Source organism: Odocoileus virginianus, unplaced genomic scaffold (assembly GCF_023699985.2).
Source record: "Odocoileus virginianus isolate 20LAN1187 ecotype Illinois unplaced genomic scaffold, Ovbor_1.2 Unplaced_Contig_17, whole genome shotgun sequence".
Lineage (NCBI taxonomy): Eukaryota > Metazoa > Chordata > Mammalia > Artiodactyla > Cervidae > Odocoileus > Odocoileus virginianus.
Genome location: NW_027224334.1, coordinates 130,831 through 191,747, shown reverse-complemented (window position 1 = coordinate 191,747; position 60,917 = coordinate 130,831). Strand labels below are relative to the sequence as shown.

The window sequence follows — 60,917 nt, the reverse complement described above, 5'->3', positions numbered from 1 at the left end:
TGATGTACTCTGCATATAAGTTAAATAAGCAGGGTGACAGTATACAGCCTTGACGTACTCCTTTTCCCTATTTGGAACAAGTCTGTTGTTCCATGTCCAGTTCTAACTGTTGCTTCCTGACCTGCATACAGGTTTCTCAAGAGGCAGGTCAGGTGGTCTGGTATGCCCATCTCTTTCAGAATTTTCCACAGTTTATTGTGATCCACACAGTCAAAGGCTTTGGCATAGTCAATAAAGCAGAAATAGATGTTTTTCTGGAACTCTCTTGCTTTTTCGATGATCTGTCGGGTGTTGGCAATTTGATCTCTGGTTCCTCTGCCTTCTAAAACCAGCCTGAACATCTGGAAGTTCACAGTTCACGTATTGCTGAAGCCTGGCTTGGAGAATTTTAAGCATTACTTTACTAGTGTGTGAGATGAGTGCAATTGTGTGGTAGTTTGAGCATTCTTTGGCATTGCCTTTCTTTGGGATTGGAGTGAAAACTGACCTTTTCCAGTCCTGTGGCCACTGCTGAGTTTTCCATATTTGCTGGCATATTGAGTGCAACACTTTCACAGCATCATCTTTCAGGATTTGAAATAGCTCAACTGGAATTCCATCACCTCCACTAGCTTTGCTCGTAGTGATGCTTCCTAAGGCCCACTTGACTTCACATTCCAGGATGTCTGGCTCTAGGTGAGTGATCACACCATCGTGATTATCTGGGTCATGAAGATCTTTTTTATACAGTTCTTCTGTGTATTCTTGCCACCTCTTCTTAATATCTTCTGCTTCTGTTAGGTCCCTACCATTTCTGTCCTTTATTGAGCCCATCTTTTCATGAAATGTTCCCTTGGTATCTCTAATTTTCTTGAAGAGATCTCTAGTCTTTCCCATTCTGTTGTTTTCCTCTATTTCTTTGCATTGATCACTGAGGAAGGCTTTCTTATCTCTCCTTGCTATTCTTTGGAACTCTGCATTCAAATGGGTATATCTTTCCTTTTCCTTTTCTTCCCTTCTTTTCACAGCTATTTGTAAGGCCTCCTCAGACAGCCATTTTGCTTTTTTGCATTTCTTTTTCTTGGGGATGGTCCTTGATTCCTGTCTCCTGTACAGTGTCACAAACCTCCATCCATAGTTCATCAGGCACTCTGTCTATCAGATCTAGTCCCTTAAATCTATTTCTCACTTCCACTGTATAGTCATAAGGGATTTGATTTAGGTCATACCTGAATGGTCTAGTGGTTTTCTCCACTTTGTTCAATTTAAGTCTGAATTTGGCAATAAGGAGTTCATGATCCGAGCCACAGTCATCTCCCAGTCCTGTGTTTGCTAACTGTATAGAGCTTCTCCATTTTTGGCTGCAAAGAATATAATCAATCTGATTTCAGTGTTGACCATCTGGTGATGTCCATTTGTAGAGTCTTCTCTTGTGTTATTAGAAGAGGGTATTTGCTATGACCAGTGTATTCTCTTGGCAGAACTCTATTAGCCTTTGCCCTGCTTCATTCAGTACTCCAAGGCCAAATTTGCCTGTTACTCCAGGTGTTACTTGACTTCCTACTTTTGCTTTCCAGTCCCCTATAATGAAAAGGACATCTTTTTTGGATGTTAGCTGTAGAAGGTCTTGTAGGTCTTTATAGAACTGTTCAGCTTCAGCTTCTTCGCATTACTGATTGGGGCATAGACTTGAATTACCATGATATTGAATGGTTTGCCTTGGAAATGAACAGAGATAATTCTCTTGCTTTTGAGACTGCATCCAAGTACTGCATTTCGGACTCTTGTTGACTATGATGGCTACTCCATTTCTTCTAAGGGATTCCTGCCCACAATAGTAGATATAATGGTCATCTGAGTTAAATTCACCCATTCCAGTCCATCTTAGTTCACTGATTTCTAGAATGTCGATGTTCACTCTTGTCATCTCCTGTTTGACCACTTTCAATTTGCCTTGATTCATGAACCTAACTTTCCAGGTTCCTATGCAATATTGCTCTTTACAACATCCAGTCTTGCTTCTATCACTAGTCCCATTCACAACTGGGTGTTGTTTTTACTTTGGCTCCATCCCTTCATTCTTTCTGGAGTTATTTCTCCACTGGATCTCCAGTAGCATATTTGGCACCTACCGACCTGGGGAGTTCATCTTTCAGTGTCCTATTTTTTGTCTTTTCATACTATTTATGGGGTTCTCAAGGCAAGAATATTGAAGTGGTTTGCCATTCCCTTCACTGAGAAAGTGGCATTTGAGCAAATACTTAAAGGAAGTGAGGGAGCAAGCCATGTAGATGTCTGGGGGAGGCATTCTAGGCAGAAGAACAAGCACATAGGCCCTAAGGAGGGAGCGCCCACATGTGTGTAAGGATAGCAAGGAGGCCATGTGACTGGGAGGGAAAAGATGGGGAGAGCTGTAGGACATGGAGACAGAGGTTACACAACCAGTCCACATAATGACTTGGGAGCTATTGTTGGTACCTTGGGACTTGCCAGGCGATACAGAGGTAGGGAATCCTGCCACTGGAGAAGACCCAGGAGATGCACGTTCAGTCCCTGGGTTGGGAAGATCCCCTGGAGGAGGAAATGACAACCTACTCCAGTATTCTTGCCTGGGAAATCCCACAGCCATACGAGCCTGGCAGACTACAATCCACAGGTTCTTGAAGAGTCAGACATGACTGAGAGACTGAACAAGCATGCATATCGGTACTTTGGTGCTGACTCTGAATGAGATGGGAAACCTTTGGGGAGTTTTAAACAGAGTGGTATAATAATCTGAGTTGTGGTTGAACAGGTCAGCTCTGGCTCCTGTGTCGAGAATGACCACTGGAGGTGAGGGCGAAGGCAGGGAGACTAGTTTGGAAGCTATTGCAGTTATTTGGGCAAGACATGATGTGACTTAGGCTGTTATGGTGGTGGCGAAAGTGGCTGGATTCTGGATGTATTTTGAGAATGGAGCCAACAGAATTTGCTGATGGTTTGAATATGGAGACAAAGCGGGGAAGGGAAGGAAGGGAGTTTGGGCCTGAATTTCTGGCAGGGTTGATTGCCAGTAACTGCGACTGAGATGGAGAAGTCTGAGATGGCAGTGCCTGTGTCTTTGGGTTAATTACGTCTCTGTATCTTTGTTCTACAAACCAAGTCTGTGGTATTCTGAGTTTTGATTATGATTCATAGGAGGACATTTGGAAAGTACTCAGGGATTTTAATGCCAAGGAACTATGAGCCTTGAGACAAAAATGAGAATGAGAACAAAAGTACACATAAAAATATTTGAGAATGTGAAGACAGAAAGAAAAAAAGTAGAAGATTAAAAAATGGAAGAATGCTTAAATATGAGATGAAAAAGAACTGTGTATAATGTTAAAAGCATCACTCCGTACGTACCATCCAATGTGACATTTTATTTATTTATTTATTTTTTTTGGAAATTTTAATTTTAAACAAATGAACTGGAGTTGAATGTTTAGTGCCAGCAAATTACTTCCTAGTGAAAGTCTTCTAAGCTTTTCCGCCTAACATTATGTATTTCATTTTTAGACAATGTCTAAAGCTTTTAAGCCATTTAATACTAAGTCCAGTATTCTGCTGTGTCCTTCACTTCAACAGCACCATCCTTGGACACAATCATTTTGGGGGGTTTAAAATGGAACAATATCAGAAGTTGAGTAAGGAGAAAGAGTTGGTGGAAAGTATCATGACATTTTCTTAGGTAACGGGACAAAGTGCTATAGCAAGACTTTCAGAATTGTAACAGGGATTTAGATCATTGAACTGAAAAGGAGGTCAGGGAGTTCCCCAAGACCAGGGTTGGGCTCAGTGATTCACTAGAAGGACTCAAAACGCTGTTAAAATTGTGGTTATAGTTTAACACAGCCGAAGAATAGAGACTGAAATCAGAGAAGAGAAAAGGTGCATGGGGTGAAGTCTGCAAGGAACTGGGCACAGGCCTCCAATGTCCTCTGCTAATGAAGTTCTGCTCCTGGCAAGAATATGTGACAACACTCACAAAGAGTTGCCAGCCAGGGGAGCTCACTTAAGCCTTGGCCTTCAGGGATTTTATTGGGGTTCAGTCCTGGAAGCTTGTAATGCCTGCATGACTGACTAGCTATTCAGATTCTGGTCCCCCAGAGCAAAGACAGTTCATTGTGAATCCCATTGTTAGTATATACTATCCGATCGTAATAGTATCACATGGCCCAAGGCCTCAAGCACCCAAAAATCCTCTTATCACATAGAATATAATGAGGGCTCAGAACTCATCTCCCATGAATCAGACATGGGCCAGTCCTTTCCTGGAAATGTGTAGGATTTGAGTTAACCCTTTCCTGCATAGCTAGGTAGGGCTTTGAAAACGGTATTAGTGCTTCCTAGAGTCGTTATCATTAGTGGGTAAATTTATAGGACCTAATGCTTATATGCAGAGTACATCATGAGAAATGCTGGGCTGGAGGAAGCACAAGCTGGAATCAAAATTGCTAGGAGAAATATCAATAACCTCAGATATGCAGATGATAACCACCCTTATGGCAGAAAGTGAAGAGGAGCTAAAAAGCCTCTTGATGAAAGTGAAAGAGGAGAATGAAAAAGTTGGCCTTAAAGCTCAACATTCAGAAAACTAAGATCATGGCATCTGGTCCCATCACTTCATGGGAAATAGACGGGGAAACAGTGGAAACAGTGACTGACTTTATTTTTCTGGGCTTCAAAATCACTGCAGATGGTGATTGTAGCCATGAAATTAAAAGACGCTTACTCCTTGGAAAGAAAGTTATGACCAACCTAGACAGCATATTAAAAAGCAGAGACATTACTTTGCCAACAAAGTTCCATCTAGTCAAGGCTATGGTTTTTCTAGTGGTCATGTATGGATGTGAGAGTTGGACTGTGAAGAAAGCTGAGCACCGAAAAATTGATGCTTTTGAACTGTGGTGTTGGAGAAGACTCTTGAGAGTCCCTTGGACTGCAAGGAGATCCAACCAGTCCATCCTAAAGGAGATCAGTCCTGAGTGTTCATTGGAAGGACTGATGCTGAAGCTGAAACTCCAGTACTTTGGCCACCTGATGTGAAGAGTTGACTCATTGGAAAAGACCCTGATGCTGGGAGGGATTGGGGCAGGAGGAGAAGGGGACGACAGAGGATGAGATGGCTGGATGGCATCACCGACTCAATGGACATGAGTTTGAGTAAACTCCGGGAGTTGGTGATGGACAGGGAGGCCTGGCATGCTGCGATTCATGGGGTCACAAAGAGTCGGACACGACTGAGCGACTGAACTGAACTGAACTGAATAATGAAGGAGATGATATAAGGACATATTCAAAGTATTCATAATTTTAGGTAAATAGGTAAATGAGTGAACCAGAGTAGATTATGTATGAGAAGTTAAATGTATTTTGTGATACCTTGCCTCAAAAATATATAATTGTTGTCATGACTTACCTCACAGAAGTTTGCAGATACTGGGCTAGAAGAATAGAGGCATTGACCTCCGAGTATGTGGTATTGATTGGAGTCAGGAAAGAGGTAGAAGGAGGGAGGGTAGCCTGGAAGTTGATGTTGAGGCAGAAGAATTGACTCAAGCAACTCATGAAGCTGTGGAAGTTGATTGTCTGCAAGCTAGAACCCAGGAAAGGTTGCTGGTATAGGTTCCAGTCTAAGGGCAGGAGGAGATGATGTCCGTGCTCATCAGTAAGGCAGAGGGGAAGGGAGGGAAAGGGAGGGAGAGGGAGGAAGAGGGGATTTCTCCCTTCCTCGGCCTTTTTGTTCTATTCAAATCCTCAAGGAATTGAACAAGACTCAGCTACGTTTGAAACAGCAATCTGCTTTACTCAGTCTACCACTTCTAATGCTAATCTCTTCAGGAAACCTTTTCACAGACACAACCGGAAATAACACTTCATCAAATGCCTGAGCACTGTATGGCTGCAGTCAGGTTGACACATAAAATTAACCATCACAGGTGCTAAGAAAGAAGTCATATATCTCAAAAATCAAAGGAGGAGATTTGGTTACAGAATTAAAGGTACTTATGTTCACAAATTCAAAGAATTACATTGCCAACTGAAAATTAATATATAATGCCATTTATGGGAAGTAGAAAATGTATTTCAATCAAACCTAAGATTTAAAAATTTTAAGTTCAGAAGTAAGTATTTCATCTTTAAACTTCAAGACTGTTGTTTCTATGTTGAGGATATTTTTCTGACTGGGTGAGCACATATACAATCAGAATGGTTTATCAGTAAGCTCTGTAAAATTTGGTTGCTGAAGAAATGGTATTAAATGTGGAAACTTCTCTTCACATGTGTTCAGTTACTTGGAATGTGTAGCCTCAAAGTTATAAATGTGCTGTTGAGCGGGAAGAAAGACCAATTTCTTGGCATCAAATACTTTATATTTGTCAAAATTTGGTATTTGTAGGCTTTTGGAGACTCTGCAAGGTTATGAAAACATGGTGCATTGTACCTGTTTTAAAAATCACCTCTGAGTGATGGTGTGTAGGCACTTCCTCCTGGTGTCATGGCGCGCTTTCTCTCATGTGGACTGACCTTGGTGTTCTTATTGACAAGATGATGACAATTGCTAGCATTTGTTGAACACTTTCTAAATCTCAGTGACCCTTTTAATGCTTGAAACTAATTTAAGATCACAGAAAGCCTGTGAGGAATGTATTATTTTATCCATTTTACAGAGGAGGAAACAGGAACATAGCTCAGGATGTGGTGGTGCTGGGATTCAAACTCTTAAGTCTGACTCCTGCTTGTGCCCTCAATCACTAATCAGGTTCTGAGGTGAATGATGAGAACTACCATTTTGGGGGAACCCTTACCAGAAAGTGTTAATTACTTTATAGGTGTTATGTCATTTAATCTCCCAACCAGCCTGTGAGACAAATGCCATTGTCCTCTTCATTTTAAGTAAGGGAATCAGTTTAGCTTGTCCAGTCACACAGAGGTGAAAAAAGCCACTCTGACCCCTGAGCCTGCCTTCTTAACTGCCTCACCAGTCTGCCCTTATGAATCTATGGCAGGAAGAAAATTTTTCCTTTAGTTTTCATGGACATTTCCTGGTTTAAATGAACTGTTATTTGAAACTGTATGAGGTTATATTTAGCTCTTGGCTTCATTATCTTTATTCATCTTCTTTACATGCTTTATGCTTTTAGTCAGTTAGCCAGAAAATAGTGTTTTCATGTTTAAAGCTATTGCTGAGAAAGTCAAAGCTACTTTTTGAGACTCTTCTAGAAAAATCTTTGATTATGAAAAATTTTGAAAACAAAAAAGATTGCTAATTTTCTTTGGGGCCAGGTACAATAAGTTAAATAAATTGCTTTGGACTAAGGGAGGAATTTTACCTTGTAGCCTCATGTCTAGTATAGTTCCTAGGTTTATAGCTGCTCAGTACATAGCTGAATTAATGAATAAATACTTACAAGAAAGTCTTACTCCCAGTATAGGTAGGGAATTGGTATTCCAATTCTGGAAGACAATACAGTGGAAAACTTAATGTATATAAGCTACCACTTTTTAAAAGATTCAGAATGTCAAAAAAGAAATACACGTAATTATACTAAGATCTGCTGAAGAAGGGATAGGCTTCCAGTATTCATATTCTTAGGCTTCCCTGGTGGCTCAGCTGGTAAAGAATCCGCCTGCAGTGCGGGAGACCTGGGTTTGATCCCTGAGTTGGGAAGATCCCCTGGAGAAGGGAAAGGCTACCCACTCCAGTATTCTGGCCTGGAGAATTCCATGGACTGTATAGTCCATGGGGTCACAAAGAGTTGGACATGACTAGTGACTTTCACTTTCATACTCGGCACTAAATTATTCTGAAAATAATGTAAGAATAAAAAATTCTGAAAATAGGATATTGTTGTCCAATGTCATCGTTAAGAAAATCCATTAAAACTTTAACAAGTACCAATCAGAAGATATCCAACTGTTACACTGCTAGATAAACTAGAATTTACTTATAGCTTGTCTTAGAAAGTATAAAACCATTTCATTTTCTCTTTGAGCATTTTTGCAGGCAAAATTCAGTACTCCAGTAGTCTCATCAGTGACTTTGTAGATAATTCTCTCCCCCTACTCTCTATCCTGTTCTCTCTTTGCCTCCAAGAGAATTTTACAGATTTTACTTCCTCTCTGCTTTCTATAGGACAACCACTCTCCCAAAAGCAGAATCTTAATGGTTTTTAGTTTTGTAGGAATGCGTAGCAGGCAAAACTCTCCTCCTGAATTATGCCTTCAGTTTGATAGCCACTGAATTGCTCAAACAAAAGTCTGCAATGCATGCGAGATGGAGATTTCAGATTTGACACCAGAAAATATGTATGACCATTTAAAAATATACGAGCTTAATTCTTCTTCTTATAAAAAGAAGTTATACAGTTACTATTGTTGGTGTTACAAAGAAGTGAACTTCAGAGAAAATGTGTAATTTTCTAAACAACTTTCCTAGAGACACATGGAAATTTTCTTTCACCGCCCAGGGCTGCACTTAACTTACAGACCTAACCTAAAGTTTCTCCAGCGTTGAGTGTGAAGGGGGTGAACACCATTATTATACACAGTGTGGTTTTGCTGTGTGGGTTCAGGGTTATGGTTACTCCCTCAGTAGTTTATGTAAATTCTTGGGGTTCCATATGTTATAATTTCATATTGTGGATTTTTGTTTGGAAATGACTTTTTGGGGAGGTATATTTCATTTCACCCTTAAATAAGGAAACAGTAAGCCCTCAGTAAAAAAAAGAACTTTCATTTTGATTAAGAGTGCTTGGTTTTTAAATTTTTATTTTTTGGCTGAGTCCATAGGCTTTACACATCAGGGAGTATAATTTTAGGGAATGATTGTATGGTACCAAAACCATATGTTTTCTTAGCATTTGATATATTTAAGAATAAGGTTAGATTTATTTCACTACAAAAGTCTACCAAGGACCTACCTATAAGGTTTTATTCTGATATTGAGGAAAAATAATCTTAAAAATTATCCTAGTGATGCATTTAATAAAATTGAAATAGAAGAGTGAGGAGAACTTTAAATATATATATATTCTATTACTTAAAACATATGGAAACAGTGCAGTAGTATGCGTGAGACCACGGCAAGATATTTCTCAAATACTTGGAAATAGGTTTCTTTGAGAGTCAAATCCTAAAATAGATCAGAGAAGGAAATATATAGCTCTGCTGGGAGATATCAGTGCTCTCAGACCATTGGTTTGCCTAAAACTTGACTGGAGGCCTAAACAGGAAGGGAACGTGGGCTTCAATGGAAGCATGAAGGCGGAGCTGTAGTTGGAACCCTCTACAAGGTCTGCGCGTTTACCAGGGCATAGGGTGCAATGTCAGGGGCATTCAGTTGTCTGGTTTACTAGACTGTTTTAGCCCTTCATCAATAAGGGCACCTTCAGTTCTAGTGTGGGAGGGTCAGCTGTCCTTGACATATATTTGGTTGGCTAAAAAGTTCGGCTTGCAGGACAACCCAGACAAACTTTTTGGCTAACACAGTATTAACTATTGGGCCTGTCCATGGGGTTGGGCAAACTAGAATGGTTACTGAGCTTAATGGAGATGGTGCAGGAGCTCTGGGGAGGAGTTGGTGGTACACGTTTTACTCTTCCTTCCTAAATAACATTACAGTTCAATTTTTTAGCATTTATTTTTAGTGGTATCCCAGGGGCATTTGTGACAGGGGCTGTCAACACAGACTCCATTCAAGTGCACTTATGGTGGTATTCTTGACCGTTTGAGTTGCTCCAAGCCCAGGGCCCTTTCCACTGCCTTTGTTCTGATTCCTTATACACCAGGCAGTTATCTAATACTTCTGCTTCCTGTGTATTTTTCTGATGAAGCCAGAAAATATTTCCCAATCTTTTTGATAGTTGTATTTCTGAAAAATGAGTGCACTGACATTCTGGTTTTATATATGCTGAGGGAGGAGGAATTTAGTTTTATTATCATAACATCAGATGCCATCTCCTAGGATGATGAGCTGAGATGATAGTCTGAGCCAAGGCCAGACCCTGGACTGAGGTGAAATCATCAGATCTGGCAATGGCAGTAGATATCCTCCAAGTACTCTTGTACTCCTTCCACGATATAAACCTGTTACTAGGAAATAGCTCGCCAACTATAGATTGTTTTTTCCCAGCACTTAATGTATCATTGTGCCTTTCTTTCCAAAGAATAGAGTAATAAGCAGTCACTTTTTGTACACTGAGAATAATTAACTGGCCTTGGAAAGTAATCAGACTTGGTTAATAGTTCATTTAATGTTTATGGTTTTCTTTGGGGGCAAAACCCCCAACAAATTTTTGAAAAATGTCAAGGATCATATCCTTTCCTTTCCAATGAGCATTGAGCTTTACTATGAATGATGCCTTAAAGAATCAGGAGCCTTGAGTTCTAGTTTCAGCCAAGTCTCCTAACATGGGGCATGGCCTTGCTCTAGTCAGTTGACATCTCTAGTTCTCATTCTTTTACTTATGTACTTTTTTTCAAATAAAATATTTTATGGGTAGGTTAATATAATCCTGCATGTCTGAAACTTCTTCCCTTTTGTTAAAAGTATCAAATATTTATGGAGCTCTTATTTCATGTCAGGTTCTATGCTAAGTGCATTATATAGTATTTATTTGCCTCAGGAAGTTGGGACCATTTTATGAATGAGAGAATGGGGGTTCTGAGAGCGAAGTCAGTTGATCAAAACTAGTCGACAACCGAGCTGGAACTTAAACACATGTCTGCCCAGCTCCACGCCCACAATGTTAATTAGTGCCATGCTCCTTAGACTTGGCACATAATTTAAGGGGTTTTTAAATCCATCTTAATTTGGAACATGGTTTACTTTCTATAGGGTGATTTCTTACTTCCATCTTTATACTTTCTATATTTCTGAAACCAGAGGAATTGAAAGGACTTTTGTACTACTGTGTGTTTCATTTATAAATCACCCCAGACTCTTTGGAAACCCACTTCATTTTTGAAACCCAATGTGCTGGTATAGTTTTCAATTCTTTTCCTTCTTGGTGTATGCTTTCTGTGCTTTCTTTGTGTAAGGATGACAAAAATGGAAACTTTTAATGTTATTGAATGTTAAAAATTTGGCTAAAGGAGAGAACTTTGGTTTACACCTTAGGAGATTGAGGTTTATTTCTGTCTCAAGATATTTATGCCGAGATATTGTGAGAGTAACTCTTAGTACTGTTTTGCAAGTTATTATCAAATATGTGAAGAGCATTTCACACAAAATCGCTCTGTGTGAGCAGTCATAGTATTTCACTGGATTGTTGGAACCAGAATTAAAGCAAAATAACTTTAGGCTTATTGTTGCTCTGTGTGGACCTACTTAAGATAATTGGAATTCAGGCAGTTTGTTAAATCCTTCTTATGTTATTTGACTTGGCCTTAGCATAATGCCAGTTGGACTGCTGCAGGTGTATGTGGTGCATACAAGCAGATAAATGATTATATTTCTGTCTGAATTATCTCAGCTATACTGTATTCATTGATTAGGTCTAAAGTTAGGAATGTTTTGTTCTCTGAGCTGTGTCGAGTGAGACAAAAGAATAGGAAGGAAAACTGAATTAGGAGAGAGAGTTGGTGGAAGAGAAGAGGGAAGAAAGGCTGTTGGGGGAAATGAGGCTAAAAAGTGTCATTCAGAACCATCCTGAGAACTGAATTATGAGTAAACTGTATACTACTCATAGGCAGCTTCTGAAGGGAGCTCACGGTTTAACCATTTTGACGGTGCCTTACTCCTGAACTGGGCCAAGGACAGCTTAAAGATTTAAGGGATGGCGGTGTTTTGTGTTAGATAGAGGGGGGAAGTCACGGTTGGTCATTTTAGTAAACTCTTTAGCTTTTAATGCCCATTGTTTCACTCAGCATTTTCAGCATCTTCCGAACTTTGGTCATTCAGGCACCACAATCAACAGTTTTTGCCTTATCCATATTCTTTTCTTTTAAACTTAAATGTATTTTAAACAGGAACTTTATGTATCTGTTGAAATCTGGTTTGATATGATACTTATAGCTTTTCCTAATGTGCATTGAAATAAGTACATGAAGTTAGCATAAAGCCTAGCCACCAGTGTCCACCTAAAATTACCTTGAGAAATGCTGCGTTCATCTAATTCCAGCTCTTCCCTTGGCAGAGAGGGTACACAGAATGCTGAAGGTAGATGGTTAAAGGGAAACCCAAAACCTGGATATAGGGGCTTTTCAATAAAAACCTAGACAGATTTAAGACAGTAGATGAACACTAGGTTTCCCTTTGGGTTATCAGGCTAAAGACTTTAGTTAAGTTTCATTTCTTTTCCTCTTTCTTTTTTTGGTAAACTATTGAATGTTTTTTAGGTTACAGGAGTGTCTAGGCCTCATGAGTATTTTTCTCTGTTTGTTTCCTGGCAGAAACTGTGTCTCGAAAATTCTGAACTTGCTTTAGCTTCAAGTAAGGAGGAGTAAGATTTCTCCTTGCTCATTTTAGTGATAAGATCCCCTCTATCAGCTCCTAAGCCCAGAAATTCAGTATCTGTGAACTGCCTTGTACATGCCAGGCACACACTGCTGACCCCTGTGATGTGAAAAGGAAGCTGTGGTCCCCTCTTTGGTGAGGTCTGACGTAAACAGCTGAAACAGTCCCATGTAATAGAGGCATCAGCCAGGTACAGGAGATGTTAACTCTGTGGGTAGATCAGCAAAGGCCTTCATAGCTGGTGGAGAATGGGAGCTGGGCTGGTTGCATGTATGCCGTAAGGAGAACAGCACAATTTGTGCCCCTCTGAGTGCCATAGTCTTTTCTCTCCCGTCTTCGTAGATGATCATTTAGCACAATTTCTGTAGGTTGTACCCTGGCCCACATGTATTCCAACAGGAATGTTTTCAATATGTGGTAACTCAAGCCTTGCTGCCCTGACACCTCCACATGAATTCGAAGCAATAACTAGGGAACCTTCAGTAACAGTTGGCATATTGAGATGGCATCGTTCCCAAAACAACATCTTAATGAGGTCTGTGCTTCAAGAGCAATGCTTCTAGTTTAAATATACTCGGGCATGTCCTGTGTAACTGGAAGCCATGTGGCAGAAGTGGCTGCGATCACAGCGTGGTTCAGTCCTGCATTGGGAGGGTCTCATTGGAGCAGCTTCTCTAACCTCAGCGACTCCACACCTGGGTAGGAGGGTACTGTACATAAGGCAAGAGAAAGAGAATATAACAAATCAGGGACTTCTCAGTGATTAAGACTCTGCCTTCCAATGCAGGGGGTGTGGGTTTGATCCCTGGTTGGGGAACTAAGATCCCACATGCTTGCAGGATGCAGCCAAAAATTTAAAAATAAAACTTTTTTTTTTTTTTTTTAGAAAAAGAGAAAGAGAGTGAAACACATCAGCCTTAGCCCCCTTTAGGGAATGTGTGTGTAGAAGAACCCTCCTGCAAATGCAGGAGACATGAGAGACCCAGGTTCAATCCCTGGATGGGGAATATCCCCTGGAGGAGGGCACTGGCAACCCACTCCAGTATTCTTGCCTGGAGAATCCCATGGACAGAGGAGCCTGCTGGGCTACAGTCCATGGGGCTGCAAAGAGTCAGACACGACTGAGCAACTTAGCATGCCTGCATGTACAAAATCTGAGATACAGATTCTGGTCTTCATATAGCTTCCAACCCATCCCTCCGTACCCCACGCCACCTGCTTACCCACCTAGAACCTGAGCTGCACATTTAAAAACCAGTAGTTGAGAGAAGATTCTCAGTTCTATGTATGTAGAGGTCAGATAAAGGAGAAACCTCCAAGCCATCTCCTCACCCTGGGTGCCTAAAACCCTCACGGTGCTCATTGCATTGATGGCCCCATCCAGTTTTAGACCTCTGGGGATTTAATATATGCAGGCTTTTTTTTTTTTTTTTTAAGCACACTTGTTCTCTTAAAGAGCGGAAAATAAACGCCAAGGTGAGGGTGGTAGGGAGTGAGCTTTCAGACCAAGCCACGTCTCTTGTGTTACCAGAGACTACACCCCTCCTCAGACTAATCACCGAAGACTGTTTCTTTTGGCCAGCTCTCTGACCTTGAAGGATCCAGCCAGCCGCCTTGAAGATTTGGGTGCTAGACATAATACGGGTAGAGTCCAAGAGTTATTTCTATTTTATATATTTTATGTAGCTTGGCTATATTCATTTTTTATTCATTAAAAGTCCTGTTCTTAAGTAAGTCTAAAATACTTAACATACACACTGCCACTGACTTTTTTATATATAGGCTAAAGCACATCAGAAATATAAAGAATGCTAGAATTTATGGTAGCATCCACAAGTGATGCTGTGTTGCATCACTTGGACACAGACCAAGTTAAGAGTATGGATTGTTCTCCAATGTGTGTGAAACCCTTGGTTTTCTTTCTTCTGAATGCGATGAGGCAGATTTTCCTTGGAAAAATGGTTTGCGTTCAGCTGGGGAGATTGATATTTTCCCCCATCAGTTTCTCCCTTTAATAATTGAAAACTACTGTTCATTATTTACATAAAACTGTCTTTTTCTGGTCTGCTTTCCATAACCTTTCCCCTCTGAAGAATTTTAAGAATTCCCTGACTTGCCTCTGGGGGATTTTATGCCTGCTTTATCCCAGATGTGGGACATAGACCAGGCTGAGGGGTTTCTTTTTTTAATGTTCCTACTTTGAAAGACATTCTTTAACCAGTGAGCAAAGCTGCCACTGAAGAAAAGGATTTTCAAGAAAGTTAAGCAGTTAAGAAAATATGTGAGCTTGGTTTAAATGTCTAACTTAACTGAATGACACCAAAATCCCGAGTGCGAAATGAAAAAAGTAGACAGTAGTTTCAAATAATAATGGGAAAATGCACACGTGTTCTTTCAGCCTTTTAAGTTTGGAATTTTACTTTCTGAATGAAGGCATGTCAGTCTCCAGTCCCAGCAGCCCCATGTCTGATCTTGCCTTGAATGCCTGCTGATGTCATCCCAGGGAACGCATGGGCTTAGCAGATGTTTACCCTACTTCTTTTAGTCCTCGTCCCCACCTTCTGCTGACACAAAGAGGATATTCAGCCTTACTCATAATATTTTGTCTGCTCACATTCATATAGATGTATTGATCCTAATCCCTCTTTCAGAAGGGAGAATGTTAGAGGAGGGGAGAACTTAGAGTGCCAGAGGCTGTATTGAGACAGGGTTTTCTTATTTTTTTCCTAATGTCCATTCAGATTCCCAGACATTTCACCACCAGCTTTTGGTTATTGTAGCCTTCATAGTGATGTCCAAAAATACCATAAAATTGAAACTCTTTTGTGCGATAAAATGTGAGAAGAATGCCGGCGAGAGTTTTTCTTCTCTACTCGAGCACATATTACACCATTTTCCCAAGTCCAAAGTTCTTTTTTCCGCAATGAATATATCTGTTGTATCTGTTGTATCATGTGTAATTAATTAAATTATTAGGTTTTAGTTTCTTCCGAGTTCAAATTTCTGTTGCATTTTTGAAATATCTGAAAATTCTTAAGCTTAATTTTCATGGTATGCAAGGTGGCTGCCTACCATATATTTCCTGCTTCACCATGGTCCCCTGGCTGACATAACCTCCTCTCCTTTTTATTCTCCTGTAGGATCTTTCGAAGATGGTTTGGCTGCCCTGGAGATTTGGAGATCTGATGCCACGATGAGGACTCACACACGGGGGGCTCCCAGTGTGTTTTTCATATGTTTGTTTTGCTTTGTGTCAGCCTGCGTCACCGACGAGAATCCAGAAGTCATGATCCCCTTCACCAACGCCAACTACGACAGCCACCCGATGCTCTACTTCTCCAGGGCCGAGGTGGCCGAGCTCCAGCTGCGGGCCGCCAGCTCCCACGAGCACATTGCCGCCCGGCTCACGGAGGCCGTGAACACCATGCTGTCCAGCCCCCTGGAGTACCTCCCTCCGTGGGACCCCAAGGAGTACAGCGCCCGCTGGAATGAGATTTACGGCAACAACCTGGGGGCCCTAGCCATGTTCTGCGTGCTGTATCCTGAGAACATGGAAGCCCGAGATATGGCCAAAGACTACATGGAGAGGATGGCAGCTCAGCCTAGTTGGTAGATTTTTGTCTTTTTCTTCTTACTGTATTAACTCTGTGATTTAAGGAATGGATTCATAGGGGGATGAAAGCTCAGAGGCCAGATTTTCATATACTCTGTGTGTGTGTGTGTGTGTGTGTGTGTGATTGAAGGGGAAAGATTGCTTGTTATTTGTGTTGTCAATGGCTTATGAATGGTCTCTAGTTTCAAAGACCTAGTAACTTCCATGTTTAAAGTTAGAAGAAAAATATTTATAGATATAATCTAACCAAAGAAAAAATAATTTGCTGCCTTGAGTAAACGGTATCATCTTGATTGTTGAGATTTCTTTCCCGTTGTTTCACACACTTGTATTACTATCATCAGGTCTTAAGTTCTGACTGACCCCCTTGTGGTTAAAACCTTTTGCCAGCAAAGAGATTTCCTCCAATTAAGATTACTTTCCATTTTAGGACAATCAGGAGCTTGAAGAGCTAAAAGTAAATGTGATAGGATTAACTGGCAATTTATAAACAAGATCTTATCCAATACCCAGCAAATTGCCCAAACCTGTATGAAAACCAAAGTTGTAATATAATTATGTGAGGAATTCTAATTATGTAATAATTTACTTTCAGAAGTTCAAAATTTGATAACAAACTTCCTGTCACTTCTTGATTAGCTTAAATTTATTTGTTTATAATTAATGTGCCTACCTGATTCCAGAAGGTATGCAATGAATTAATTAGAGATTCTGTGTGTATTCTTTAAATAATTTAAACTGTTTTAATACATATTCATGGACCAATTACATTAAAAAAATTGCAAACTATATGAAATATCCTTTTAAAATTATATAGGCTGTTAATTGTCCTAGGGTTAGAAAGAGCTCTTTTTTAAATGATTAGAAAAATCAGTGAATGCATTTAATGATGTGGTGAGTTACATCTCACATATCATAGGGGTGAAGAATGGTAGCTTGCAAGCTTCCTGAATTCTGCCAATACAATAAATAAATTTAATTCTTCCTAAATTTCTGCAAATAAGATAAAGAATGTTGTTTGCTTATGGAGTTTGAAGGATTTTCTGAAATTTCTTACTGAAAAAGATGATAGAAGTGTTGGTATTACATTCATATCAGAGCTTATTTTTAAGGCTTATTGTTAGGTATATATAATCATTTTGAAGCTTACAATATTTTATATTGAAAAGAAGCTTTTTATTTGGATTGTTTCAAAGCTGAGCCATAGTTTCTGTTCTTGATTAACTCATTCTATTCTTGACTCCAACAAAGAACATAAAAGATGTATGACTTCAGTTTTTATTTGCCAACCATACCTCAGTAAAGCTTGGAAAATTTTTTTAAATAATAAAAAATAATGCATGAAAATTGGACATTTGAACTATAAATTTCTGTTAGCAGGTATCACGGTTACTTGACATTGTACAGTTAGTTAAAAATGGCTGCCATATTTATAGTATTTGAGGAAAAAGTCTTTGTTGTCTATAAAGGTAAAGTCCTTTTTGTTTTAGATAGCTAAGTGAAATTTGACAGATTAAGATACTGATGAAAATGTTCCAGAGAGCCATTCTGGAACATTAATTTCACTTCATGAAAGAGTAGGTAACTGGGAAGTTCCACTTTATAATGGAGACTTTATTAGTATAAATACAATCACATGAAGAGACTTGCACAAGACCTGTGCGATTTTATTATAATAAAAAACATTGAGGCATATAAACACCAACATAAACGAATGCTGTCATTAGAAAGGATTAAAAGAAGGAAAATAAAAATGATCATTTTAATAGTTTTCTACAGGTTCAGAATTACTGGTTGATGGAGATGTGTAGAAATATACTAGAGGACTGGTACTTTTTTTGTGGTAGTTTTGATAAAAACAGGTATAACTCTATGCCATTATCCAGTAACCCAAAAGCCAGTCTGTGATTTAATAGAGCTGAACAGTTGAGTTCTTTCTCTTGACCTCCTGGTAGATGAAGGTCAGAAACTGAGAATTTACCTTTATATCTGGTGTGTATTTCCAGAAGTTATCCTAGCATAAAAAGTCAAGCTACTGGAATATTTTTATCTTGGGAAGAACTGTTACTAGGCGGTACTTTTAAATGACTTTATGGAAATTACAAGTTTTAAGAGCTATTGCATCCAATCCCTAGACTCTTAAATTTTTATTAAATTGTAGTTGAATATAATCAGTCCCTTTTCGAAACTTAAAATACTGCTGAATGTTTTTGTAGTTCAACTATCCATATTTAAATCAACTAAATCATATGTTCCTATTATGCCCAGAGAAAGTATTGTAGATGTTGTCACTGTCTTAGGATATAGTTCACCTATATTTGGTTTCAGAGAAAAATAAAAGACTTTTATTTATAAAAGAGATCAATATTTAATACTATGGAATTTTTAAAAAGCTTCCTGCAATGGCTTCATCAAACTTAATACATTTGCCATATTCCATGAAGATCCTTCCTACTCTTTATAAAAACCAATGAGTAAATTGTGTCCATTCACTTATTCAGTTAATAAACATTAACAAACATTTATTGAGCATCTGTTCCATGTCATGTACCATATAGATGCTGGGGATTCAATGATGAAAAAAAAAATAACTCTGTACATTTAAAATTTGCACCTAGGATAAGGGCTGCAAACACTGGGTTTATAGCTAGGACTATATTCTCTGCTCAGAATTAAGTGTAAGGATCACTTAATTGGGGGGCGGTGATCATTAGTTTTTATTCATGAATTACTTAAAGATTTGAGGAGTAAATGAGATAAGGTAAAATACTTATTAGCACAGTTCCTGTCACATAGTAAGCCTTCTATAAATAAGAATGACAACGATAAGAATGACAACAATAATTATTGTTACTGGTATTTACTTAGTATTTAGACCTTGTTTAGTTTATAATTTGGTGTATGTAGGCTGTAAGGAAATAGTATTTGTTTGGGATTTATTTGGAGAGTTTGCTTATCTTTATTCAAATTGCTCTCAAAACTAGAACATCTGTTTAATGTATAATATGTTCCTTTTGGCGTTGTTCCATTAAAACTTTCAGTGTTGCTCCCTTGGGCCCCTTTTGTTAGCAGATAAGAATCTGATGGTAGCACCAATTGTGACGGCTTAGGGGGAAGGAACAATGATGTGTCTTTTGTCTGGTATTAAAAAGAAGTACTTCTGACATATATATGCATACAGATTTATTAATGTAGTTCATTTAATTTGAATATTTTGTAAGTAAAGAGCTAAAAGGTCACAGCTGTAGATTTACTTACTTAACAGTCTAAGGCCATTGGAAAAGTTAAATGGAAAATATTATCTAGTTATATACTGATCTTATGTGTTCATCTGATAAAGTAGAAAGGGATCTTATAGATTGATAATGATGTTGGTGGTTGAAAAATAACCACATGCAGTACTGTCATCTTTTGACATTATAATTTTGTGTGTCAGTGAGTACCCAAAGATGAGACGTGTCTATGTCCTATATCTGCTTTTGTGGATATGTCCATATTCTCTTTCAGAAGCGCTCTCTCCTCTGTTCTTCTACCTTTTGTTAATGTTATGCATTCTTTATAACATTCTCTCTAACAGTAAAAGTAACAAGATAATTGAATTGTTCTTAATTTGGTTGTAAAAATCAAATTTTAAAAGATGTTACTTTAACCTATATATAAAATGGCACATTATTTTTAGCATCATCAATAATGTCTTTGACCTTTAAATTAAGCCCCTTTTCCTCTATAGATCTCCTCTTCCAAATGAGAGCTAGGATTTGGGTTACAGTTGGCCCTGTGTTATATAAAAGAGTGATTAGAACTTCATTATATAACTACTTTAAGAAATATAATGAGCTGAGATCATAAATCTAGACCTGGTAACAATAGAAAATGTGTTCTATTACACTTAAAGTCATTTCATTTTTTTATATCATCTAATCATCAGAGCAAGTTCTATATGTGGCAGTTGGCACATGGGGAAATTCTCTTTTATAAATGGTTGATTTCTGCATTCAGTCCTTACCTAATTAAAAAGGGAACACTGCTGGATGCCAAAAAATGAAAAATTTTCCATCAGTTTTTTTTCCTCAAGAACTTAAACTTTAAGGTGAGAAAATAATAAAAACAGATCTTAGTCAAGTTTTAAGAGATTTCTAAAGAGTCAGTTTTTGGAGTTTTGGAGTAAGCACATATTGCTCAGTTTTCCTAAAATTTTCATATGTATGTATATTTTTATTTACTTATCTTTACTTTTTTCTACTGTACCTTTCTTCCCAAAGATTAAGGAAACAAAATATAATACTCAAATAAGAGCTAGCTGAGAAAGAAAAGAGGAAAGGAAAAGATTATCAGCTGAACTAGCAAAGAGACAATTGCTGAAATGCTTCTTATGTCCGATGGGTGAAAGGGCCACAGGTGGGCCCTGAATTTTTTTAAAAGTAAAGAAAGTAGGTTCAGTTAGTTTTGAAGTATAGTGTCCGTGGGATTAAAAATAGATCAGTTACTCCAGCTACTGCTCTTGACTCAAGGATCAGAAAGAAATTTCTCCTGGAGTTTTCTTGAAAAGCTCTCACGGTAGTTTCATGAACGTCCTTCCAGTGCATGTGTGATGAATTGCACAGCGCTGTCTTTTTTATACGATACTGAACTAGACTGAGGGCAGAACTGGATCTGTTTTGCTCATACGTACCTCTGTCATCTCCTAACAGAGTATCAGGTATATTTTTGCCCAATGAATGAATGCTGTAGTATCCTTGGATGAAGGTTCTTCAAAGTGAAATTGACTAAAACTACAGTGGGGCTAGAGGGGAGGGACGTGTGGTTTAGTCCCAGGCTGCCCTACTTTTTTTCCTAGTCTAGCTCAGTCCTTCAGCAAACTTTTGCCCGAGCAGAGAAGTGAGATGACGTATACCTGTCAGGCGGCCTGTCTATACACTGAGTGTCTCAGCTGAGCTCATGATAGATGGGTTCTCTGAGCTTGGTATTACACTGCTCTGCCTGTGTTACAGCAATCTTCCATACCTAAAAACAAACAAAAAACTCACTTAAATGATCATCGGAAATCACGCCACACCTGAATCACTTAAGAAAGATACAGATAAGTTGACCATATCTCACCTACTATGAAGAAGTGAATGATTGGACAGAGATTTAAAATAGAATTGTAACAAAAGATTTGTTGTTCAAGCTCTACTGACAGCATATAGTTATCCCATGTCCATTTCTGAGCAACGAGCTTTTCAAGGCTTTTGTCTAAACATCGTAAAGCTGGGGAAGGGGCCACGCATAGAGTCCTCGGATGCAGAGCTGCACTTGTATCCTGATTCTATTTTATTAGCCCTTAGCAGGTTTTTTTTAACTTCTGTAAAACCCCAGTTTCTTTGTCTTTAAAATATGGATTGAGTCTTCCCAGGCAAGCAATGTCCTTCCAAGGGTTAAATGAGATAATGCATGTAAAGCTCTTAGCATTATGTGCCTGATACATAATTTACTAAAAAGTTTGTTTTTACTATGCAGAAATAGATATGATCATGTAGCTTTATTCTTGACACACAGGACTTCATTTTACCTACTCACTCTGGAGTTGTGTTTTTGAGAAGTACTCATTTTGCATCATTTTCTTCCCTTTCTTTATAGTATTTTTGCTTGCTTATCATCAGAAAGTAAATCACAGAGGAAAGAAATTACTTCACTCTTGTGTTGGTGCCAGTCAGCTACAGGAATTCAGAACTGGTGAGGGAAACAAAGAAAGCTGAACTTTTGGATAGAGAAGTAATTATCATTTTATTTGCAACAGACGGTGTATTAAATTCCTTGCCTGTGCAATGCAAACTTCTGGAGAGTGACATCGGAGGGCCCATTTGCAAAATAAAATACAAAAAAAATAATAAAGTAAAGAAAAAAAATGCCCTTGGCATATCAAAGTGAACCAATCAGTTTTATTCCTGTATGTTCCAAAATGATGGGTGAGCACGTCACTCAGCATGGTATGCTGGGCTTCAAATGCAGTTCCCTCCAGCTGTCTCTCAGGCTCTTTACTTCTCTTAAATTGCACAGTAAAGCTGAGGATCAAAGTAGGGGAGGATATAGAGCCACGGCACCCTAAGTAAAATGATCGGGTTTTCCTCTCATGACCTTACAGTGGTGAAGACCTGGAGGCGTAGCCCATAGTGCACCTGGAATCCATTCAAGGAAAAACATCCAGTGGACTCAACTGCAGGGTCTCTACTAACCCAGCCCCCAAGTCCCCTGGCTTTTTCTCCTTCATGCTTTCCCTCCCTCTGCCCTTCCTCCTCCTTCCCCTCCTGCCTCTCTTGTTCTCTCTGTTCCATTCATTCTATGATCTAAAGAAAGACACTCCTTTTACCCTGCTATAAATCCTTGCAAACAGAAGTCTAAAACTGGTGACAACAAGGCTTTGTATAATGATCAGATTCTTTCATATTTACAGAAACACATTTTAGGAACCTGGCCATTGGGAATTCCCTTCTGGTATACCATTTAATAAACAGGTTTTTGCCAGCATCATTCCAGGTGAAGGCAGTGGGCAAGGATTGGTGTTGCAAGACCTGTGGCAGGAGAAGGCAGGTGAGGAATTGCTCAGGGAGAGGCCAAATCAGGTGTTAAGGTTAGCTGAGCATCGTGGTGATGGTTTTCATACACAACAAGGAGACTCTTCTCCATTCAAATGAAGTGAGGTTAAAATAGTTTAATAATGCTTCTTTCTAACAACAAATGTGAGACATCTTATATCATCTCTGTTGTTGTCATTCGGCTGCTAAGTCGTGTCTGACTCTTTGTGACCCCGTGAACTGCAGCACGCCAGGCTTCCCTGTCCTTCACTGTCTCCTGGAGTTTGCTCAAACTCATGTCCATTGAGTCGATGACAACATCCAACCATCTCATCCTCTGTCTCCCTTCTTCTCTTGCCCTCAATCTTTCCCAGCATCAGGGTCTTTTCCAGTGAGTCAGCTCTTTGCATCAGGTGGCCAAAGTATTGGAGCTTCAGCTTCAGACATCAGTCCTTCCAATGAATATTCAGGATTGATTTCCTTTAGGATGGACTGGTTTGATCTCCTTGCTGTCCAAGGGACTCTCAAGAGTCTTCTCTAAGCACCACAGTTTGAAAGCATCAATTCTTTGGTGCTCAACCTTCTTATGGTCCAACTCTCACATCTGTACATGACTACTGAAAAAACCATAGCTTTGACTATATGGACCTTTGTCAGTAAAGTGATGTCTCTGCTTTTTAATATGCTGTCTAGGTTTGTCATAGCTTTTCTTGCAAGGAGCAAGCACCTTTTAATTTTGTGGCTACAGTCACAGTCTACGGTGATTTTGGAGCCCGAGAAAAGAAAATCTGTCACTGTTCCCACTTTTTCCCCATCTATTTTCCATGAGGTGATAGGATCGGATGCCATGATCTTAGTTTTTATTCTCTTTATACCCTCATTAAGAGACTCTTTAGTTCCTCTTTGCTTTCTGCCATTAGAATGGTATCATCTGCATATCTGAGGTTGTTATTTCTCCTGGAAATCTTGATTCCAGTTTGTGATTCATCCAGCCTGGCATTTCACATGATGTGCTCTGCATGTAAGTTAAATAAGCGGGTGACAGTATGCAGCCTTGACGTACTCCTTTCCCAATCTTGAACCAGTCCGTTGTTCCATGTCCCGTTCTAACTGTTGCTTCTTGTCCTACGTGCGTGCGTGCTAAGTTGCTTCAGTTGTGTTCGACTCTTTGCAACCCCATGGGCTGTAGCCCACTCAGGCTCCTCTGTCCATGGAATTTCCAGGCAAGAATACTGAAGTGGGTTGCCATGCCCTTCTCCAGGGGATCTTCCCAACCCAGGGATCAAACCCAGGTTTCCTGCATTGCAGACAGATTCTTTACCACTGAGCCACTGAGGAAGCCCTTCGTGTCTTGCACACACCTCTAAACATACCCAGTAGAAAAGAAATCTGCAGTCAGTTTTCCTGTGGGATCTGTTTGTTGTTTGAATGTGACATTCAATATTGGTGCAACCCTCAACTGTCTCCATGATGAGTAATGCTCTCTCCTACCTCCTGCTCTTTTAGTGTCACTTGTTGCCTTTTTAATAAAAAAATTCACTGTGGGCTTTCAGAGTTGTCTTAGGGAGTTGTGCTTAAGGCCAGAGGAATCCTCATCTTTCTTCTGAAGGGGTTCTAAATTTGTGCTGCTCACCCCATATACAACAAAGATGCAAATGTGGTAAGTTCCACACCATCTTTACAATCTGGTTCTCACATTTATCTAATATTAAAACTTGCCAAGCATGTTGTTTAAATTTTATGCATTCCTTGCCCTTATCTTGAGAGATTTGAGTTAGCAAGGGCTAGGCATATATGTGTGTGTGTCTGTGTGTGTGTGTGTGTGTGTGTGTATGCCTGTATTCTATTTCAATATTGCTTTATGATCTTTTTTAAAGTTGCCTTTATTAAGTGAAATAGTACTAGTTCCACTTAAGATGTAGGGCTTTGCCGACATTAAGTTCTTACTAATAGTGTTTGAAGAGATATTTTTAACTACTGGAGAATAGCAGTAACATGAGTATTTCTGTGCAGTCTTTTGTAAAGCTGGCTGGTTCTTTTTACCATAGTTATCTTAAGAATGGCTCTTTCCTTCTTCATCTCCTTCTGCCGTATCTGTCAAGAGAGCATGTTTTAGCTATGTTTAACACAGTCTCTTTCCTCCATCCTTCGTTTTTCATTGCAGTGTCAACATGCTGGCTTAGGATAGCAGGAGAAACCATAGTCAGGAGACAGATCATTACATTTCCCATGTAAACCTGCAATTTAGAAGCTTTGTGTGTGGATGGCTTTGAGGAGAGGAATCAGGAGGAGGGGAACTAGGTGGAAGCTTAGAGAGGAAGTGAAGATCACAGCTAAGCCAGAGAGAATAGGAACAAGACGGAATGAATTTAAGGGACATTTAGGACAGAGAATCTACAAAGAGATTGATTGGATATGGGACACTGTTTCTCAAACTATGGTTCCTTCATCAGAATCATACAAGTGTTCTTATTAAAAACAGAGCTCCCCGGAACTGGCCCACACTCAGGGAAACACGATCCTTTGGAGTAGGCCAAAGAACTTTTCCTTTTAACGAGTTCCCCCTATAGTTCCAAGGCACCTAAAAATTAAATAGCGAAGGGAAGGGAGGTAGAAAGCTTGGGACTTGGTTTTTGTCTTGGGCAAATGGGTGCACAGTGATGCAGACAGGAGATGGAATGTATAGTGGGTGTGTGGGAAAGAAAAGATGTTCACTTTTAAAAACATGTATTTATTTATTTTTTGGCTGCACTGGGTCTTCATTGCTGCGTGCAAGCTTTTCTCTAGTTGTGGTGAGTGGGGGCTACTCTCTAGTTGCGGTGCGTGGGCTTCTGACTGCAGTGGCCTCTCTTGCAAAGCTCGGGTTCCAAGGTGCGCCGGGTTCAGTAGTTGCAGCGTGTGGGCTCAATAGTTGTGGTCCTCAGACTCAGTTGCTCCTCGGCACATGGGATCTTCCCAGACCAGGGATCAAACCCGTGTCCCCTGCATTGGCAGGCAGATTCCCAACCACTGGACCACCAGGGAAGTCCCTAGTTCACTTTTTTGCATGACTCTTCTCTCACTTTAATGATCTCACTTTGTTGGTATCACCAACTGTGTGGAGAGATGAATTTCAAAGCTCTCTGTCCTTGTAATCATTACAAGTGCTCATAGATCCTCTTGGCAAATACTTTGGTATATATTTATTAGTATAGTTTTAAAGACTTCCTGGCCCTATCTGTTCATTTTTACACATTCATCACCTTCCACTTTCTCTGTCCTGTGGCTGCCCCAGAACAGAGAAAGTGCCACCGTTCTTGCCTCTAGCCGTTTTTCTCCTTTCTCCCCTTTATTCTGTGCTTCACTCTCACTACTCTGAATGCATTTTGCTGTTGGTGGTGGTGGTGTCATTGTTGGATATGGGTGAGCTCTTTAGGAAGAATTATCTTTAAGCTGTTAAAAAAGATCAGCCTGTCATCATTCCTGTAAAACATGCCCCCATCCAGAGCTTTCGGATTCTCGAAATCTTTTTATTTCCTAGAATGTTGTGATTTTAGTGTTTTAAGCTTTTCACCGGCAGGCATTGATGTGCATCCTCATTGATTCACTGGGCCACGTGTACTGACATTTTTAACTCTGCCTCGATCTGGGTGGTAATAAGTTTACAGACCAGCCCTGAGCTGAGCTTTCTGCCTGCAGGGATCCAGACTCATCCATCCCTTTCCTTCCTCCTTTTCCCCAACTCGATGTAGATGTCAGGATCCTGTTTAACTTCTCCTTCTTCCATTAATGTTTTCTCTGGCCCCTCATGCATCTCAATTCTCATAGGTATTATTTTTCATGTGACTTGTTGGATTTGCAGTAGTAACAGGGTTACTTACCTGGTTCTCTGATTAGGAGTGTGTGTCTTCAAGATGCAGCCTAAAGAAGCTTCTTTGTAAAAACCTTTTAAACTCCAGTTTCTACCCTACCCTGGCCAATGTAATTCGGGTGTGCCAAAGAACCCATGCAGAGCTCTTAGAGGATGTTTCGTCTATACTATAACTGTATAGATTCTACCATTTGTTTGCCTCTGGCACATAAGCTTATTGAGAGTAGCACCATCATCATGTTTTACATCTCTGTCCTGAGAGCTGAATATGCTATAGGGGCCACAAGGACACTAATAATAACTTAAATTGAATGAATGAATGATCACATTTTGATGAGTAGTCTAGGCTTACCATGAGCAGGAGTCCAAGATCTGTTTTCAGTTTCGACTCTGATTTGGTGCCTTTTTCACTGTGGATGTTCGTACTTATTTGGCCTCATTCTCACTCTGAAGACCTTCCTGCTGTTAATATGTAGTCGGAGGTGTTGCGCCTTTGGCCCACTTGGAGGCTGGTAGCGGGTATGTCAGGATTTGACATCTCTGTGTCTAGTTCCCCCGGGAGTCTCAGATTCCCTGCTCTCTGAAGCACTTCTCCTGCACCTGGTATTCTCTCCTGCCTAATCTCTTGAATTTTGGTGTCCATCATCTTAACTTCCACATAATATTCATGGATACTCCTGGTCAGGTAACCCCAATAGAATTTTTTTTTCCATTTATTTTTATTAGTTGGAGGCTAATTACTTTACAGTAGTGTAGTGGTTTTTGTCATACATTGACATGAATCAGCCATGGATTTACATGTATTCCCCATCCCGATGTTTAAAGCCACCTGCTTCAGTATTTGGAATGAATGGTAGTGATGTTAGGTAGTAGTGTTAGGTGGTGGGGGTGATACTTTATTTGAATTAAGATCAAGGACCGTGGAGTCAGACATCCATGTTCTAAACCCATTTGTGAACCATATGACATGGATGGAACATGTTACTTGATTTCTTAATGACTCAATTTCCTCATCTGTAAATTGGTGATAAACGTTGTATAATACTTACCTCATAGTGTTTAGAGGGTTAAATGAATTAATGAAACAGTAACTGGCATAAGGTGTTAGCTATTATTTTTATCCCTGTTGCTTTGCTTTTATTTTGTGCTCTTATACTTTGATGTCAGTAAAGGTAGTTTTCATTTATAAACAAATGTACGCATATAATTCATTAAGGTTTTTGTGTACTTATTCTGTTCCAGATGTTGTGCCTAGGTATTGGGATATAAAAATTTGACACAAGTTATACATTTTGCCTAGGATTGTTGATCTAAGGAAAATATGAACTAATAGACAATATTAATGCAGATGATAAGGCTGTGATTGAGAAAGTACAGTGTGCAGTGGAAGACAGAGAAGTAATTAATACTTCAACATGCCCAACATTGGAGCATTGGGAGGCTTTCCTCCAGGGGCTTGAAGGACAAATAGGAATCAGCCAAGTGAAAGGGAAAGAGCATGTTTGAAAGTTCTAAGCAGAAGTAACTGGTGTTCAGAGGCTGAGACATAAGGAAGCACAATGCTTTTGAGGAACTGAAAATTTAATGTAGGGTGGAGGCAAACAAGCATTGAGGCTTTAAGTGGACAGCCAGATGCTGCAAGACCTTGCCCACCCTGTGAAGGAGTTTGGACTTTTTCTTACAAGAGCGTTGAGGCCACTGAAAGGTTTTAACAGGGTAACAACATGGTCAGATCTGTGTGTGTGTGGGTGTGTGTGACTTTTTCATTGTAAAATAAAAGTAGAACCGCATAGGAACAAACGTGTGGCTTAGTAAAGTATTTTAAAGCCTACGCCCTGGTGACCACAGCCCAGCTCCAGAAATAGAACTTTGCCAGCCACCCTGGGGAAGCCCCTCATTGGCCCCCTAGTCACAGCTCCCCCTGCCTCCTACAAAGACTCCCCTGACTTCTAGGGTCATCAATCACCTCCTATGTTTCTTTATATTTCATTCAAGTGTGCATCCCTAGGTACACTTTAGTCTTGTTGATTTTTTAAAATGTTTTTTAAGTCTTTTTTATCTGCAGTTTCCCCTCCATCCCTTTATTTTTGTTACAATTTATCTGTGGAAGAACTTGGACCCTTTGACCTGTTCAGCGTCCTGCAGTCTGGATGTTGTTGATTGCAGCCTCAAGATGCAGTGTAGTGTGTTCCTCCACCCTTGGTGCTTCCTAGAAACTGACAGCTGGGTGCCAAAGCTTGATCCAACTCAGTTTTGATCACTTTAACACAGGCATAGGTGGTGGCTGTTCTCTCATCAGGAGACACAAACAGGCTGCCAGTTTCTCCATGTGAAGGATTTGTGTTGTAAGAAGAATCTCTGATCACATGGGAAGAGGAGAGTGCAGAGGTCAAACCAGGCAGACCAGTTAGGCCTTTTGTGTTTATCCAGATGACAGCCTGGATTAGGGGTTCTGAGAAGGGAAAGAAATGATGGGTTCCAGAAAGGTCTAAGGCTTCACATGTATGTGCTATGTGTGTTAAGTTGCTTCAGTCATGTCTGACTCTTTGCAACCTATGGACTGTAGCATACCAGGCTCCTCTGTCCAGGGGATTCTCCAGGCAAGAATACTGGAGTGGGTTACTGTGCCCTCCTCCAGGGGATCTTCCCAACCCAGGGACCAAACCCATGTCTCTTGCATCTCCTGCATTGGCAGGCAGGCTCTTTACCACTAGTGCCACCTGGGAAGCCCCTTAGCATGTGTAAGACTTAATAATTATATTTGAGGACAAGAAGGACAAGAAACATTCTTTATGGGATGCTGAGAGGATGGTGGGACCTTTCAGTGAGACAGCAACACTTGGAACTCTTGGAGAATACTAATAGAAGGTTTGGTTTGGGATCAGCAAAGTTTGAAGAGCCTGTGGGCCCAAGAGGAGATGTTGAGTTCATGTCTCTCCAGCATTATTTTTAGCTACCTCCTGTTTGCTGGAAGTATACTGTGACTTTAAAAACTGTCACTAGGGGAAAAAAAAAGATTTTATCCGATAAAAAATTTGCTTCTAAATATGATGAACTTAGTTTATGTTGATGATAGGAAAATTTAGAAGGAAAGTTCAGAGCAGGTCAGATTTAATTAAAGTAGGCTTACCACAATAAATAAATGAATAACAACAAGAAGAATGAGAAGGCAAGGTAACGTGCTCAAAGAACAGTACAGCCACTTGGGTGTCCTCAAATCACTTTCTGGATGTGAAGCCAAAATGAAACATCATGCAGGCGGCACTCCAGGAGGAAAGTATCCACTTGAGTGAATCATGCTGTTTTTCTGAAGTTGACGGGGGAAGAAAAGAAAAAAAGATTCTTGATGAGGTATGGATGGCAATTTGGGCTTCTAACAATTTAATGTGCAGCTTTTGGTTTATTTTGTGATTGAATTACAGGGAATTCACTCTTCTAAGAAGAAATCTAGGGAAAGGGAGCGATAAGAATAAATCCACACATATTGCTTAAATTTTACATTAACTTTAATATCTTCCCACCCTAGACTTTGAGCCATTATTTTGAAAAACCATATGAAGTTTACTATTTTACTTTCTTTGGAGAACCTGTTAACATGGGGAAGATTTTACACTATTATTAAAGCCGGTTTGAATCTTCTGCTCTTTGCTTTTCTATCATAGCCTGTTACTTGGTAAAAGAAGATGTGATTAGATTCAGCCTTTGGGGTGGCTCATGAGTTTATGTGTTCAGTTGTTTCTGACTGCAACCCCATGGACTGTATGTAGCTCACCAGGCTGCTCTGTCTGTGGGATTTTACAAGCAAGAATACTGGAGTGGGCTGCCATTTCACTTTTATTTTCAGTATAACACTTTTATTTTCAGTATAACAGATAACTCTGGATAACTCTGGATCTAAAACTTGGGGATATGTTTACTGCCCTTGGCATGTTGAAGTGGCTTACAAGTTTGGCTCATAATTTAATCTAAATTTACTTTACCCATTAATTCTGTTTTATGGCAAATAGCACATCTTCCAAATTTTTTATGATTCACAAAGAAAAATCCTAAACTGGCATTTTCCACTTTGTTGCCAGATGACTTTTAGGAAGTACTCTTTAAAATTGCGTCCCCAGGACATGAATGAAATAAACATTATTGGACAGGATGCTGTTCATAGGTATTATTTCATTATCTCTCTTAAAAATAAATGACTTCAAAGCCAAACAGGTTGTTTAGGGGGATGAGAAATGGGTTTTTTTTTTTTTTTGGTTCTTTTTCTACATGGTGACAAATTATTTTTCGTTCTTGAATTGACTGTGTGGATCTGTTTGCTGTTTTACACCTGCCTCCACTGAATACCATCTGCTGCCCTCTTTGAACATTCTGAGCTTCTCTGGTGGTCTGGCTTCCTTTCCAATGAACTCTCAGTGGGTTTTCCCTTTTGGCTAGCTCCAAATCCCCTGCTGGAAAGTGTTCGGGGAAACCAGGTCTTGACCTCGATCCACACACAGAAGCCAGGACCTAAGCCTGGGTCCTCTCCGCCTACAGGATGCATCTGATATGGCACATTTATTCTCTAAGACAGTGACGTTCAAACCTTTTTTGACTCTGACCTACAGTAAGAAGTAAAATTGACATCATAACCCAGTATACACATAACTCTACATAGGTAAATGCGTAAGTAGAACCAGACCTTGCATTTAAGTTATGCTCTGCACTCTGTTTTCTATTCCATGCCATTCAGTTCAGTTCAGCTCCATTCAGTCACTCAGTCACGTCCAACTCTTTGCAACCCCATGAACCGCAGCACGCCAGGCCTCCCTGTCCATCACCAACTCCCGGAGTCCACCCAAACCCATGTCCATCGAGTCGGTGATGCCATCCAACCATCTCATCCTCTGTCGTCCCCTTCTCCTCCTGCCTTCAATCTTTCCCAGCATCAGGGTCTTTTCAAATGAGTCAGCTCTTTGCATCAGGTGGCCAAAGTATTGGAGTTTCAGCTTCAACATCAGTCCTTCCAATGAACACTCAGGACTGATCTCCTTTAGGATGGACTGGTTGGATCTCCTTGCAGTCCAAGGGACTCTCAAGAGTCTTCTCCAACACCACAGTTTCAAAAAGCATCAATTCTTCAGTGCTCAGCTTTCTTTATAGTCCAACTCTCACATCCATACATGACTACTGGAAAAACCATAGCCTTGACTAGATGGACCTTTGTTGGCAAAGTAATGTCTCTGCTTTTTAATATGCTGTCTAGGTTGGTCATAACTTTCCTTCCAAGGAGTAAGCATCTTTTAATTTCATGGCTGCAGTCACCATCTGCAATGACATTAAATTCCACTAAAAATATGCTGGTCACAGCCCCTTATATTCATTCCATAATCTATTAATTGCTTGTGATTTATAATTTGATATCTCCTTCTAACATTCTGATAAACACATTCCCTAGAATCCCTTCTTAGTATCCCTCTTCTTGAAGATCTCCAGGGAGAGGACTGCTTCACTCTTTGAGGTGGCTTCTTTATTCCATAATTCTAGTGTTCAGAATATTTGTTCCTAAGATGTATTATTAAGCATCTTTTTTTCATTAGGAAACTGTGCAAGTCTGTGATTAATGATTACATTTCAGGTTTCCAGGGCCGAGTGGAATAAATTCTTCAGCACATTACTTCCAATTGGCACCTATCATAAAATCAACCACAGTTCATTCACTGTTTTAAAAGGGCAACTTCAGCAAAACCTTGAAAAAGCATATTGTAAAAGAGAAAAAGTCTGATAAAGCATAAAAAAGTAGAAATCTTGGGTAAATATTAACCTTATTGAGGAAACCATAATAGAAAGTAAAATATTGTTTCATGTATCCTAGCACCTTAAGGTCGGCCTCATTTTGAGTTTGATATTTTGCTACCATCAGGGTGGCAAGACTTAGCAATTTGAGTACCATTTTTGCCCTCACGTTTTGTTCCTCACCTTTTTTAATGTGTTTTTTTTAAATTAATTTTTATTGGCATGTAGTTGCTTTACAGTGTTGAGTTAGTTTCTGATGTATAGCAAAGTGAATCAGCTATATGTATACATATATCCCCTCTTTTTTGGATTTCTTTCCCATTTAGGTCACCACAGAGCACTGAATAGAGTTCCCTGTGCTATACAGTAGGTTCTCATTAGTTATCTATTTTATACATAATATCAATAGTGTATATATGTCAATCCCAATCTCCCAATTCATCCCACCCTCCCCTTCCCCCTTAAAGTACCTCTCTCAGTTTTAAACTCAATATCACAGGTAATTATTTGCCCTTTTGTATGTGGTGATGTCAGAATATAAGAGGATTGCTTTAAAATAAGTAGGAGTCACCACGTGTTCAGACAGCAGTGGGAAGGTGGAAAATGGTGCATGCAAGATGTTGGTGATGACAAGTCAGATTCTGTAAGGTCGGTCTTATTCTTAGGGCAGCTGTAACAAAGTACCATAGACTGGGTGGCTTAAAACAAACAGAAGTTGATTTTCTCACAGTTGTGTAGACTAGAAATCTGCAATCAAGGTGTCAGCAGGGTTGGTTCCTTATGGAGGCTCTGAGGAAGAACTGTCTTATGCCACGGTCCTAGCTTCAGGTGGTTGTAGGCAACCCTTGGCATCCTTTGGCTTGTAGATGCATCACTCATCCATGTCTCACACATACCATCTACCATAAACACATACAGACTTCTTGTCCCTCCAGCTTTCCAATGTAGATATGTTGTGATTTTGATTGAATGAATATTGTGTTTGCATATTCTAATGAAGGAAAAGCTATTAACAGCTGAGCCATATCTTATACTGTGATTACATTCAATATGTGTACAGCTTTTTGTTTTCTCTAGGATTACTTATAGCCTTTTTGCTTTATTTGCTTAGTTTTCTATGCATTTATCACCAGTTGCCAACCAGACTCTCACGTGGTTATGTAAATCTCTTAACCCATTCCATCCAGATATTTTTAATAAGGCATTCTTAACAATTCGTCTTCTTGAAGAGGAAACTGCCACAGCGTTTGACTGGTTATAATCTAGATCTGCTGTATAGCTGTTGACTTACTTTTCTTTCCTCTTGCGTTGTGGATCCCCTGTGCCATTAATCTCGTCTTGTCTTTTCCTTGGTATATATCCTAATTTGGGTGGAGAAATTAAATTCTCCACTGGCTTCCAGAGGAAGTATTCATGAGAGGTAAATTTTGAAACCTTGGTTGTCTTTTTACATTGCGTATCTGTTAAAAATTATTATTAAAAAATATTTACTTATTTGACTGTACCAGGTCTTAGCTGCCGCACACGGAATCTCTTAGTTGCAGGATACAAACTCTTAGTTGTGGCATGTGGGATCTAGTTCCCTGACCAGGGATCAAACCTGGCCCCCTGCATTGGGAGTGCGGAGTCTTAGCCACTGGACCACCAGGGAAGTCCCTAATAATAATTATTATATAGTTATTTTTTTAATGCCGTCTTTTTTTAACTTTTATACTAGATTTATAAGTGATTTACCCACCACTGTTACACTATTACTCTGCATTTAAGTGTATATTTACTTCTACCATTGAATTTTATACTTTCATGTGTTTTCATGTTACTAATTAGTGTCCTTTGATTTCAGTTTGAAGAACTCCCTTTAACATTTCTTTAAGGCCAGTTGGTAGTGATAAACTTCTTCAGCATATGTTTATCTGGAAAACTTTTTATCTTTCCTTCAATTCTGAGAGACAGTTTTACTTGGTTATTTTTGATCCACAGTTGTTTTCTTTTTTCTTTCAACACTGTAAGTGTATCATCTCACTTTGTAAAATTCTGCTGATAGTATTATGGGAGTTCCCTTGTGTATAATAAGTTGCTCTTGTCTTTCTATTTTTTAAATTTAATTATATGTCCTGCTGTGGGTCTCTTTAGAGGTATCTTTTCTGATACTCTGGTCTACCTCTATCTGAGTATCTGTTTCTTTTCCCTCAAGCTAGGGAAGTTTTCAATCATTATATCTTTGCATAAACTTCTCTTTCTTCTTCCCTCTTCTTCTTACCCCTATAATGTGTATACTGGTCTTAATGGTGTCCCAAAAGTCCCTTCCCTTGGAGCTCAAGGAGATTTAACCAGTCCATCCTAAAGGAAGTCAGTCCTGAATATTCATTGAAAGGACTGATGTTGAACATGAAACTCTTAATACTTGGCCACCTGATGTGAAGAACTGACTCATTTGAAAAGACCCTGATGCTGGGAAAGATTGAAGGCGGGAGGAGAAGGGGACGACAGAGGATGAGATGGTTGGATGGCATCACCGACTCAATGGACGTGAGTCTGAGTAAACTCCGGGAGTTGGTGATGGACAGGGAGGCCTGGCGTGCTGCAGTCCATGGGATTGCAGAGTCGGATGCGACTGAAGTGAACTGATAAGTCCCTTATTCTGTCTTCACTGGGGTTTTTTTTTAGTTGTTGTTCTTTTTCCTTTTTTCTCCTCTGACTGGATGAATTGCACTGTCCTCTCTTTAAGTTCACCGATCCTTTTTTCCACTTGGTGTAGTCTGCAGTTGAATCCTTTTGAATTTAGTTCAGTGCTATGACACTACAATGCTTGGTGCTTTTTAATATTTTCTATCTCTGTTGAAGTGCTCTCTTTTGTTCTTGCATTGCTCTCCTAACTTTGAGCATGTTTATGACTGTTGTTTTGACTCTATCAGGTAATCACTCATCTCCATTTTGTTAAGATTGATTTCTAGAGATTTAGATTGATTTCTAGAGATTTATCTTATTCTTTTGCTTGGAACATATTTGATTTCTAGATATTTATCTTGTTCGTTTGGAACATATTCTCATATTTGTTCTTTTTATATTGAATCAAATCCCAAGTGTATCCTTTCATTTCAGTATTTATTTCTGGCTTATGTTTAATTTTAAACATCTGAAATATTTACATGGTTCACAATTTACCATGTTAGGATCATATTACAAATAATGCCACAATAAATAGCCTCATGCATATATGGTTTTCTGTTTGTGATATTACTGGGTCAAAATATAAAATCCATATAAAATTTGCTGCCAAACTCTACCCCATAGGATTTATACTATTCTGCATCCCTGACAGCATTTTTAAGAGTGTTTCTGTTTCTCCACAGCTTTTACTGGAGTGTTTATCATACTTGATTTTTTTTCACTGATTAGTTGTTGCAGATTTAATTTAAATTTCTTTTATAATAAGTGGAGGTAAACATTTTGAATGGGAGATGTTTGCCTCTTTTCTGTTGTTGTTAACTGTCTTGTTTGTCACTTGCTCATTTTTCCAATGAGTTTTTTTTTTTCTTACATTTTAGGAGCCTTTGGTATTATTAGGGTAAGTCTAACTGTATTTAAGATCCATGATTAAAATACTCTTCCCAGTTTACTTGTGTTTATTTGTGGTCTTGTTTTTCCTATGCAAAAAGGTTTTTGGGTTATTTTTGTCTCATTTCATTTATATGTGGCCAAAATTGTCACTCTTTACTTCTGTTGCTCCTTGTTTTTGAATCTTAGTTGGAAAGGCTTTCCCTTCTGGTCACAAAGGAATTCATCTATGTTTTGCTTTAAGATTTGTATTTCTTATTTTACATTTAGATGCCTAATTGATTTAGAATTTATTTTCTTATGTTCTGTAAGGTTTGAATTCAGTTTTCTTTTTTCTTCAAATGACTCTCTAGTTGTTCCAGTGTAACCCGTTAAAAGGTACTTCATTTCACTGTTGATTTTTGATCACATATCTTTATCATATACCAAGTTTGCTTATGTTTTTGCATCTATTTCTGAATTTTCTGTTTTGTTCCATTGGTATGTATGTCTATTCTTATGTTAGTGCCACTCTGTTCTGAGTAGTGAAGTTTTGTAGTGTGTTTTCTTCTCTGGCAGAGCTAGTCACCCTCCATCACTGTTATTCTCATTTACTTCCCTGGCTCTTCTTGCATATTTAATTTTTTCTTAAAATGAAATTGTCTGCTTCTAGGCATTTTTTCTCACATAATCACTGGGTGCTTGCATAGTCATTGACTAAAGTGATGACATCTATGAATTTGTTCAACTGAAACATTTAGAAACATTTTACATGTATAAATATAAAGCATGCTAAACATATAAAATACCAAGCTACTTTTTAAATAGCCAAAAGTCATTTTATTAAGCTTTTCTGAACAATACAGGAAACTCTGTGTTATTCTCTCCTACCACCGTTTCAAGTTTCAGAAATTTCTCCATTGTAACTGATTCTTTCATAATTTATTATTAGAATTTGATAGGTAAGCCTGTTTTAAACTCTAGTCCTTTGAGCTCTGCCATTCTTACAGAACAGAGGTCTTGTTATCAAATTTGAATCATCTTACTTACAGTGTTTCTCTTACTTACCTTTTTAGGCTAGGCAATAGCCCAAAGAACACTTGGCTAGTAAAAATGGATTACAATTATGAATGCTGTTTGGTTCCATTTATGTAGATTATACTTGGATAGCATAAATTGAATATTTGGATAAAAAGGCTTTGTGTCAGTGAATTAAACATTGGAATAATGACAAGGCAGTGCCATTTTCCATTTAACAACACTGTTCTATGTTTTATTTATGTTAACTTGGTATGTTTTGACATTCAGACTAATTCATTTTCTCTGTAAACCATATAGAATACTTAAGTAAAAAAGAATATCCTTTTTAGTTTCTGCTTTTGCATAATTGACTCCTCAGTATTCTTGAGTAGGGCCAGACCTAAACTTTTGTTAGAATTTAATATTTGCAATATTAAATGTATAGCTTTAAAATGAAGTTAAGTGGTAGTGTTCTATATTGAATCCAGAGATTTAATGAATATAGAAATGAAGATTGTGGAAGAAAATGGCCTTTTTTAGTTCCGAGTTTAGTTTTGATACGTCATTTTCCCTGTAGATGTCTTTATATACAGTCAATTCTAGTTCTGTCCTTCTGCTTATCCTTCTAGCGGTTGTTCTCAAGTGGCTTCCCAGGCGGGTCAGCAGATAAAGGATCCGCCTGCCAATGCAGGAGACACAGGAGATGCAGGTTCAATCCCTGGGTCAAGAAGATCCCCTGGAGAAGGAAATGGAAACCCACTCCAGTATTCTTGCCTGGGAAAATTCCCCATGGACAGAGGAGGCTGGCAGGCTGCAATATGTAGAGTTGGACATGACTGAACGACTAAGCATGCATGCAGGGTTCAAAGTAGAAGTTCAAAAAGGAAAATTCATTGTCTATTTCTGTGTCTCTAGTCTTGGCTAGCTTAAGGAGCTGAAGATTCTCAGCATGCAGGTTCAAGCCCAACAGCCCCTGGACCAGCTGTCTCTGGAACAGTACATTAGGAGCCCCAGGCTCACCAGAGGTCTGCAGGGAGAAGAATTGTTTCAGGAATGTTTTGTGGTTGGAGTCACATGTTCCTTGGGTGGACCCTGAAGAACCATGTGAGCACACTGTCATTTCTCACGTCTGCCCCTTTCCCCACATCTTGCACCTTATTTCCCTCTTGAACGTGGTGGGGCTTTGGAACCCTGTGTTACATTTCAGCCTAAGTGCCCTTCTGCCTAGTTAGCTCTTGGTAGGTTTGCTGACTAGCACTTTCTTCTAGCTGGGTTCTTATGCAAAGTTCGTGACTTTCTTTAAAAGCACAGTACTTCCCATCAAGAAGTAAAAATTCTAGATTCAGATAGCCCTGGATTCTGTTCATGGCTCATCATTTAACTTAACTATGTGATCTTCAATGAATAATTTTCCTGTCCAAATACCACTTTTACAATCCATGAAATGGGGATATTACATCTAGTGTGAGTTTTGAAGATTAAATGGAATAAGTATGTAAAGGGCGTGGCACATACAACCTGCTTAATTAACGTGAAGTATAAGTTTCTCTTTCCTCCCAACTATAGTTAATTTTGCTTTATGATGCAAATACCGCCCCTTAGTCTCCTGACCAAACACTTGGAATATGGAATACGTGCCAGGCCAGAGTTGAGTTGAACATGTCCCTTAGGTAGCTCACTGCCTGCTCAGAGGCCCCCAGATCAAGTTTCTCTATATTCCAGGCTAACTTGGCTCTTGTTGACAGTTCACAATTCACAATTCTCAGGGTCCCACTCTGCTTCACAGACACGGCCAGGTTAGAAATCCACTTCCTTTGGCTAAATGTTGTAGGAATTACTTACAAAATGTAACATATTACTGACATTTAACATTTATGGCTAGTTTTTACGTTTAACTTAGCGGAAAAAAAGATGAATCACAACGGCCATTAGTCATATTTTTAAAAGCCTTGGTAACACAGGACTCTCCTAACTTACAAGAGTTTGTTTCCAAGCATACAGAGGCATTTGGTTGAAAAATGGAATGACTGTCTATCTGGTGACTGTCTTTAGGACACTTTTAGAATGAATGAATTGATTTACATTTAAAAAGAGAACTGGCCTTATATTAGCGTGTCTTGTTGGTGTACCCAAGTACATGCTGTAGGCAAAGCTGTGGCTTATGTGCAGTAGACATAGCTTCAGTGAAGCTGGCAAATGTGAAGTTGGTGCTGCTCTGCTCTGTAAAGTTATATTTGGGAATTTCCGAAGAGTTCATCGCTGTATTCTACGTTCAAATTCTTAATTCCTTTAAAGCTTACTTCATTTTCTCTTAAATTTATGTTTACATAAACATCTACTGTCTAAAATAAACCAGATTTTTAAATATGAGTCATCTACTTTATGAATTTACTATATAAATATTTTATAGATTACAAACTATGTGTTATCTCAAAATGAAAAAAAAAGAAGGATTATTTGGAGTTCTGCTTTTTGAAAGGTTTAATAAACAGTGGAACCTCATTCAGACATACTTGTGAAAACATGTAAATTTACCTATGCCATGAATCAATCAAATCATGACCTTCAAAATGTAGTTACATATGAAAAGCCTGGTATAAAATTGTCAAGCTGTAAAAACAGGACTAATAATCAAAATATTATAAAGGGAGTTACATTATCCCATTGTTTCTAGTATTTTTTAAAATAAACTGTTGATGCATTTAAATAAATATCAGTGATTTCTTGACAGCTCTTAGATTTTTAAATATAGAACCTCTGTTACTCCAAATATTCACTTTAACAGTATTTGTTAATGAAATAGTATAAAAATTTAAACAATATTATACATAGAGTATTCTGCAAACATTATAATGCCTAAGGTTAATCTTAGATATGTAAGTATTAATCTTTTCACAGATAATAATTTCTTCAGACTATGTTTCTACTAAGACTATATGAAAAAGTTTTTAATATAATTATTTGAGCATTTAAAACTAAAATCTATGCAAATGAAAATAGATGTCAACATTGTTACTATGTTAACTATTATTTCATCAAGTCAGCTGTCAAACTTTTAAGTAATAGGCTCCTTAGATTACCTATTTTTGTACTCTTTACATAGTAGTTCAAAAGTGTTTATGATAATAGAAGCAGTCTGTCTCCATAAAATTATTATAAAAATTCTGATTAATGAAGCTACTGATTTTGGAAAGGTTACTATGTCTCTTCCTTTTACAGTCATAACTTGATTTATGGTAACAGTACATCATGATAAATCCTATGCCTTTCCCTATCAATACTGTGCATTCCAACCTGAGCAATTCATAGTTTCTATGTTCACATCATTCTTTTTACCGTACTAGAAACTAAATCTAAGAAATTTTTTAAAATATTTATTCATTCATTTGAAAAAAAGAGGTCCATTTCATATTAACATAGGTAACATTTTTAGGAAAAAAATAGCTAGGTTTTTGGAAACAAAATATTTAGTGTGAAAGAGGTCATCATTGGTTTACGCTGTTGCAAATCTTAAATATCTGCTTCTGTATTCAGTTGGTTGCAATGTAGTATTTAGGTTGAAACACATGAAGAAAATCCAGCTTCATATAGTCATGTGACTAAAAAGGGAGGGGCATTTGAGGAGTCTTTTCAGATAATTATGGATAGCTTCTTTGATACCATACTAGAACTTGACATGTAGTTTTATATAAGTTAGTTTTATGTGGAATCTGGATTTTAAAAGTTAGTTTCAATGTGGATTCTGAAATTATGTTAGTTAATAAGCTCTTTATATATTTTAACTGGTAAGAAGTCCATTGGTATGTTTTGCCCTTAAAATGAATCTTTTTATCTTTGCATGGTTTTGTAATGCCATGCCTGTTTATTTGAATGTTTATTCTCTGAGTTATTCCCATCTCTGAAATGTTGACATGTTTATGTATGCATGCTTAGCCGCTTCAGTCGTGTCCGACACTGCGACCCTATCGACCATATCCTGCCAGGCTCCTCTGTCCATGGGATTCTCCAGCAAGAATACTGGAGTGGGTTGCCATTTCTTTCTCCAGGAGATCTTCCCAACCCAGGGATTGAACCTGCGTCTTTTACATCTCCTGCACATTTGTTATCACTGAACTCATCAGAAAAGTCTTTTAAAGTATTGTTAAACTTTTAAGTTCATGGTAACAAGTTTTCCAACATTTCTTTTTTTTTGATTGAAAGCTCAAATTTTGTCACTGTCAGCAAAACCTTTTCTTTGAACTGGAAGGCTTCCTTGTTTCAAGGGAACTTCCACTTAAATGCCCAAGTCTAAAAAACTGAAATTTGTCAGTTAGTCATTGTCTCATGTAAAAATGATGTTTCATAAAAAAACAAGGAGCTGGTTCCGCTCTCAACTCAATGCGCAACTTCTTCTCCTCATTACAGCTATTTACTTTGCTACCCACAGTGCTTTATACATACTTTCCATTTCATCACTCAGGATATTAGAAAGATATGTACTAAAAAGTTTGATATTTTATAAAATCATTCAATTTTACCACTTTATTAAGGATATTCTCAAATGAAACTGGGTTTATTAAAGATATTCTTAAGTGTAATTGTTAATCTTTAAAACTTAGAGTGCATGGCAGTGTGCAGAATCTTACAAGGATTACTAGAGCAGTTCAGTGCCCCTACGTGGATTCTTGCTGAGATGCCAACATTTTTAACCCACTACTGTTTCTGCACCATCAGTGTGAATATCAATATATAACATCTTTATAGTATTATGTGAATAATTTTTATTCATGAATCCCCTGAAAGAGTCTCAAGAGACCCCAGGGGTTCATGGGCCTTAATTTAAGAACAGCTCTCTAAACAGGTCAAAGACCTGTTCTCTAAACAGGTCAAAGTACAGCTTATAAAAAGAGGAATACAGTAAAAAATTTCCTAACTAACCTCTTAACTTCTTTAATTTTCTTAGCTAACCACCTCTTAACTGAATTGCCAATGAAATTAACCTCCATCCCTTGTGTAACTGGCAGCAGCACTCAGAGATTGCTGAATGTCAAGGCTGCTGGGCCACCTTCTACTGTGTCTATTCATTTCTGTCACCACCAGTAGGACATCATGTGCTTAGGAAGTATCAGTTGGATTTGTTCTCAAATCAGTTTATGCCACTTTCACTAATACATTGCTGTTGTTCAGTCGCTCAGTCATTTCTGACTCTTTGCAACCCCATTCCTGGACCGCAGCACGCCTGGCTACCCTGTCCTTCACCATCTCCACGAGCTTGCTCAAACTCGTGTCTATTGGTGATGCCGTCCAACCATCTCATCCTCTGTCGTCCCCGTCTCCTGCCTTTAGTCTTTCCCAGCATCAGGGTCTTTTCTAATGAGTCAGCTCTTCCCATCAGGTGGCCAAAGTATTGGAACTTCAGCTTCAGCATCAGTCCTTCCAATGAATATTCAGGATTGATTTCCTTTAGAATGGACTGGTTTGATCTCCTTGCAGTCCAAGGGACTCTCAAGAGTCTTCTTCAGCATCACAGTTTAAAGCATCAATTCTTTGACATTCAGCTTTCCTTATATCCAACTCTCATGTCCATACATGACTACTGGAAAAACCATAACTTTGACTAGACAGACCTTTGTTGGCAAAGTAATGTCTCTGCTTTTTAATATGCTGTCTAGGTTTGTCATAGCTTTTCTTCCAAGGAGCAAGTGTCTTTTAATTTCATGGCTGCAGTCACCATCTGCAGTGATTTTGGAGCCCAAGAAAATAAAGTCTCTCACTGTTTCCATTGTTTCCCCATCTATTTCTGCCATGAAGTGATGGGACTGGATGCCATGATCTTAGTTTTTTGAATGTTGAATTTTAAGCCAACTTTTTCACTCTCCTCTTTCACCTTCATCAACAAGCTCTTTAATTCATCTTCACTCTTTGCTATATTTGGCTGTCCGGTGGCTCAGACAGTAAAGCGTCTGCCTATGATGCGGGAGACCCGGTTCGATCCCTGGGTTGGGGAGATCCCCTGAGAAGGAAATGGCAACCTACTCCAGTACCTTGCCTGGAAAATCCCATGGACGAGGAGCCTGGTAGGCTATAGTCCATGGGGTTGCAAAGAGTCAGACACGACTGAGCGACTTCATTTTCCTTTTTCCTTTCTCTGCCATAAGGATGGTGTCATCTGCATATGGCTTATTGATATTTCTCCCAGCAATCTTGATTCCAGCTTGTGCTTCCTCCAGCCTGACATTTCACCTGATATATAACTTAAATAAGCAGGATGACAATATACAGCATTGATGTACTCCTTTCCTGAATTTGGAACCAGTCTATTGTTCCATGTCCGGTTCTAACTGTTGCTTCTTGACCTGCATTCAGGTTTCGCAGGAGGCAGTTAAGGTGGTCTGGTATAAGAATTTTCCACAGTTTGTTGTGATCCACACAATCAAAGGCTTTAGCATAGTCAATGAAGCAGAAGTAGATGTTTTTCTGGAGTTCTCTTGCTTTTCCTATGATCCAGTGGGATGTTGGCAATTTGATCTGTGGTTCCTCTGCCTTTTCTAAATCCAGCTTGAACATCTGGAAGTTCTTGGTTCACATACTGTTGAAGTCTAGCTTGAAGAATTTTGAGCATTACTTTGCTAGTGTGTGAAATGAGTGAATTGTGTGGTAGTTTGAGCATTCTTCAGCATTGCCTTTCTTTGGCATTGGTATAAAAACTGACCCTTCCAGTCCTGTGGCCACTGCTGAGTTTTCCAAATTTGCTGGCATATTGAGTGCAGCACTTTTAATAGCATTATCTTTTAGGATTTGAAATACCTCAACTGGAATTCTGTCACCTCACTAGCATTGTTTGTAGTGATGCTTCCTAAGGCCCACTCGACTTCGCATTCTAGGATGTCTGGCTCTAGGTGACTGATCACACCATTGTGGTTATCTGGGTCATGAAGATCTTTTTTGTACAGTTCTTCTGTGTATCCTTGCCACCTCTTCTTAATATCTTCTGCTGCTGTTAGGTCCATACCACTTCTGTCCTTTATTGTGCCCATTTTTGCATGAAATGTTCCACTGGTATCACTAATTTTCTTGAAAAGATCTCTAGTCTTTCCCATTCTATTGTTTTCCTCTATTTCTTTGCATTGATCACTGAGGAAGGTTTTGTTTTCTCTCCTTGCTATTCTTTGGAACTCTGCATTCAGATGGATATATTTTTCCTAATACATATAATCACTAATACATTTAATTGCACAGTTTTAATAATCTACAAATAGAATAAGTTTAAGTTTTTAAAAAAGAATGTTTCTAAATGCTTAAATGCTTTGGAATGACTTACTATAAAAAACTTCCAGCATAATTTAATGTGGATAAGATTAGTAAAAGTTTAGGGAAAAACTCAAAATTCTGGAAGGATTCTATATTCCTTCACAAATATCTTTAATTTCTTCCTATATTAGAGAAACAAATGCTGAAAATTGTGCTGTTATGTGTTATTTGCAGGGAAAAATAATGACACTGATCCATAGACCGACATTCAAAGAGAAGGCTTTTGGCTCCCCTTCAAAAGATTGGTGGATATGTAAATATATATATTTTAAAGTGAGATAAAATTCATAAATTAATATCTATCTTTCTTTATGATTCACCTCTTAATGTGATTCTTTAGTATAAACCTATTACCTGATGGTTAGGATGACATTGAGTAAGATAGATCCTTTACTGCCATTCATGAGCTAGAAGCAAATTTCCTTTGGTTTCCATGATAGTAAAATATACTCTCATCTGTAATTACTCTCTATATCTGCATAAGAATTAGTAAAGAATTTAAGTAATCTCTTAGAAATGTAGCTATTACAGGTCAGATTTCTTAATGATATAGTGATGCATCTGATGGTACCAGGAACTTTTTTAAAAGATTTTTTTATTACATAATTTAAAGTTTTTTTTTATGAAGCATTGACTTACAATGAGGAACTTTAAAAAAAAATTCAAAGGTTTTGTTGAATTGGAAACTGCTTAGAATAAGCAATTGTATGTGGGAGCTTGGAAATTTGTTTTTTTTACCCATAAAAGTAAGTTCACTGGTCAGTTCAGTGGTGTATCAGACATGTCAGCCTGCAGTAGGTGGTCGCGGCTCATTGATGTCAGCTTTATCACAGCTGTGCGCATGTGCTGCCATTTATAGATGACATGGTGCAGAGACACAGGGCTGGGGGAGAAATGCCTTGGATTCTCTGTCTGGCTCCGCGGCCACCATGAATCAGTGAGAACTGTTTCTGACTCCCTGGCAGTGAGCTTGCAGTGTGAGTTGTTTTCTTTCCTAGAAACAGGGAATTAATTCACCCTCCTCACAGTGTGTTTACAACCACTACACACACTGGCAAGCTGACTGGCAGGGTGGCTTAGTCCGTGGCCAACTGGGTAAGAAGCTCATCAACTTTAGTCATTTTAGCACCAGGCTGTATCATTAGCACAGCTAACCAAACACTGAGATTATTGTTAAATACCAAGCGATTCTTCCAAACTGCTGATTTCTTAATCATCACATATTCACTGTCAACAGTGTGGCCTGCAGGCTTGTTCCTTCATTTTTTTCTTTCTTCCCCAAAAGATTTATTGAAAGTCTCCTGTGTGCCAGTCACTGTTATGGGATTGGGAATCCAACAGTGAATACGTCAGAGGAAAAAAGATAACCCTGCCTTTTAGAACTTCAATTCTGATAGAGGATATATACACATAAACCTGGGCTTTCCCTGGGGGCTCAGACAATAAAGAATCTGCCTGCAACGCGGGAAACCTGGGTTCAATCCCTGGGTTGAGAAGATCCCCTGAAGAAGAAAATGGCAACCCACTCCAGTATTCTTGCTGAAGAATTCCATGGACAGAGGAGCCGGGCGGTCTCCAGTCCATGAGGGTCACAAAGAGTTGAGCACACACATGTCTAGTGTGTGTTACTTGCTCAGTTGTGTCCAGCTCTTTGTGACCCCATGGACCATAGCCTGCCAGGCTCCTCTGTCTATAGAATTTTCCAGGCAAGAGTACTGGAGTGGGTTGCTATCCTTCTCCACGAGATTGTCCCAATCCAGGGATCAAACCTATGTCTCTGGCTTCTCCTGCATTGACAGGTGCGTTCTTTACCACTGCTCCGCCTGAGAAGCCCACACATAGACACAGACATATTTAAGTGCCAGGAGGACAGAGAAATGAAGAAGGTGAATGAAATGCTGTGGGTTGAGGAGTAACACTGAACTTCTGACAGAGTGGGCAGAGAAGGCCTCACTGAGACTATCAAGTCTTTAGTATTGGGTTGGCTGAAAGATTCATCTGGAGTTTTCCATTATGGAAATAATCCTATTGGCCAACCCAATATAAACTCCTGAAGGAGAAACACAGTCTAGAAGAAGTAGTTTCTCAGAACTTAAGTTTTCTTAATCTGTGTCTGTGGGGTTTGTATGAGAGAAATATTACATCTAAATTTTCACTGTACCTGAAATTTTAGCATCTCTTCTAAATCATGTATCTAGATAACTGACTATAGTAATCTGAGGAGAACCTGTGTCTTTGTCACAGATATTTTCATATCACCTACACTTATTGTATACATCTCAAAATATTGTGTATATTCATCACTACTTACAAATTACCATAGTTACTATCCTAGCCATTAAATCTTGAATTTTAATATTGTAATAAAGAAGCACATATATCACAGTTTTAAAAAATATCTGTACTGATAATTGTATTTCAAAATAATACATTTCCTGGTACCCCTATGTATTATATGTTATGAGTTTTAAAACACATTGAGAAATGTGAGGCTGAGGCGTCACTAGTTTGCCAAAAAGAGGCTCTGGCATAGATATGTTAAGCTTTTGTTTAATCCCTAATTGAGAGCTGTCTTCCACCTCCCAAAAGTACAGTACACCCTTCATTTGTTTCCCTCTTTGAGAGATTACTCAAATACATCCTGAACAGATAGGGAGGGTTTTCTGGATAATTCCATAGAACTGTGATTGCGAAAGATCCTTTTTAGCTTCCTGTTTCCTGCAGGCCACACACTATTAACGTATTAGGTTGGCCAAAAAAGCTCGTTCGGGTTTTTTTTTTGCCAACCCAATATTGCAGAATTACATAGCAAGTCAAGCAGACAAGTAGCTTCTTAGACAAGGACAGTTTAGTACTTCACGGATTAGCTTTTAGACTTCCTTAAAAAAGTACTTGAAGATCCTTGAAATCAGTGCAGTTCGCTCTGAGAAAAAATGAGATGCAGAAATCTGAGTTGGAATTGGCTCACTTTTCTCACTTACACCAGCTTTTTAGCCACTCTCCTCCTCGTGATGTTGACCAAGTGCATCTGCCTAGATTGAGAGGACCTAGACTATATAACCATTGTACCTTCACCTGGATCAGCCTATGGGAAATAAGATGGTATATATATACACTTTTAGCATGTTTTAGCTAAACTGTTTTAGCATGACAATCATAGAACAGAGCCAAGAACCCTACTGCAGGTAGAAAGGGGAGGGCGAGCACTGGTTAATGGGTTAGTCCAGAGAATTTTTGCTCTGTACTACATATTATGTACTTTCAATCCCTCGAGAATGTAAATATACTCTTCTATCTCTCATCAACAGTTAAAAAATAAAACTTAAAAATGAGCATTTTAATGTTGCCAGAAGCTGGAAAGAGAAAATGTTAAGTCTGTAATTTTCACATTAGACAATCTTTTATGCTTGTGTCTTATATGGAAGGAAACCTATTTTTTATGTCATTAAACCTTCTGGACTGTACCTTCACTTGTGTCCCTCTGAGAAGTAGATACCTGAAAAGTGTGATGAGAGCTCTGAGCCATGTGGCACTCATCTGCATGGTCTCTTTTCTTTTATAGGTTGGTGAAAGATGCTCCTTGGGATGAAGTCCCACTTGCTCACTCCCTGGTTGGTTTTGCCACTGCCTATGACTTCTTGTACAACTACCTGAGCAAGACACAGCAGGAGAAGTTTCTTGAAGTGATTGCCAATGCCTCGGGGTATATGTATGAGACTTCATACAGGAGAGGATGGGGATTTCAATACCTGCACAATCATCAGCCCACCAACTGCATGGCCTTGCTCACAGGAAGCCTGGTTCTGATGAATCAAGGTGTGTACAGCTGAGGAATGCCTTGAGCTGATATCAGTCACAATTACCACAGTGTGAACCAAACATTTCTATAACTAGTCTAAGTACACGGTCATATGTGGCTCCTAACTAAGCCCAAACCATGACAATACCTTGGGCACCTCTTGGAGAGTTGAGAGACCTCTCCTTCCTCATTTCTGCTTGTTACATTAGCCTGCTTGTTATTTTAGCATGCTCTCTTATTGTCTCAAGTCATATCCTTACGCACAGGATCAGTGGTGAATATTCCTTTTTCCAATTTTTGACAGTGAAGGCAACCAGCCTGGATAGAGTTTATAAAAGCTGAACAGGTGGTTCGTTATTTGAACTGAATATTCCTCACACACAGGTTGTGTTTCAATATATTGCTACTTTTTTTCCCCTCTAAAGACTTTAAAAGAATCTATCTAAGGACTTCCTGGTGGTCCAGTGGTTCAGACTTTGCCTTCCAATGCAGGGCATCCTGTTCGATCCCTAGTTGAGGAGGTAAGATCCCACACACCTCCTGGCCAAAAACCAAATATAAAACAGAAGCAGTATTGTAACAAATTCAATAAAGACTTTAAAAATGGTCCACATCAAAAAAAATCTTTAAAAATAAAATCAGTTAATCTAGATCATTCAGGTCAAGTTTATAGTTGACTTTTATGGACCATTTAGCTGCTTTGCCTTATTGTATTGTATAATAGCTAATATCACATTTCTTTTTTTATAATTAAATTTATTTATTTTTAATTGAAGAATAATTGCTTTACAATATTGTGTTGGTTTCTGCCATCACATTTTCTTTGTTCTTGTAATTCTGACTTAATTACAACTCCTGTTGAGAGACATCTTTAAATAACTAAATAAGGTTGTGTTTAAGAAAAATGACCCTTGGTTCACAGTGAATTATTAGAATATTAAATATTCTGGGAAAATAACTGGGAAATCTAAAAGAGTTTAACTCAAAAAATAAAAAAAAATTTAAAAAATAAAAGAGTTTAACTCTTGATTATATTCCCTATAAGACTTAGTAAGCATTTTGTAGATTATCCAGCATCAGATTTTACCCATGCCTAAGTTTCTCCCTTGTCATATCAGCCATCACTTTTAATTAGGTCTTAGAGGAAAGGAAACTAAAATTAATTGAGCATATGGCATGTGCTAATCCTTGCCCATATTTTATTTAATTCTCACATCAACTATATAAGGTAGCTGGGTTTTGGACCCAATTCTAGCCAAATTCAAACTTCATTGTCTTTCCACTATATTTTGTTGCCTTTCTTAAAATAAAAATTCAACTTACAGTAACTTAAGGAAAGCTTGATTAAGAGTGTAATTTTTGCCACTCTCACGAATACAAACCGAATTTTAAAAGTCAAAAAGTAAGCCACGTGAACACCTACCATCAGACCATTTATAAATCCTCAGGCCTGTGGAAAGATAGCATCATGAATTGGTGGAAAGAACCCTAGAGTGAGCTGGATGGTAGCCCAGGGCCTTGGATTTTAGTCTAGTACAGTTTAATTCCCTTAGATAAATTTTTAGTTCTTTACCAGCAGGAATAGAACTTATTTCTTCATTCTCCACAATAGATAAAATTGAGATAAATTTTTAGTTCTTTACCAGCAGGAATAGAACTTATTTCTTCATTCTCCACAGTAGATAAAATTGTTCCAGATAATAAACAGGCACCTAAAATACTGGCTCGAATTGGATTACAATTTGTATTTGGCCTTGGCAAGAGTTTTCACATGCATTTGTTTTCTGAGTAAAGTCATAAGGTTTGCTCTGGGATGCAGTCTTCCAGGGCTTTTCCACAAGTAGTGCCCACATTGATAAGAAGAGGGAACAGAAAAAGGAGTGGAATCCCTGGTCCTTCATATCTCTGTTAAGTCATCAGACTTACAGCCCTGGCTTTCCCAGCTGCCTCGCTCTCACTCTAGGAGCTGCCTTGGCCACACTGCACTGATCATTCCATGTGCTCGGAGCAGCCTTGTAGATCCTGACTGCGGTAGCTTTGTCAGGTGTGGCTCCCACTGAATTCACGTGACATGTCCGCTGTGGGAGAATTAGGATTTGGTGGCCCTGTTGGTAAGGAATCCACCTGCAGTGCAGAAGACCTGGGTTCAATCCCTGGGTGGAGATCTCCTGGAGAAGGGAGTGGCTACCCGCTCCACTGTTCTTGCCTCGGGAATTCCACAGATAGAAGAGTCTGGTGGGCTATAGTCCATGGGGTAACACAGAGTCGGACACAACTGAAATGAGCTAACACCTTCACTTTCTGTCCTGCTAACCCAGTCTGAGGCTTGGTACAGAGGGCCCACAGGATCACATGTATTCAGTTTACAAATCAACTGGAAAGAAGACAGAAATGAAATGTTTAAATGATTACACCATACTTGTAATAAGACCAGGGAATGAGATAAAGAGTATCATGAAGTTATGATTAAATATCAAATGAGTGTATTAAGTTTGCATTCAGGAGAACAATTTCTTTAGATGAGTTTGAGATGGTTCATAAAACTTTGAAGGGTAGATAGGATATGGATAAGTGAAAATAAGGAGAAATCCAGGCAAGATATATGGGTGATGGGAAAAACACAGGGCAGAACATTAGTAATAACAATATTGGTACCTCGTATGGATAGATTTGAAGTTTACAAAGGTAGACATTACCTCATCTCTCCTGGATAGAGTTTTTTAGAAGGGAAAAATAAAGAAAATCAGGTAATGAAATATATGAGGAGCAGTGAAATAGCAGTCCTGATTTTAAACATCAGTTCCATTGGTGTCTGGCTGGAGATGGAGGATACAGATGTGGAAAAGATGAAGATGATTGGGATTTAAACCCTAATAATTGGAAAATGGAAATTAAAACCTATCTAGAAGGCTGGTATGTCAGGTGTGGAGCTGGCTGGGAGAAGGGGCCAGTGCCCAGCAGAGCCTGAGAATGGTGCTGCCCCCATGAGATGAGGTCTGGGACTTACTTGGGCTGGGACTTCAGCTTTAGGCTGGGACACATCTGGTGGTACCTGGGCCTCTGGAAGCCCGCATGCCCAGCACATCTAGTAGCCCAAGGTAGAGGGTTCAGCATGGATGACCATGCACATGTCTATGGGAAAGAAATAACAAAAGTCTACTCACATTAGGAGACTGGGAGCTTAATTTGATCCTTAGGGGTTGTGTATTTTAAATACAAGCAAACAAAACAAACTTTAAAGACGTAAGTTCAGATCAAAGCTCTGTTCACTTTTAGTCATGTACCAGAGGACAAGTCAACCTTTCTGTAATTTTGGAGAAATAGTGCATAATTGAGTTGTTAAAAGGATCAAGTAAGGTTATGTTTGGTGCTATGTAGCTTCCAAATGCTACACAATGTGAAGAATTGTTATTGCTGCCTAAATGCTGGTTTCACAAAAATGATAGAAAAATAGCATTTCTGAGTCAAAAGAATTTTATAAAATATTTTAGACCTTCAATTCTCAGTTGGGGAAAATGAAAACGGTGGCAGGTGAAGAAGTACTTGAACAAAATCATGTAGCTCAGTTTTGGCAGACTTGGGACTCTCAGTTGATCTTTGTCACCTTTAGATCCCCACTCCAATGGTGTCTCCACCCCACTATGCTGCCTTGTCTGATGCTGTGACATCTAAAAGCACATAAAAGATAAGATACTGTCTTCTAAGAACAGGATAAGTGGGAGACTCTTCATTTAGTATTTCTAGTATTTGCAGCTTATTACAGATTCTGTAAAATAATGTTAACAGTTGTTGTGAAGTGGAAAACTTCAAAAATATTGTCAGTTGGTGTATTTTAGACAAATTGAATGAAAGTCTCAATATACAGATCTTTTCTTGCAGGCATGAAGTGTGTCAATTTGTAACCTCAGATGTGTGATTTCAATATATTAAAGATTATTAAATTACTGATACTTATTTAAAGGTTTACCTTTAATTAATAAATGACCTGTATCAAGAACTTATTAATTTAAATCATGGACTCATCATAAACCTGGATTAGCAAGGTGCTGTTTATAACATTGATAAGTGAGAGTTTTACAAAGCACAATTTGCAGTATAAAGTAGTCAGATAACTAAGAGGGTTTAATTTGGCCACATTTTTGTTTCTCCTTTGTTACATCCTTAGTCATTGTTTTCATGTGTTTGCATCCTTTAGGGTACCTTCAGGAAGCTTACTTATGGACCAAACAAGTTCTGACCATCATGGAGAAGTCTCTGGTCTTGCTCCGAGAGGTGACAGATGGCTCCCTCTATGAAGGAGTTGCATATGGCAGCTACACCACTAGATCACTCTTCCAGTATATGTTTCTTGTTCAAAGGCACTTTGACATCAACCACTTTGGCCACCCATGGCTTAAACAACACTTTGCATTTATGTATAGAACCATTCTGCCAGGTACAGTGAAGATTTAGAAGTGAAAAAAACATTAAACTATTATAATTTTTTCTGATTATGAAGATGGACAAGATTAAGAAATGTGGGATTTGAACCATATCGAGGTTAAAGGGATTTTTTTTTTTTAATCAAAGAATTTTAAGAGTTATATATAGCCAAGAATATTCTGGATGTTAATGTGAGGATTTGTGATTTAAGTATTATAAAATGTAGAGTATAACAGATCAAATATAATTTGTAGTCCCATGGTACTTTTATTTTTTTGTGTATACAAACTTGGGTACATATACAAACTCTTTTTCATGAATCTGAAAATATAAATATTTATGATTACATGTTATTTTCCTTTATGTGTAAATCCTAATTAATCTATTTATTTATTTTTTTTAGTTTTAAATTTTTTCTTCTAAACTATACAGACATGATTCAAAAGAGAGATTACACTTGGAGGTTTAGTATTCTCTTTAAATATTTTTGGGTCTGATCCCTGGGTCAGGAAGATCCCCTGGAGAAGAGAATGGCTATCCACTCCAGTATTCTTGCCTGGAGAATTCCATGGACAGAGGAGCCTGGTGGGCAATAGTCCATATTGAAATAAATGGTATAAAATATAGAAAACTAACCAAAAAATGAATTTCTATGAAACTTCTGAATTCTTGTTGCTATGTAGTAAGCTTTTAACTTCTCAATAAATTCATTTCTAGGACAGATTATAACTCTGCGTACTTCTAAACAGAAGTAAATTTTCATCAGGATGGATTTTGCCCCAGTGAAATGCAATTTTTAGTTGAGTGATTCCAAACCTACAGCAAACAATCCAGGTTTTAAATCTTTTTGCTTTGGATATATACACATGGATTGGATAGAAACTCCATTATTGCATTAGTTATCAAAAAAATACTACAGAGCCCCCAGAAGAACCATGTTATGATTTGGTTTAGACTCACATTCAGAACCCTATTGTTTTATTGCTTATCTTTGAACATTCAGGAGAGGCCTCTTGTTTCTTTATCTTGGTAAACACAGGCCATCTAAAGCAAGGGCCTTTAAGAAGCCTCAAAGCTTTGTAACTTGATCTGAGATCTAATAATCCGCCACACTGGGGCTTTGACTTGCTGTGAACTGTGTATATGGCTACTTCCTAAGGTGAAAAGGACAATATAGTCACCTTTAAGTGGAGAATTCATGTTTGTTTCAGTTAGTGAAACGACCTTTACTGAACACTGATGTGCCAGGCACTATCATAGGCAAGGGATTCAAAGAGTGATAAGACATACCATCTGCTTTTAAGATACTCACAGATTTAGCAGGAGATTCAGAAAGTCACAATTTATACTAAGATTTACTTGGACAAGCATTTACTAAATTGGCAGGAGCAAAAACATTAGCTGTAAATTATATAAATACGACCATGCAGGCATTTTTAGAAGGGATTCTGTGTTAAGTCAATCTGTTCTCAACAACGTTTTTTTTTTTCTCTACACTATCTATTCCAGTAACAACCATTCCTGTCTGAACCAGAGTTTTCTCCCATTATTCTTTTTCAAGGATGCATGGAGTATATCTGTTCTTACCTGCTTCTGTTTTTCTGACCTATTCCAGTATGATCTTTACTTTTTTTTTCCTCTTTTCTTCAACTTCTGACAGTACATGTGGGCAGGATCTTCTCTGGAAATGGTTTTGTTTTCTTCCTGCAGATACTCAAGTCTCTCCCCTAAACCTTCTAATTTCTACTGTTGTTCACTCGCTAAGTCATGTCTGACTCTTTGCGACTCCATGGACTGCAGCACGCCAGGCTCCCTGTCCTTCACTATCTCCTGGAGTTTGCTCAGGTTCATGTCCATTGAGTCGGTGATGCCATCCAACCTTGTCATCCTCTGCCACCATCTTCTCCTTTTGCCCTCAATCTTTCCCAACATCAGGGTCTTTTCCAGTGAGTCAGCTCTTGGCATCAGGTGGCCAAAGTATTGGAGCTTCAGCTTCAACAGCAGTCCTTCCAGTGATATTCAGGGTTGATTTCCTTTAGGATTATCAGCTGGTTTGATCTGCTTGCAGTCCAAGAGACTCTCAAGAGTCTTCTCTACTTCTGCTGTATTGAATGCCAAACTGAAACACTTTATGTTATTATCTTGGCCTGGGATGTGGGATGTGTTGGTGGAAAAGCTAGTGCCCATTCCAGGTTCAGGGACTCACCATGCACAAGAGATAGATAGCCCATGTATCCATGCAAGTATAATTGCATATGGCATGAACACTGGAAAATGAGGAAGCTGAGCAATACACGTAAGCATTCCATTACCAGTGACAAGTTGCCATGTAACAAACTTACCCACAAGCTTTGTGGAAGACCTTTGGAAGGATTCTGATTAATTGGGATGGAGCAAAGGGATCATGGTTCTCTTTCTTATTTTTATCCTAGAAGACAGTTGATTCCAATTTGCAACCAGGATTCAGAATCATTGTTGGGGTTTTATGGAAGTACGTAGTTTTTAAATTTATCTTAATTCTGTCAAACATATTTCCTCAGGGTTTCAAAGAACTGTGGCTATTGCAGACTCAAATTACAACTGGTTTTATGGTCCAGAAAGCCAATTAGTGTTCCTGGATAAATTTGTCATGCGTAACGGCAGTGGCAACTGGTTGGCTGACCAAATCAGAAGGAACCGTGTGGTGGAAGGTCCGGGGACGCCGTCCAAAGGGCAACGCTGGTGTACTCTTCACACGGAATTTCTCTGGTATGTTACATTGTGCTGGCTTGAAAGAGAAATTGTACCCAGGGGCACCCTGTGTTAAATTTTTTTTGCTTTAAAAAAGAAAAACTCATCTCTCCATGCCACCTACGCACTCACAGCTTGTGTTCAATTCATACTGCGGTTTTCAGACTCTGTTAGAAACATTTCCTTCCATTTAAGATCTAATTACTGTTTGCTGTTTTTGCTTTTCTTGCATTAGAGATATCCTTGGCTCACGCTGTTTCATAGATATGCATGTTTTGATTTACATCATTTTTGAAATCATCTAAAGAGAAAAACCACAAAATTTAGACCTAGGTTTTCTGATAGTCACACCAAAGGGAAAAAAAAAGGTAGTAAAATGTTTTGTTTTGGTAAATGGAGCATTATAATCTTCTAATAGCAAAGCTGTTACTAAATTTTCAAAACTGTTTAAAAGTGTTTGACAGTATTTGACAGTTTTACTTTGATAATAAAAGAACCATGTAATTTTTTTTGCCTTAATCTTTTAAGCCTAGAAAGAGCAGCCAGGGTCTCCTTTTTTAAAGTACTGCCAAATACATTGTTGGCATCCAATAAATTAAAGTTAAAATAAAAGTTAAAGAGAATTGGTTAATCATTAATCCCTGATGTCTTTTCAAGCTATTGAAATTTGCATTCAACTCCAAAGTAAGCTTGCATGGTTTGATTGCTTCTTTTCATTAAAAAAAAAAATCAAACAAGAGGAAGAAAAATGTTAGTAGAGTGATAACTGTCTTAGTTTGACCATCATTTTTAAAAACAATCTTCACAGATGAACTACATATATTAATATGTAGACATTCCTGACTCCATTTAGGGGTATGAAGTAATTACTTAATAGTGTCTTCACTTACCCATAAATAAACAACCAAGAGAATTCTATAAAGTTGCTTCTAGGAGTCAGATTCCAGTCCTCTTGCCTGGAAAATCCCACGGACAGAGGAGCCTGGTAGGCTGCAGTCCATGGGGTCACTAGGAGTCGGACACGACTGAGCAACTTCACTTTCCCTTTTCACTTTCATGCATTGGAGAAGGAAATGGCAACCCACTCCAGTGTTCTTGCCTGGAGAATCCCAGGGACGGGGGGGCCTGGTGGGCTGCCGTCTATGGGGTCACACAGAGTCGGACACGACTGAAGTGACTTAGCAGCAGCAGCAGCAGCAGCAGCACTACCATAGCTGACCGATGCACTTTCGAGACCTAAGAGCTAGCACAGGTCTGCCTTTTGTCCCTTGAGCAGCAGATCATATGAACCTGTCAAGGCTGTTGTCTGAAGTCACCAAAAGCAAACAGTCACCTTCATTATTATTTTTACAGCCTTTCTGAATCAAGATCTGTGTTCTTAATCATGGGTTAATTAAGTAATGTTAATCATTGTCTTTGATAATAAACCTGTATCATAAATTAAGATAAGAAATTTATTATTAAAAAAGCATGCAGATTAAAACAAAACAAAACCTTTGGATTTTTGTCTGGGCTGAACAATGGGAGGAACAATCATAAATCCCCCCCACTATTAGATTGTTTCCTGAATTTCATGCATTTATATTCTTAGATATTGCATTGGCAGTAAATTTTATCGAATATGTGAGATTCGACTGTATTTAAATTTATTTTTTTAGAGGGGAGGAAAGTACCAAATTTGAATTTCAGTTGTTTGCAGAACCATCCTTGCTTATCACTGAGTGATTGTGCTTAGACACTCAGTCGTGTTCCACGCTGTGACTCCCTGGACTGCAGCACGCCAGGCTCCTCTGTCAACGGGGACTCTCCAGGGAACAATACTGGAGTGGGTTGCCATGCCCTCCTCCATCCAGCAGGTCTTCCCAACCCAGGGATCAAACCCAGGTCTCCCACATTGCAGGCAGATTCTTTACCGACTGAGCCACATGGAAGCCCAAGAATATCAGAGTGGGTAGCCTATCCCTTCTCTGGGGGATCGTCCCAACCCAGGAATTCAACTGGAATCTCCTGCATTGCAGGCGAATTCTTTTACAGCGGAGCTACCAGAGAAGCCCACTCAAGGATTGCTAGAGTCTAAATATTTTTTTAAAGATTTTTTTTTTGATGTGGACCATTTTTAAAGTGTTTATTGAATTTGTTACAGTATGGCTTCTGTTTTATGTTTTGCTTTCTTGTCCACGAGGCATATGGGATCTTTGCTCTCCAACCAGGGACTGAACCTGCACCCCCTGCATTGAAAGGTGAGGTCTTAACCACTGGACCACCAGGGAAGTCCCTAGAGTCTAAATCTTAGTGTGTGGTTTCCTAGAATAGGAGCCCCTCAACTAGAGGTTTGAGTGAGCTGCTTCATTCTGTGAGCCCCAGTCTCATTTGGGTGGCAGTTCTGAAATCGTTCAGTGAGGAAGGTCCACGTAGAGATGATCAGCAGCAGTCATTTCAGCCTCACACCCTTCACAGATGTCAAGGTGCACTCGTCTCCCATCCACCAAGGACATTCCTCCACTCCTGTTGACTGTGCATGGGTGTTTTCAGAAAAGTCCATAATGCCGTCTACACCGCCAGTGCTCTGGGTAGCATTTGTGTGTTGTTTCCTCTAGCCAGGCTACCATATGGCATCACTGTTCTGATATGTCCTTTCACTTCTATCAGAAAATCATGTAGTTTTTAAAAATTAATTTTTTCAGGTACGATGCCAGCTTGAAATCTGTTCCCCCTCCAGATTTCGGCACCCCGACATTGCATTATTTTGAAGACTGGGGCGTTGTGACTTACGGAAGTGCGCTGCCTGCAGAAATCAATAGATCTTTCCTTTCCTTCAAGTCAGGAAAACTTGGGGGACGTGCAATATATGACATTGTCCACAGAAACAAATACAAAGACTGGATCAAAGGCTGGAGGAATTTTAATGCAGGGCATGAACATCCTGATCAAAATTCATTTACCTTCGCTCCCAACGGTGTGCCTTTCATTACTGAGGCTCTCTACGGGCCAAAGTACACCTTCTTCAACAACGTTTTGATGTTTTCCCCAGCTGCCTCCAAGAGCTGCTTTTCTCCCTGGGAGGGCCAGGTCACAGAAGACTGCTCATCAAAATGGTCTAAATATAAGCACGACCCAGCAGCTAGCTGTCAGGGGAGAGTGGTTGCCGCAGCAGAGAAAAATGGGGTGGTTTTCATCCGAGGAGAGGGTGTGGGCGCTTACAACCCCCAGCTTCACCTGAGGAACGTTCAGAGAAATCTGATCCTCTTGCATCCGCAGCTTCTCCTCCTTGTGGATCAGATACACCTGGGAGAGGACAGCCCCTTGGAGAGGGCAGCAAGCTTCTTCCACAATGTGGATTTTCCTTTCGAGGAGACGGTGGTAGATGGGGTCCATGGGGCTCTCATCAGGCAGCGAGATGGCCTCTATAAAATGTACTGGATGGATGATACTGGCTACAGTGAGAAAGGAACCTTTGCCTCAGTGACATATCCTCACGGCTATCCTTACAACGGGACGAACTACGTGAATGTCACCATGCACCTCCGAAGTCCCGTCACCAGGGCAGCTTACCTCTTCATAGGGCCATCCGTCGATGTTCAGAGCTTCAGCATCCACGGAGACGCTCAGCAACTGGATGTGTTCGTGGCCACCAGCGAGCATGCCTACGCCACTTACCTGTGGACAGGAGAGACCTCGGGGCAGTCTGCCTTTGCGCAGGTCATTGCTGACCGGCAGAAAATTCTGTTTGACCGGAGTTCAGCCATCAGGAGCAGCGTTGTCCCGGAGGTGAAGGACTACGCTGCTCTGGTGGAAGAGAACCTGCAGCATTTTAAGCCCGTGTTCCAGCTGCTAGAGAAGCAGATCCTGTCCCGCGTCCGGAACACAGCCAGCTTCAGGAAGACTGCCGAGCGCCTGCTGAGATTTTCAGATAAGAGACAGACCGAGGAGGCCATCGACAGGATTTTTGCCATATCGCAGCAGCAGCAGCAGCAACAGGGCAAGTCCAAGAAGAACCGAAGGGGAGGCAAGCGCTATAAATTTGTGGATGCCGTCCCTGATATTTTTGCACAGATTGAAGTCAATGAAAGAAAGGTTCGACAGAAAGCTCAGATCTTAGCACAGAAAGAACTGCCCGTAGATGAAGATGAAGAAATGAAAGACCTTTTAGATTTTGCAGACGTAACATACGAGAAACACAGGAACGGCGATGTGATGAATGGCCGGTTTGGCCAGGCTCGGATGGTGACAACGACTCACAGCAGAGCCCCGGCGCTGTCCGCCTCGTACACCAGGCTGTTTCTGATCCTCAACATTGCTATTTTCTTTGTCATGTTGGCAATGCAACTGACTTATTTCCAGAGGGCCCAGAGTCTTCATGGCCAAAGATGTCTCTATGCAGTCCTTCTAATAGATAGCTGTATTTTATTATGGTTGTATTCTTCTTGTTCCCAATCACAGTGTTAGTATCGAAACTATAAGTGGCTTGATTGTTTTGTGGTCACAAGTCTATGCAAAAAAAAAAAGAAAAGAAAAATTCATTACCCTAGTTTATTACTGGATTTTTTTTTCAGATTCTTTTTAACAAATTAAGGGGAAAGTACTTCCACATAAGAAATCAGGGACGTGGGGAACTCAGTATGCATAGAGGCAAAGAATTAGGAATAAGGGTAGCTTGGTTGTCACACGGTGTTTCTGGAAATGTTTGGCTTGGCTGATTTAGGAATCCATATAATACTACTCTTAAAAGAACAAAAAGTCTGGTTTTAAGTACTGTTTCTTCTTAAGAGAAAGAGACTTAGATAGAATTGGATTTTATTAATATTAATTTAATGCTGTTAGCGCTCTCCAGATACTATTTTATGGAAAGACTGAGGCACACAATTCTGAAAAATACAGAAAGTTTTTTAATGTTGTGATCATGTTGAAAATAAATGTTGGTAAGTCCTGGTTATGATGCTGTCAACTTCCTTGGAGAAAAATTCATGTGAATAACAGTGTCTGCATATTGGGTTACTGTTCAGATAACATGGTAAAATGGTGGCAGAAGGTTGTTAAAAACTTGAGATATAGCTCCAGCAGAAAACATATTTTAGTGAATGAACATTTCCTTGATGATGTTGGTTTCTGCATACACATAATTGACTGCTTTTACACATCCATTGGTTGTTCAATAAGTAAAACAATTACAGGTAACTTCATTTCCTATTTTCCTTCTATGGAAAACTGTTACAGATCCAATGACTAACTTCAAAATAAAATATTTTATATTTGACTGTTGATTTGAATACCAAAGAAGATGGGGAAACTAAAATTTGAATGTAATTCTCATGTTTTTTTAATAGAAAACTTTCTTTAAGTTTATTTTGCTAAATAAACATCATAATTGTGATTTTTCTGCAGTGTCTTTCTTTTTTCCATTCCATTCAACATGTATTCAAAAGTTTTGAAATCTTTGAAGAAAACTGTTTATTTGAACTTGCATTAATTAAGCATAAGTTAGAATAAGCAAAATAAGTTGCTTATTTTCCTTTTGGTTGTTTAAACATATTTTAAACAGGTAAACAAAAGCCAAATTCTGATATTTAGGTAATATCAAGCTTTAAAACATGATTTTTAACATTTTATTTAATGAATTAAATAAGAGCAAGGGCTCCTCTCTGGTTGCCGCGTGCGGGCTTCTCCTCGTGGTGGCCTCTCTGCTGCGGAGCAGACTCTAGGCCACTCAGGCGTCTGGAGCTGTGGTGCACCGGCTGAGCTGCCCCGAAGCATGTGGGATCCTCCCAGACTTGGGATCAAACCAGTGTCCCCTGCATTGCAAGGGGCATTCTTAACCAGTGGACCACCAGGGGAGCCCAGTACCAAACTTTTAGAACATAAAATTTTCTAAT

At 39.1% G+C, this 60,917-nt stretch overlaps 1 protein-coding gene across 2 annotated transcripts; it reads left to right on the top strand.

Moving 5' to 3' along the window:
- The first annotated feature begins 14,030 nt into the window (after window positions 1-14,030).
- On the top strand, window positions 14,031-60,424 carry DSE (dermatan sulfate epimerase). 2 transcript variants are annotated; one of them, XM_020894395.2, is made up of 6 exons: window positions 14,031-14,107; window positions 15,604-16,072; window positions 47,659-47,912; window positions 52,091-52,330; window positions 54,858-55,065; window positions 57,732-60,424. In XM_020894395.2, exons 2-6 carry the CDS (start codon window positions 15,657-15,659, stop codon window positions 59,491-59,493), a joined length of 2,880 nt encoding a protein of 959 aa, XP_020750054.2. In that variant the 5' UTR covers window positions 14,031-14,107; window positions 15,604-15,656; the 3' UTR covers window positions 59,494-60,424. The 2 variants fall into 2 exon arrangements, with proteins under 2 accessions (XP_020750054.2, XP_070320235.1); XM_070464134.1 differs by lacking the exons at window positions 14,031-14,107; window positions 15,604-16,072; window positions 52,091-52,330; window positions 54,858-55,065 and having other exon boundaries at window positions 47,733-47,912.
- Window positions 60,425-60,917: the final 493 nt, after the last annotated feature.

Excerpts from the sequence above, each read along its gene's own strand:
- DSE (XM_020894395.2), top strand. The coding sequence starts at position 15,657 with ATGAGGACTCACACACGGGGGGCTCCCAGTGTGTTTTTCATATGTTTG. Across the intron at positions 47,913-52,090 it reads CCTGGTTCTGATGAATCAAG|GGTACCTTCAGGAAGCTTAC; the intron begins GTGTGTACAGCT and ends TGCATCCTTTAG. Across the intron at positions 55,066-57,731 it reads CTTCACACGGAATTTCTCTG|GTACGATGCCAGCTTGAAAT; the intron begins GTATGTTACATT and ends TAATTTTTTCAG.